Consider the following 65,241-nt stretch of genomic DNA (forward strand, 5'->3'; position numbering starts at 1 on the left):
GCGACCTCCACTCCCACCACCCTCGGAGCAGAAGTGCCCGAAGCCTCGGAGACAGAGGGTTTCCTCCTGACGCTCTGCAGCTGTTGGGGATATGGTTTCTCTGAAGCATTTGTAAGCTGCCAGTATTGTATCAAGCAGAACAGTGTAACCTTGTATTTTAGCTCCAGGGTAAAAATGTTTTTTTAAAAAGTCAAATACAATTCTGGTCCTTACCACAAGTACTTTTCTGTGTTTCATCACTCCCTAAATACTTTCTCCTCAAATTATTTTTCTCTCTCACCAGATTACATTAAGAATTTGTCAGATAATGTGTAGAACTGCATAACAGATGATAATAGAAAGTAGTAATATTATCAAGCTTTTTTATTTTAAAGATCTCTCTCCCATAAAGGGGAAAGAAACACCAAGTGTTTCTTGTATCCAGTTGGTACCTAATGTGTGTTTGGAATTTGGCTTGTGTCTGTATTCAGCAAGCAGATATTTATTAGCAATGATATATACTCAAAAATACTTGCCATTTATGAGTAATAATGCCACTTTTTTTGTGTGTAATTCTTCACTCTTTACAAAATATTTTTATATATATTATCTCATTGTTTACTGCAACCAACGTGGTAGACAGGTATTACCGCCCCGTGTCACACATAGCTGCTGGGTACTGAGCCTGTAACCTCTTCACTCATGGGATCCCCAGTCTAATCCTGTGAAGTAGGTATTACTAGTATTCTTTGTGGGGGTGCCCCAAGGCCAGCCCCCCGGTTGCGTGACCTGCTGGGAGATCTCACAGGACTCAGCACAGGGCTGTACTCGGCACAAAGCAGAATCAGCAAAGGGAAAGGGTGTGTGGGTGGTGCTCAGAGGAGCCACGTGCAGGGCGCCCCAGGGTCCACTCCCTGGAGTCATACAGGACACACCTAACTGTAAGAACAAGCTCACTGGAGACTCAACCCTGGGCTTTTGCTAAGGGCTGGTCCCATGGTACCCCCTGCCTGGCCTGTGTGGAAATTCCCGACTTGTCCAGAAGGAGGGTGGGCTTGGTGTGGTCTGTGCCAGGTGCACAAGCACTGCGGGCACAGAGCCACTTGTAGGAGTTAATGGTGCTGGGAACTCTCCCAGAATCCGAGTTCCCAGATGTCAGTCAAGGGCCAGCCTTGCACACAGGCCCTGGTAGGACACAGCCTTGGGCCTGCTGTGTGAATTCGTCCCCACGCACCTCACTTTACGGAGGTGTGGAAGAGCTAACCTGCCTGAGGTCACGCAGATAGTAGTGCTGGAGCCAGTCTGAGCCCAGGAACCTTTTCTCCAGACCGAGAGTAACCTGCGTGCAGTTACCTGATAGTTTGTGGCCAGGCAGAAGCGAGAGCAGCGTTGTCCATCTGCTTTCAAGGGCCGTGTTCTCCCCGCCTGCCTGTCTGTACAGGAATAGGACAAACTGTTAAAAATCCTAAGCTTGTAGAACCCACGTGGCAGTGTGAGAGCCACTATTCCTGGAGCGCATGTTACTACACCCTGAGCTGTACACGCTTTACACTTGTGCGTTGTTTGAAATCCTTGGAACCCCGTGAGCACGGCAGAGGTGGGCTCAGAGCCGACATGAGCTGCCTGCAACAGACACAGGCCTCCGTGTACAAAAAAAAAAGAGTGGTGCAGGCTCCACACCTGCGTGGGTGCCAGGGCTCTGCTCTTGGCACCCACGCCCTGTAAGTGTACTCAGATGCTCCTCTTCAGTGGCTGCTAGCGTGTCTTTCTGCTCTACCACCATCGCTTTATCTGAGAAAATCTTTTTTTTTTTTTAATTTTTTTGAGAGGGAATCTCTCTCTGTCACCCAGGCGGGTGTGCAGTGGTGTGATCTCGGCTCACTACAGCCTCCGCCTCCTGGATTCAAGCAATTTTCCTGCCTCAGCCTCCTGAGTAGCTGGGATTATGGGCGCACGCCACCACAGCCAGCTAATTTTTGTGTTGTTAGTAGAGATGGGGTTTCACCATATTGGCCAGGCTGGTCTCGAACTCCTGACCTCAGGTGATCCGCCCCCCTCGGCCTCCCGAAGTGCTGGGATTACAGGCATGGGCCACCGCACCCGGCCCCTAAAAAGTCATTTTTTCGGTAAATCTGGACGAAACTCTTCCTCTCGTTGTTTGTACTTCCTGATGCGTCAGACCCTGGCCTAAAGAGTGGTGCAGGCGCCGGGCGCGGTGGCTCAAGCCTGTAATCCCAGCACTTTGGGAGGCCAAGGCGGGCGGATCACGAGGTCAGGAGATCGAGACCATTCTGGCTAACACGGTGAAACCCCATCTCTACTAAAAATGCAAAAAATTAGCCAGGAGAGGTGGCAGGCGCCTGTAGTCCCAGCTACTCGGGAGACTGAGGCAGGAGAATGGCATGAACCTGGGAGGTGGAGCTTGCAGTGAGCTGAGATCCGGCCACAGCACTCCAGCCTGGGCGACAGAGCGAGACTCCGTCTCAGGAAAAAAAAAAAAAAGAGTGGTGACGGCTCCGCACCTGGAGCAGTCTGGTGTGCTGGGTGTCCCGTGGGAACCACTCCATGTTTGTCTTTAAATGAAGAAAATACAGTCAGCTACTTTGTAGGTGAATGATTTTTGAGGCGAATTGTTAATCCTCATCCTGTTCCTAATGTCCAGTGTGCTGTCAGCCTAGCTTCCTTCTATAGCAAGATAGATATGTTCAGAGCCTTCAAACCAGTGTGGACACTGACCCACTGACGCGGTCCTGCAGAGTTAGGAAGACGAGCTTTCTTTTTTTTTTTTGAGACAACCTCGTTCTGTCATCCAGGCTGTAGTGCAGTGGCAAGATCTCGCCTCACTGCAAGCTCCGCCTCCTGGGTTTGAGTGATTCACCTGCCTTAGCCTCCTGAGTAGCTGGGACTACAGGCGCCTGCCACCATGCCTGGCTAATTTTTCTATGTTTAGTAGAGACAGGGTTTCACCATGTTGGCCAGGATGGCCTCAAACTTCTGACCTCAGGTGATCCACCTGCCTCAGCCTCCCAAAGTGCTGGGATTACAGGTGTGAGCCACCACGCCTGGCCGGAAGATGATCTTTCTATAGGGTTGATATTAGTTCCTGTTTGTGTGGCATGGCTGGCTTCCATCAGCAAGTCTGAGTGTTGCTGTGATGTCACCACCTTTTGAAATGGATTGTGTTAGGTTTGGAATAGTTACACGGTGCCGTGCCATTTGGTAACTCCACAGATGTACCGAAAGGTGAGCTCGCGGTGGAACATTCCTGAACCAAAGTGGTTTAAAGTTGCAAAAAAGGATCATTGTGCTGGTTGGTGTGTGTGCTGAGTTTGTAGCGACATCAGAGTAAAGCATTATTTGTCCTGCTGCTTTCTTGGAGGTCACAGTAACTATAAAACCTTGAGCCAGCAAGGCAGAGAGGACCCTTCGGGGTGAGGAGTGGAGCTCTGGGAGATTCTAGGTTTCGGAAGCAGGTCCAGGTTCCTCAGGGAGAGGAGGGCTTGCTGCAGGGCAGAGGAGGGGCGGCGACTGTAATCCTTGTCTGTAGTGAACATTGTATGTGAAGTTGCAGTGACTTAAAAAGGAAGGACTTTTGCAGGGAGGCATTGAGATTGCACTTTCTAATTTTGCTTGCTTCAGACTTTACTTTGGAATAAAGTTAGAAGGCATCACGATTGACCTGGACATTCCAAAAATAAAACTGAAGAGGCAGCACTTCTCTACTAGTCCAGTTAGCTCATTTAGTAGATGCGCTTTTTCCTCCTTTGTTAATAGTCACTGATAAGGATATATAATTCTCATATATATTTCATATGTATGCATATGTGTGTGTATGTGTGAACTGGCAGATGTTGATTTCATAAGGACAAAATTATTCTGCGAACCTTGCACCAATTACGGGGTGTTTCAACGGAACATCTTCACCAAATAACCTGTGTGTTCGTTAAAAGAGAAGTTATGTCTAATTAAAATGTGTAACGAACTATTTCTGTGTTGGATTGTTTAAAAAGTGATTGCTTCACCGGGCACGGTGGCTCGTGCCTGTAATCCCAGCACTTTGGGAGGCCGAGACGGGCAGATCACAAGGTCAGCAGATCGAGACCATCCTGGCTAACACAGTGAAATCCTGTCTCTACTAAAAATACAAAAAAATTTAGCCGGGCATGGTAGTGGGCACCTGTAGTCCCAGCTACTCAGGAGGCTGAGGCAGGAGAATGGCGTGACCCCAGGAGGCGGAGCTTGCAGTGAGCCGAGATCGCGCCACTGCACTCCAGCCTGGGTGATAGAGCGAGACTCCATCTCAAAAAAAAAACAAAACAAAACAAACAAACAAACAAACAAAAAACAGTGATTGCTTCATAGTGTACTAAGATCATCTTTTTAAGGGGAAGGGAGAAAACGGCTTTCTAGTTATTTTCATGTGTTAGGTTCGCTACATCAAAGCAAATCTGAAGACTACACCTGTGACATTGCAGAGACCTGACGGCAGTGTGTGCAGCCATCAGCGGCAGCTGCTTCCTCCTCGAGGTGCCTTGGTTCCAGCACGAGGACAGCCCGTGCGATGCTGGGAGGAGCCAGGGTGTTTGGGGAGGCAGCTGCTCTAGACACTGGCTGGCTGTGATGGGGGCAGCCTGCTGTGTAGACAGCGCTGGGCTTGCTCCATCTGCCTTGACCTGTGTGAGTAACTGCACTGGGTTTTATAGGTTGAGGCTGAAAAGGCTCCTGTCGCTGTATTTCTCTATCAATTTAGGATTCCGGTTGTCAGCAGCAGAGGTGGATTCGCGCCTAGAAAGTTAAAGAGGGATTTAAGGCTGTCTCATGAAACTTCAGGGCAAGAACGGAGAATGCAGGTTAGTTGTCAGAGAAGAACCGAAAGGGCAAATAAGGGTTCTCAGGGGCCTCGGAGTGCTCGCCACTCTGTGTCATGTCTCTGCGTAGCCGCGCCAATCCCCAAACCAGCTTCTCTGGCATGTGGTGGGACATGGTGGTTCCACAGCTCCTGAGCCTGCCCCTGCCTGTCCTGCTCCAGCAGGGGCTGAGTTGGGGAAGCCCTGGGCTCCACCATGCTGCAGTGTTCTAAAGGAGTGGGATGAGCCTGCGGGCTCCACCATGCCATGGTGTTCTAAAGGAGTGGGATGAGCCTGCGGGCTCCACCATGCTGCAGTGTTCTAAAGGAGTGGGATGAGCCTGCGGGCTCCACCATGCCATGGTGTTCTAAAGGAGGGGAACAGTGAAGATCAGGGTTGCCGAGCTTGTTACTTTTGCTAGCTTCATGGGAAATCTTGAAAAGAGAAAACGAAGGGCTTCAGTCAGCCATCAACGGCAGGCGTGTGGTGGAAGCGAAGGGCTTCTGTGGCAGCTTCGCAGGCCTCTCATCTTCTGTGGACCCCCTGACAGGCCGAGGGTCTCGCTGTTGGGTAGCAGGACCAGACGAGCCTGAATGTGGCTCTGCGGCTCACAGCACAAGTGCCCCTTGAGAGCTGCTGCCGCTGCCTGGATGTTTGCTGGGTGAGCTCCAGATTCACGGGAGCCCTTTGTGCCAGCACAGCCACCCCCACCCCATGGGGAAAGCAGATCTCCCTCACCTGGGGATCTGGCAGAGCCCTCAGGCAGTGCCCTGCCTTTCAGGACCTGCCTGGTCCAAGTGGAGGAGTCAAGTCCTGCTCCAGGAGCAGGTGCAGGGCCTGGCCTGGGTGTTGGGAGTGGGGTGAGGAGGATTAACGAAGAAGGTGCCACACTGGGGCACCCAGACGGCTCTGTTTAATGTTCCAGCAGGGACACTGGGACCGAGCCCATCCCTGCTGGGAGAGCTTCTCGAAGCTGGTTGGTGGCTGACAGGCAGGGAGTGGAGTGCTGGGGCCTCCTCTGGAGGTGGGGGTGCTGGGGCCCTGCTCTTGACAGCACCATGCCATAGCTCCAAGGTGGCTGCTCCCCATGGGCCAGGGCTGGTGGTGCCAGAGAACGGGATCTGGGCTGAGGGGCTCTGGGTTGACAGAGGTGGGTGGGTGGGGTGACTGACAGGCATCGAGATGGGGGCGTCAAGCATGGTGCCCCCACCCCCGGGGTTGTGTGGGGCTGACGGATAGTGGGACTCCAGGATGCAGCAGATGACAGCTGATGGAGCCTTGCTCAACTCCGAAGAGGGAGAGCAGGAGAGCGCTGGTGGACGAGAGCAACTCTGACGTTCCAGGGCCCTTGGCCACGTCCACCACACAGAGGCGCCACTGGCCTGTGTATGTCTCCGTGGCCTGCGAGAGGATCATCGTTTCCTGACCTGTGGAACAAAGTCATTAAGCCAGGAAACCCCCTAAAATGGCCCCCACTCCTTGCCAGGATGGTGGACAGGAAGCAGTGTCATGTTCTGAAGGAGCTGCACCAGCCCTCGCTGCTGTGGAAGACCCAAGGGAGGTAGAGACGGTGGCTCCAGATGGCGGCCCCCATTGGGACTCTGCCGACTTCACCCACTGGCCCTGGAAAGCCGGGGAGGGCCTGGGCAAGTGAACCCTGAGGCTCCACCAGGAGCACCCCAGCTACAGCTGCCATGGACATTTGCTGGGTCGGATCAGCACTCTCATCTGCTTAATGGTTTCGCCTGATTCCCACCAGCTTGCCTTGTGTGGGAGGCCATGTTTTCTGCGGTAGAGAGGTGCTCTCCATAAAAACCCAGCAGGTGTGCTCCTGGGCCCAGCTGACGCCGGATGTGTGGTCACGCGACCCAGAACTGGAGTCACAAGATTGGGCAAGGACAAAGACCCAGCGAATGCTGAACGGCCTGCAGGACGCGGCCGATCAGTGCAGTGGAAGCAAGTGCGAGACCTGCACAGGATGGGCGAGGGAGGCGTTGATCCCGCCCGTGCTGCTCCCTAGTCCTGCCGGCCTTATCAGAATGGGCTGTTGGTAGGGAAGCCCCTGGGAGTCTGTGGAGCGGGATATGTTGGGAGCTTGTACCTCAGCACTGCCCACTGACACCAGTGGGTTCCTGTGTGCCCCACCCAATCCCAGGCCTCAGGACACCCAGCACCCTGGGCCCTTCTCCACTGCCACAGGCCTTAAGGTTGGTCACCATGTCACCCAGAGGCTGAGTCTTACAATAAAAATTCAGACATAAAGCAGTGGCAGCCACTCTGTGCTTTACAGTTAGAAGTCATTAAAAATGTTGGCCCAGCACCTTCCCCACCCCTTTCCAAGAGCTGGCTGCAACATCAAGCTCATGTCCCTGGACGAGGCTCCAGTAAGCACTGCCTGCAGTGTGCAGAGGGGACTTAGGTAGTTGCAGAGCAGGCAGAGACAAATGTGGGGAGGTGGAAGTCACCGTATCTGTCCACTCGGCAGGGGACCGTCCATTCCTGAGATGCCCCTGGGAGGCAGGCTCCTGTACGGCACTCGTGCTGGGTGCCCAACTCCTAGGCAAACCCCTACCCTGGGCAGAGAAGGATCTGGACACACCTGGGGCAGAAGCACCAAGGGGATGAGGACAAACCTGGGTGGGGGCGACCTGGGGGCGGCTGGGTTGAAGACACCTGGGGTGGGGTGACACGGGGCCATTGGGGTGGGGACAACACTCCGGGAGGGGTGACATGGGGCAGCGAGGGTGGGGCAGCAGGGGTGGGGACACACTCAGGGAGGGGTGACACCTGACCAGGGGTGACACGCGGCCCCTGGGGTGGGGACACACCTGGGAAGGGGTGACATGGGGCCATTAGGGTGGAAACACATGGGGAGGGAGTGACACCTGAGGAGGGGGTGACACGGGACCCTGGGGTGGGGACACACCCGTGGTGGGCGCTGTCATGGGGTGTGACTTTTGAGTGGAGCCATGGGCACACAGTGACTCAGATCCCTGGTTTTTGGTCTGAGGAGGACGTAACCACACCAAGCACTCACCTGTCTGAACTGCATTGAAATACACATTTTATTTGCATTTAGTTATTCTAGTGCTCAGCCATTTCTTTGCACAGTCATTCTTGGTGGACACCAAGTCCAAATGTGTCTTAGGTGGTTGTCAGCTTCTCCAGGGGCTGGTCAAGTGCTAGGCCTTCAATGAAACACCTAGAATAGCTCCCATCAGTCTGAGCCTGGAGCCCTGTGGGACACAGTGAATGCTGGCGAGAAACAGTGGAGCAGTGGGGCGAAGGCCTCCCCGCAGCGCTGAACGCACTGGTCCAGGCGGCTCTTCAGGGGACGCCTGTGCTCACCCACTCGGATGCCCCTCACGGTTCTGGGGGGCTACACAAAGTGAGAAGAAAAGTCGCTAACAGCAACCATAAGCCCCGCATTCCCTGCAGGCCCACCGCATCCTGTAAGCGGCAGGTGCAGAAAGCAGGATGTGACCAGCAGCAGGTGGGAGCCTCCTGCTGGAGGAAGCAGGGTCCGGTTTGCTGTTCATTTTCACCTCTTTTCTCAGTTGTTTTCACGGGCTGCTTGTTTCGTGCAGTTTGTGTGATGCGTTCTCTTCCCCTCCCCCTCCCTGCGGTGGCGCCCAGTCACATCTGCCCTCTGAGGCTTCATCTTGCGCCCAGTGCCCGGATGCGCTGAGGCCAGGTCGGCCGCTCCTCACACCTCCCGGACTTCTCTGCCCTTTGCCATGTGGCGTCTGCCCCCGCTGACCCTCAGTCACTCTCTCAGTGGCTTCCCCTGCCTCCAGGACCTTGCTTTGCTTCCACTAAAGGGCACCGCATGGCATCTCTCCTGGAAGGCTTCCTCTTCTACAGCGCTTAACAGGCACGCCTACAATTTTCACTAAGAACTGCTTTTGGTGGTGGTGGTGGGGATGAATGCCGGGCCTAAGCCTCGGATCCGGGACCGAAGCCCAGGGAACCTGCAGGCTGAAATGCAAGACCTGTCGCTGGTGCGAGCGGAGGAACTACTCTATTTGTCTGAGTGCTTTGGAGAAGTTTTCTAGAGCGGTTTTGAAAGCTTGCAGCAAGAAAACGCCAAGCTCATTGCTTGTTTCTTGAATGTCTGGGTCGAAACTTCCAAAGAGGGGCGTGGAGACCTGGATGTCCTCTCGGTCTGCCCGCAGCAGCACGGCACGCAGCTCCTCAGCGATCTCGTCGTATTTCTGCTGGTCGAACTTGGACATGGCCAGCTCGTCCTGGGGGTAGGCGGCACCCTCGGGGTAGCAGTCCTTGGGGACCGGAAACTCGATGCAGCGCAGCTCGGGGAGCTCACAGAGCGCAGCGAAGAGGCGCCGGAGGGCGCGGGCCGACAGCGGGTTCCCGAGGAACTTGAGCTGGCGCAGCCGGTGGCAGGGGCTCAGGCCCAGGATCAGCATGCCAACGTGGCTGTCTACGATGCCACACTCCTCCAGTGTCAGGATCCTCAGTGTCCGGGCAGCCTGGCCGAGCAGCCTGAAGAAGGTCGAGGGGAACAGGCTGACCAGGTTGTGTCCACTCAGGTCTAGCACCTCCAGGTGGGCAGCGTGGGCACAGTCTGCCAAGAAGGCCATGTCTGCGTGGTTCAGGGCACAGTTGGCCAGGTCCAGCACTCGCAGCGGGGTCTGCAGGGGGCTGCAGAACACGGGGGAGAGAGCACAGGTGAGAGGAGGGTCCTACGAAGGAGCTGAGGGCTCAGGTGAATGGGAACAACCCGTTTGTCATCACGGGGTCAACACACTGCCACGTCCAGCCACCACCTAATTTCATACCGTCTATGAGCTAGGACTGCTTGTTATGTTTATATAATAGTTTGTGAAACGTGAAAGTTACATGAAATTCAAACTCGGTGTCCACAAATAACATTTTACCGGAGCACAACCACGTGCCTTCACTTAGTGTGGGCCATGACTGCCGGCTACCATGTGGTGACGTCAGCTGTGCCCAGAGGTCTGGCTTTTGTCCTCAGCACCTAAATGGTAAGTTTGTTTTGTCAACAACTGCTTTTGTGTTGTCTGAGAAAAGTGGTGCATGTGGCCATGAGAATGTCCGCTCAGAAAGCAGACAGCGGGGGCGGTGAGGCCACAGAACAGCACCGCTCCACTCCGACAAAGATGAAGCCCACACGGTTTCAGAGCTAGGAAGGGCCATGGAGGCTTCCAGTCCAGCCTCTGACTCACCTGCTAACCCTAAAGACCCCGCACTTGTCCCACATCCCATGTTCTGACTTGGTTGGTAGGGCAGCCCAGCTCCAGCACAGGGGCAGCTGGAGTGAGACATGCTCCGGTCCTGAGCTCTCTAAGGGAGATCTCCAGAGCAGTACTGCATTGGGACATGGCCTCACTGTCCTCGCTGAGCAGGGGGACACAGCTGGGTTCTGCCCCATCCCCACCCTCTCCTTTGGAGACTGCCTCACCCTCCACCCACCTGCACCTGCACCCACCTGAATGTCCTGCACCCTCCCCTCTCAGGCCTGGGACCCACTGCCAGGTGCCCCTGCCCCACCTGAGAAACCACCACCAGGCACGCCCCCTGCCCGAGTTCCCACCACGGGGCACCCCCATCCCTCAGGACCCACCGCAGGTCCCCCCTGTCCCTTGGGACCCACTGTAGGTCTTCCCCATCCCTCAGGACCCACTGCAGGGCCCCTGTCCCTCAGGACCCACTGCAGGGCCCCTGTCCCTCAGGACCCACTGCAGGGCCCCTTGTCCCTCAGGACCCATTGCCAGGCATCCCCACCAGGGTCTACTACCTGGTGCTGCCCCAGGACCCACAGCCAGCCATCCCCCATCCCAGGACTCACCACCAGGTGCCCCCACTTCAGGACCCACCACCAGGCACCTCCACCACCGCCAGCCACTTCCCCCCAAAACCCACTGCCAAGTGCCCCACCAGGACCCACTGCAGGTGCCCCCAGCCCCCAGAACCCACAGCCAGATGCCCCCCAGCACCTGAGGACCCACCGCTAGGTGCTTCCCCAGTACCTACCAGGCGCCCCGTCCCCCTGGATCCACTGCCAGGTCCCACCCCCAGGACCCAAAACTGGGTGCGCCCCAGGCCCACCGCTAGGTTGCCCCACCAGGACCCATCACCCGGTGACCCCCCAATATCCACCGCCAAGTGCCCATCCTTCAGGACCCACCACCAGTCTCCCTCCCAGGACCCACTGCCAGGCACCCCTTTCCCCAGGACCCACCACTGGGCACCCTCCCTCCATGACCCACCACTGGGCACCCTCCCTCCATGACCCACCACCAGACAATCCCCCAGGATCAACTGCTGGGCACTCCCCTTCCATGACCCCCCACCAGGCAACCCCCCAGGACCCACCACTGGGCACTCCCCCTCCAGGACCCACTGCTGGGCACCCCTGTTGGACCCACTGCCAGGCATCCCCCTCACCACTCCCTGAGGCTCTCTTGGCCTGGCCCCTTCCTGGCTGCTGCCCTCTCTGCCCCCTTCAAGCAGAACTGCTGAGAGGATCCTGCATGAGCCTCCTGTCCCACCATGGGGAGGTCCATGCAGCATGGAGCCCAGGCCTCCCTCAAGGGAGACTGGGAGGATCCCGCCTTCGGATGAGATGGCGCCCTTGGCCAACAGCAGCCCTGAGCCGAAGGCACCGACAGGCTCAGATTTCTGAACTGAAATCGTGTTTGCTGTTTGAAGCCCCCAGGTGTTGGGGTGATTTGTTAACAACAATAGACAACTCCCCACACCATGTAGGGACTTCCGTTTTGTCTATTTGGTAATTTGCATATTCTCTTTTTTTAACTGGCATTCTCTCCATATCCCTAAGTCACACATGGCACCCCGGTTCTTTCCTGGTGGCTCTTTCAGTGCCCTTGCCCCTTGGCGGGGCACTGTCCTGTTGCTCTGGCCACACCCGCAGTGAGAGGCTGGGGGCCACGCAGCCTCACGGCCTTGGAGGGGAGTAGTCCCCTGGACTATCTCTGGTTGCCTCTGCAGCCACCAGCCCGCCCTCAGTCCTGTCCCTGAGACTCACCCAAGCAGCGTCGGGATCTTCCCGGTCAGCCTGGAGAAGGCCACGCTGAGCTCGGTGAGCTGCGTCATCTTGCTGAGCTCCCGGGCGATGGAGGCGAGGAGGCGGTCCTCACCGTCGGGAGTGGAGGCGCAGGTGGGGGGTGCATCAAAGGCCTTGGTGGGCAGGGTGAGCGAGGCCAGCCGGGGGAAGCCCACCTGGGCCAGCAGCTGCTGCACGTGGCCCGCATGCAGTCGCACATTGTGCACCACCTCCAGCTTGCGCAGGGCACCCGGGCCAGCCAGACGCAGCACGTGCAGGAGCTGGCTGGGGCTCAGGCTGTCCGCCCGGAACGAGGGGCAGTGCACCCGCAGAGGGGCTGGGCCCGCTGGCCTCAGAGCCTGCACCACCGCCTCGAAGTTGCCCTCAGTGACGAAGAGGTCGGCAAGGACCTCGACCGGGCGCTCGGCGGCGAGGGGCTCTGCCTGCAGCTCACAGCAGGTCCTGGCCAGCAGCCGGGTGCGGCCCCACTTGCCCAGCGCCCTCCCGCACGGGCACCGCTGCACCTGCACGTCTCGGATGCCCGTGAGATCGGCCACCCGCAGCCGCCGGCGGCTCCGGTCCTGCAGCACGTGGTCGGCGAGGCCGCGCACCAGCGCCTCCAGGCAGGCCCGGCAGGCTCGGTCGCGCAGGTCCTGGGGGTGGTCGGCACTGGGACCCAGCAGCGCTCCCAGCCGGAACTCCTCCAGGGGCCAGCGCCCCAGCACAGCACGCGTCACCTCCGCCTGCTCCAGCAGGTAGCTGGCTTTGAACAGGAGTGGGTAGAGGTTGTAGGCCACACTGTCCAGGCTCTGCCGGGCCACCTGGGGGTGGGACACCAGCGCTTCTGCAGAAATGAAGCGGAGTGACCTCATTGTGCCCATGGCCCGAGACAGGACGGTGCTCGCTCCCCACGACTTTTCCCCAAGACGTGTGCCCTTCTCGTCTATCTTTAGCTGCAGCAGCTGTGAGCAGCCTGCCCTGGGGGCCCTGCCACGGGGCCTTGTGATCATCTGACTGCTATTTTGGTCCTGGGACGCCCGAGTCTGCCCTGCCTCGGGGCACCCAACCGTTGGGAGTTGCTTGGCTCAGGCACCCAGCCGACACAGAAGGGCAGCCCGTGCCCATGGCAGGGCTGGGCAGAGAGGCCTGTGCTCCATGCTGCAGAAAGCCAGTCTTGGTAGGTGTTTGCACTGGTGGCTGGTGAGGCCAGTGGGCAGGTCCTGTTTACCATCCAAGCGGGGCTGCTGCCCAGCCCTGGGGCCCCCATAGTCACCGGGGCGGAGAACAGGCCAGGCCTCTGCGCCTCCTCACTCGGTAAGGAGCTCCCTTTCCACAGTGACCTCTGGGGCTGCTCCCACACTTTGCCTCACATCTGGGGTGAGACAAGTGGCCAGGAATGGAGCTGCTGTTTCACCCCTTCCCTGTGCCTTTCATTCTCCCCAAGGAACCGCTGAGGGTGCTTCCCTACTTTCCATGGGAGCGAGTGGCTGGGAGAGGTGGAACCTCCCTGATGGGCTTGGATGAGCCCCCAGCTCTCTCTGAGCTGCAGTGTCCTGTCTGCAACCCTGTGACCTGCGTGGCAGGGAATGCTGCAGGGAATGGGATACACCTGTGAGCGCTGCATGCTGGGGGGCAGTGCCTGATGGTTCACTCCCAGCACTGACTGTGTTGGATGGCTGTTGGGTGCCTGCACTCACCTCTCCCTCTGACACTGCCACGTGGGGCAGGGTCAGCACACATCGCTGCACACATCGCTGCACACATCATTGCTGCACACCTCACTGCACACATCGCTGCACACATCGCTGCAGGGCACCACATGTCCGCGGGCTTTGGAGGGTCACGGCCATGAGAGACAGAGGCTGAGGAAGACTGACAGAAGTGAGTGGAGACAGAGACAAAGGGACAGAAACTGAGAGGGAGAGGGACAGAGAGGGAGATGGAGAGAAAAAGGGAAACAGAGATAGCCTGAGAGACAGAGAGGGAGAGACAAGAGACTAAAAGAGAGAGAGACTGGTAGGCAGAGACAGAGACTGAGAGAGAGAGACAGAAAGGGGGAGACAGAAAGAGACAGAAATGGCAGTGGGAGGGGAAGGCTACTGCTGAGCAAGCCTGGAGGGTGCTGGTCATGGGTGCCCCACCAGCCTCCCTGTCTGACCCTCCCCGGTTTGTTCCCTGAGCCTAAGCAGTGCCTCTCCCTGGGAGGTGACCCATGCGGAAGAGACTGTGCTCGGTGGTGGGGCCCAGGCACTGTCCGGCAGGCGGACGAGTGTGTGAAGAGGTGGGTAGGCCCCAACCCCACCCTTCAGGGGTGGCCACCGTCAGCCGGCCAGTGTGGGCCCCGGGGCTCCCCTCAGGAGGTGTGCAAGAGGTTTCCCCAGACACATGGCCCCTTTCTAAGACAAGATAAGAGAATCTCGGAGGACACAGTAGAAAAACATGTTCCATTGATTTTTCTAATTAAAATTTTTAACAATTCATTATTGATACAAAGTAAACAGTTTACAACAGCAGCAGGTAACACCATTTCCCAGACACCTTTTGGGTTCTGAAAAGTGGTTTCCAGAATCTTCCTTTACCTACTCGGGCTCTGTGTGGCTCAACACCCTGGTGTTGCTGCGGGGCCTCTGGGTCTTGGAGGGCGGAGGCCATGGCTGGGAAGGTTGGCCAAGGTCTGGGGCCCTGCAGCCTCCCTCTCTCTTACTGTTTTCCCTTCTTTTGGAGAGGGGTGGTCCTCTTGGGGTTCCCATTCCAGCAGCACAGGTTGGATCAGTCTCAGGCCCAGCTCTGGCGCCGCCGTCCCAACCTGGGGCCATGGCTCTGGGCTCCTTACAGGAAATGCCACAACTCAGACCTAACTCAAGTGCTGTCCTGCTAACGGGACCTGCTAAAACCGAAATGAACCGAGATTTCAGTTCTGTGCAGAGATGGCCAGACCTGCGTGGGGGACACGCCTGGACCATTGCGCCCACTGGCTTTCACTGGTCTGAAAGGTCATGGTACGCTGTTCCTTTAGGATGCCCTCACCCCGCTTCTGAGACGCTCTGCAGCCAGCCCATGATGGTGGGCACGGAGCAGCGCGGTCTGGTGCTTCCCCCCTGGGCTCACCCCATGACCTTTTGGGAGAGTTCCAGGCTGCAGGAGCATGGGGGTCTACAGCTGGCAGGCAGTGCTGGGTCCCTGCTGGACCAGGGGTAGAGGAACCATCCAGGAGGGAAGCAGAGGCCAGGCCTAGGGGGCAGGGCCCATTACGGGTGACTGCAGGCCCTGGGCAGCAGTGCTGACCATCGGTGTGAACAGCCCCCGCCTGAGAGCTTCATTTCCAGGCCCGTGCACAAGTCTGGCTCTCGAGGACCGGGCTCTCCCTGGAGGACCCACCTCCATCCCAGCTGTCAAAAGAAAAACGGCTGTTACTCACGTCGCACAGGCCTCTCCCCAGGACCCTCTGCCCCTCAAAGCGGTGACAGCACAGACGTGGCCTGGCACCCAGCAAGGCCTCTGACACCTCACCCACGCGGTGGGGCCAGGCAGGAGGAGAGCTTCGCGGCACCTGCCTCCGGTTCCAAAGCTGGGGCGGCTCCTCTGCGAGGCCACCTTGTGGTGCAGGGCGGATCTGCAGCTTGAGGGGAGCTCCAGGTCCCAGCCGGACCGGGCGTGGCCACGGGGGCCGCGCCACCCAGCCGGTGTCAGGCGCCTTCCGTGGGCAACAGAGTTTGGACCCTAAAACGTGCCAGTTCTGTCTGCTGCTCCGATCTGGAACAAGAGCGTCAGTCTCATAGCAGCTACACGTGTGACACAAAAGCTCTCACGTCATTTCACAGGCGGTGTGGAAAACAGCCTCTTTATGTCACAGGCACACAGAACCCACATTCACCCATCGTTTCTGGGACCTATGCCCCAGGTGGTCAGTTCAGGCTCAGCCAAGGTGCCGATCCCCCAGGGATGGTGGGAGCAGCCTGGGCCCTGGCCGTTTTCTTCTCCTGGGTCTCAGGGTGGGTCACCATCTCGCGGCAGGGTCGGTCCTCTGTGAGCCCCGCCAGGACATCGGGCAGGTGTGAAAACTCTGACACAGCAAGCAGTCTGGGAGACATGAGTAACAAAGCCCTCATGTGGGTGACCTTGGGAGAGGGTGTCCCTAGGAGGGAGCCTTGTCTGAACGGGAGGCCAGAGCTTTCTCCTTATGGGGGCTGCTGAAGGCCCAGGGCAGGCACACCAGCGCCGCCAGCCCCAGGACCTCTGGTTGGCAGCAGAATCCATCCTCTGGCAGTGGCCCTGAGGACTCCTGTTTCCTGTGGTCAGAGCACCTGGCAGGGGGCTCCTGAGAGCAGGGCGGGGGCAGGGGGTGCCAGGGATGCCTGGGTGCTGGGGGAGCCGCTCCTGACAGAGGAATGCTCGAGGGAACCCGGGGAGATGAGGTGGCCTCCTGCTGCCCTCTGACCTGCCAGGCGGGCCTCCTGGGAAGACGACCACCCTGGGACCATGGGCCCCCTGCCACCGTGTGACCCTGCCAGCCCTCTGGGTGCACTTGGTTACCGGGGCGCCGGGACTTGAGACCGTTGGGAGCTACAGGCGGGATGGGGAGTAAGGCTACCCAGCAGACGTTTGATGGGGTGGGGCCAGGCAAGCGTCGCTTCAGAAGCATCTGGAACAAGGCGGTGAGCTGCTTAGGCAGCCTGGTGGTGGTGGCAGGCCAGGCGATGTGAGGTCCCCTTGGCTACTTTAGGGTCAGCCAGGAAAGGTCTTTCCTTGTGTAAGGAGCCTTTTGCCTGTTGGGAAAACCAGCCTGAGGCCGGAGGCTTGGGGGGTTTGTTCTGACCACAGGGAAGAAACTGCTGGCTGGAATGGTGTTGGCACGAGGGGTCTGGGGACGTGGACTCTCCAGAGCGTGCCGTGCTCTAAGGCCTGCTCCTCCAGCTTCTCAGGGCTCCCTCAAAACCCAAACCTCCACTGCTGCTGCCGCCCAGGAGGGGCCTGGGTGTCTCCCCAGAACCGGGGATGGACGCAGACCCAGCTGAACCCACAGGCCTCACGACACCTGACAAAAGAGACCTTCTCTGGAAGGTGACAGGGACGCGGTCCTGTCTTATCAGCCTCTCCTGAGTTGCCTCCCTGCTGTCCCCAAGGTGATGACATCTATACCTGCCTGGTTGTGTCTGGGGCAGATGCTGGCGCCCCTTCCTTGCCTCTGAATGTAAAAACACTCTTGCTGGGCACTGGGGAGCCGTGTAGACCCACCCATGAATGGGGCCAATCTGAAGGCTGGCACCCTGGGGCCGTGGGAGGGTCCCGGGGAGGGCTAGACCTCACGGCAGGAGCCCCAGCCTCGCCCCCAGCAGAGTCCCAGGATGGCTCCTCCCAGGACTTGGTTTAGAAACCACCTCGCTGACCACCAGCCCTGAGCACTCAGGATAGTGGGACCCCACGGCCTTCTAGGGGGTTCCCAGTACTGAGGTGGGGGAGGAAATCACACACCTTCCCAGCTCCCAGTGCTGAGGCATGGGCTGGGGAGGGAATCCTCACATCTCCCTGGGGTCCCAGTGCTGAGGCGTGGGCCGGGGTGGGGAGGATCCACACTGTCCCTGGGGGTCCCAGTGCTGAGGCGTGGGTGGGAGCCCTGGAGCTCACCGCCCAGGACTGCTCAGGCAGCTTGGAAGGAGGCAATGGCAGTCGAGGCGAGGGGGCCGCTGTGGGGCTGTGGCCGCAAGCCCCTCCTGGGCAGGGCTGAGGAGGCATCAGGAAGCGACTCTGGGAGAAGCTGGGTCATGCCAGGGCTCCAGGGCTGTCCCTCCATGTGCTCGGCGATGACTCCAGGCTGGTGTCACTGTGGATGGGGACACATTGGGGCTGTCTCCCACGTCCCCTGTGGGGCCCTCAGCTCCCAGCACCCCCAGTGCTGAGCGGAAATGGCCTCATGTGGCGGGGCGAGTGACCTTGAGGGACGCAGTGGCCACCTCTCCTTCTCAGCACCTGCTTCAGCTCATGGGCCCGGAACCCCAGAGAAATGAGAACGTGTGTTCTCCATCTAAATGAAATCTTCGTGTCTGTTGGTGAAGCCCATGAGACCTGATTCAGACAGAAGCATCACGCTGCCTGGAAACAGGTGTTTCCTAACCCTGCCTTCTGGAAATCAGAGCCAAATCCCAGCGTGGACAGAAGGCCAGAGAGAGAGGTGCCCAGGTCCAGCTGGTGTGGACATAACTCGGCGGGCCTCTTCTGGCAGCAGGAAGCCTCCGTTTCACACCGGGGCTGGCTCCAGGATGATTTGGGTGTGCACATGAAACTCAAAAAACAGAAAATGAGGCCAAAGAGCCCTGTGGGTTAAATAAAAAGCAGGAGCAAGATGGCCTCCCAGGGCTGGGCACCTCCTTCCCCACAGCCACCTCAGCCTGCAGGGTGGCCTTTGCATCTGCCCAGACTAAGCTGCAGGCTGTGGGGCCCCAGCCGTGGGGATGCAGCCAACAGCCCGATGGTTCGTGGGGCTCCCGTGGGGCTCCTGTGGGGCTGGTGTGGCTCCATTCCCACATCCAGGCTCCGTGCTGTCAGGAAAGAGAGAGACCCATCTTTTGACTGGAGGTTTGTGCCAGCCCAGATGGGAGGCACCAAGGTCCTGGGAGGCCCAAGGACGTGTTCAGGATGGTGCAGTCACTCCTGCTGGCCCTGCTGGACTGGGCGTATCCCCAGCCTTGCTCCCCAGTGGGTTGGCCACAGGCATAAACCGTGCCCCTGCACCTGGGCCCTGCCCCCTGCACACCGGGGCCCCCAGCAACCTCCTCGTCCACAGCCTCTGACCAGGCATAGACGCCTTCTGATTTGAGGCAACACTCTTGAAGTGGCTTTCACAGGGGCAATGGCATTTGGGTTCCTGAGGGCACTTGTCCCTGGCCGTGCCAGAGTGAGGCTAGAGCCTGGGCAGCCTCTGGGGCTGTGTGATGGTGGCTGTCCATACTCAGGACGCAGAGGTAACCGACTTCTGTGGGCACAGCCCCTGCCTCCGCGGGGAAGTGCTGTGTGCATGATTGTACTTTAAAAAAGTACTGCTTTGTTGGGATTTAAGTGACATACGATCCACTGCACATCTGTAAATCATGCAGTTTGACAACTCTGGACACAGAACAGACCTGTGAAGTTACTCATGCGGTCACCAATCCAGACAGCAGGCCTGTCTGCGACTCACATCCTGTGCCCCCATTTGCTGCGACGGCCGCTGCTGCTTTAGTCTCGCCACTCGTTTTCTGTGTCACCCCCAAGTCCATTCTTCCCTTTCCCTCTTTCTCTACATATTTTTGGACTGGACTTTTAAAAATTCCATTTTATCTCTTCTGTTAGTCTATTAAGCTGTAATTCTTTGTTAGTGGCTGTTTCAAGGGTTTATAAGTACATCTTTAGCTTACCACAATCTACCTTCAAGTGATACCACCTCACTTCACATATCACATCCAACGTCTCCCAGTCTTCAGGCCACTGTGGTCACACAGTTTACCTATACGTATAGTACAAACTGCAGATACGTTAATATTTGTGCTTAAACAGTCAGTTAACTTTATTTATTTTTAATAGAGGTGCAGTCTTGCCATGTTTCCCAGGATGATCCCCAATTCCTGGGCTCAAGTGATCCTCCGGCCTCAGTCTCCCAAAGTGCTGGGATTAGAGACATGAGCCACCGCACCCGGCCAAGCCACTCATCTTTTAAGCCATTTCCCGTTCAGAAAAAAAAAAAAAACAACTGCAGCTCACTGCCAGTGCTCATTTCTTGGTGCAAATGGGAGATGGGTTAAAGGGATTTAAATAACAAGAGGAAAATTTTGAATGGTGCACATGTTCTTCATTTTTCTTTTCCCTGAAGCACATCCTTTAATGTTTCTTGTAGTGCAGGTCTGCTGGTGACAAAATTATGTTAGCTTCTGTGTGTATGAAAATGTCTTTATGTCACCACTGTTTTGGAAAGATTTTGTCAGGTACAGAATGTGAATTTGGCAGTTTTCTCCTTAGTACATTCCACTGTCTCTCACCTGTGCTGCTTCTGAGGAGTCAGCCATGCTCATCCGCTTTGTGCCTCCCAACAGAACATGCCCTTGTCCTCTGACTGCTTTTAGGATTTTCTGTTTGTCACTGGTTTTATGCAATTGGATTATGATGTGCACTCATATCTCTTGTGTTTGGAGTTACTGGGTCTATGGGACTCCAGACGTACACCAGTGGCCCCCGGGTTCTCAGGCCTTTGGCTTCTGACTGAGAATTACACCATTGGCTTCCCTGGCTCTGAGGCTTCAGGACTTGGACTGGGCTACACTAGTAGCTTCCTTGGGTCTCCAGCTTGTGAGTGGCCTAATTTGGGGCTCTTGACCTGCCAAAATTGTGTCAGCCAATGCCCCTAAGGCCCCTCTCATCTGTCAGTCTGTCTATCTATCTATCATCATCATCTATCTCCTACTGGTTCCGTCTTTCTGGAGGCCCGACTAATGCAAATAGCTTCCACTGATGCGTCTTCAAGGTGCCTCATGGTCTCTTCTGTGAAATCCAATCTGTTACCCCATCCAGGGTAGTTTTCACCATCAATATTGTAGTTTCTCATCCCTGTAAGGTTGGTCTGGGTCTTCTTAATCTCTTCCTTGTCATTTCTTAACTTTCTGGACGTCTGGGCTCTAGTTTCAGCCACAGTTTGAGTTCCGTGACTCTAGCACCGATGCCAGCTCCGGGTGGTTGCCTTTGCCGGGCGACTCTCCTTGACGTGTTTGCGCTTGGCTGCTCCTCTGCACGCCTGGCACTCGGAGGTCAGGCACTGAGAGTTTACCTCGCAGGGTGCGGACACTTTGGTAACCTATAGATCGTCTGGAGCTTTGTTCTGGGATGGAGTGAATTACCTGGGAACGGTCTGATCATCTCAGGTCTTGCTTTTATGATTTTGTAGGTGGGTGAGGAGCAGGGCTCAGTCTAAGGCTAATTATCCCCACTCCTGAGGCAAGATTTTCTGAGAACTCCACCTAATGCTCACAGATTGCGAGTTTTCCCAGTCTGGCTGGTGGGAGAGGGTCCTGTCCGCAGCCCACGAGTACCAGAAATGGATCTTTGGTCTTTTCAAAGGTTTCTCCCAGCCTTGGTAGCCTCCCTGTCTGAGTGCGAGAATGGCAGCACCACACTGGGTGCTGGAGGGGCTGATCTGGTGAGTCCTTCCCCATGCAGGCATCCCTCTCTGGCACTCTGACCTGTAAAGTCCTGCTGACTTGGTCTCTTCAACTCATGGAGGCTGCTGGGCTCTTCCTGGGCCCCTCCCTGCACTGAGGCCTGCAAACTCTCAAGGCGGAGGGAGGTCTGAGGCCATCACCAGGCTCACCTCCCGTTTTCCTGTCTCTCAGGGATCATGGTCCTTTGTTGCCAAACGTCTTGTGTCTTGACATCTTTTGTTTCATGTTTAGTCTGTTTTTTGTCTTGTTTCAGGTCTATTTCCTATGATGTTGTCTTGGGTGGAAGTGGAAGGTTTGTTTTTCAAATAAGACAAAATTTTAAATTTGTTTGAAAATGTTAGGGAGTGTATAAAATCCTGGGAAATACCTGGACACCTGCTGTGTTGCTCCCTCTGGATCGTTCCAGCCACACGATGGGCACCGCCTACCCCCACAGTCGTCAGGCCTGGCATGCTGCTCCCTACGTATCATTCTAGCTACGCGATGGGCATCGCCACCCCCACAGTGGTCAGGCCTGGCATGCTGCTCCCTGCGTATCGTTCTAGCTACGTGATGGGCATCGCCACCCCCATGGTCATCAGGCCTGGCATGCTGCTCCCTACGTATCGTTCATGCTCGGCGATGGGCATCGCCACCCCCCATGGATCTCGTCAGGCCTCGGCAAGCTGCATCCCTATGTATCGTTCTGCTACGCGGATGCATTCGCACCCCACAGTGGTCAGCTCTGGCATGCGTGGCTCGACAACCACAGCAGGAGCGCCCTCCGCACTGCAGCCTGCGGTGCCGCGTCTCCGGCTCGTCTTCCTTGATGCAGGCTCTGATGTCAGACGACCAGGGGCTGTGGGCTGGGCTGGAGGACACAAGCAGGCCCAGCGACCCCAGGATGGAGGAGGACCGGCTGCTGGAAGAGGAGGTGCTGCTGTCCGAGATGGTGGAGTGTGGTCGCTTGAAGGGGGTGGCATGGTCAGAGGAGGACACCGCGGTAGGCCCTCTCATTTGTGACTCTGGAAAGGGACAGAAAGCAGGTCTGGCTGGATTCCTCTCCAGAAATGCAGCCCAGGTTCAGAAACGGGATCAGAGCCGTCCGAAAGGCCGACCAGGCTTTGCCCCTGCAGTCATGCCCGTCCACCCCACCGTGTCAGCCACAGGCCCAGTGCGCTCTGCAGGGTGAGTGAGGGTGGGGCTGAGGCCACCGTACCTGTGCCCTTGATGATGTTGTTGCGGGCCTGGTCGCTTATCACTGTACATTTGGGGGCCTGATCGCTGGGCGTGACGTCCATGAATGGCTGGTTGCCTATCCCCATGGATGCCATTTCTTGGATTCTGAGTTCTAAGACAGAAGAAAGTATGACAGTTTCCAAAGCAACTCGGGGGCTAACGCCACCCCAAAGATGCCCAGTATCCCTAATGCCCTCAGCCCAAACCAGGAGGGTGGACAGGGCCTACCCACCCTGCCTCCCAAGAGGCACAGGGGTCCAGGATGCTGAGGCTTCCCGTTCCAGTTTTCGGCATCATAGAAATCTCTCCCAGGGAGCCCAAGGCAGTAACCAAGAATAAGGAAGCCATGAGGACTTGGAAACAACATGTCCAACCTGGGGGTCAGGAAGGGTCCCTGTCTGCTGGTAAGCGGGAGAGGGCCACACAGCAGGTCCCAATTAGAGCAGGGGTCAAAGGCCTGGGAGCTGTGTCCATGGGAAAGACAAAAGTGACAGGTTTCTAGGAGTTTGAATATTGAGAGGAGAGCTAAGCATAAGGTGAGAGTTTGGGAATGAATTTATTCTTGGTCAAATTAAGCAAAGAAAAAAGATGATATTAATTGTAAGTAAATGTATGAGGATAGAAAACATAATTACATTTATGTAGTCCTACTGCATATGCTGAAGAATATTATAGTAAGAATTATTTCCAGAGGTCTTGGGAGAACGGGAAGAAGTGTAGTGTGTGTGTGCTGCAGACACAGAGTTACTGATCACCTTCACCAACAGGTAACGTGCAAAGCTGGTTAATCAAGAGTGAGTGTCCCCTCTTGCAGGGAAGGGGCCGAGTGTGGCTGCCCGGGACGCAGGGCTTGGAGTTGGGCAGTGAACAGGACGTTGCTCTTCCCCGACTCTGAAGCACTGTTTTTAGGGTTAGAGCTGTGAGTGTGGGTGCGGGACAGCTTCCTCCTCTGGCTGCAGTGGGTTTGCCTGTACAGCTTACATCCAAGCCTGCGGCCAACAACAACCAGAAAAGCTGGACACATGTTTTGAAGGTGTTTTGGAGGTGACGAGGCAATCCAGCCTCAAAAGGCTGACATCCCGGGCAGATGTGGAACTCACAGACCACTGGACGCCTGACACCTTTCTAACCCCTCAGGGCATTGCTGGTGGCCAATGAGCTCGGAGCTTGGAGCCTGAGAGCTTCGGACAACGCACAGGGTGGAGAGATAAAACCTGGAATTTGAGGATTGCCAGGGAGGAAGGGCCTGGGAAACTCCCAGACATTCAGTGGGGACCTGGAAAGGGAGCATGGACTTTGCCAGGAGTGGGACAAACAGAAGCTGGATCAGCTGCCCAAAGGTCTGAGGCGGACTTCATGCAGCCCTCCCCTGAGTGTGTCCAGATGACCCACCCCTGCTCTTCCCACAAAAATAAATCCTCCGGAGGTGAAGACACCAGCCTGGGCCTCAGATGACCCTTGCACATTTCCTACATCATATCTACTACTTAATAAAAAATTATCAGGCACACCAGGAGAAAGGGCAAAATGAGGAAAGGGCGAGGAAAACCCCAGATCATTAAACGTCCGGGAGATAAAGGTTCGGACGTCTCAGGCTGCGGAGGTAACCAGGACTAATGTGGCAGGAAGTAGATCACAGGACAGAGAGTCTCAAAAGGAAACTGAAATCCATCAAATAAAAGCAGGGAAGATGCGATCGAAACACAGAAATCATGCGAGAAACATAGCAACATGTAAAAAGGTCATACGTGTAGTCGGAGTTCCAGGTGGAGCACAGAGAGTGGAGCAGGGGAAGTGATCAAATGTTCCAGAACTAACCCCACGCTGGGACACAGGCAAGGACCGCCATCCTTGGCCATCAGAGCACAGCTGGCCTGGGGGCAGCCAGATTGCTCTCATTCATGGTGGTGGCTGCCCAGGTCTCTCTGCCTGGGGGGTGTTCCCCCACTTCCTGTGGACGGGACAGAAGTGGCAGGTGGTTCACACGCCAGGAGGAGCCTCAACGATGAGGGACAGGAGTTGGCAGAGAAACACCCAGGTCCCTCAGCATGTGGGACAGTGCCTGGGTGTGCCTGTCTTCCAGAGGGTGTGTGCAAGGACCTGCCCATCAATCACCCTCCATGGCCTTCCCCTCCTCTCTCACTTCCCTGTTCTCACCAAACAGGTAGAAAACAAAGAGTAAGATACTCTAGATTTATGCCCACATTGCATTACATGTAAACACACTACTCTAATCTAAAGACAAGGACAATCAAACTAGATAAAAGGATAAAAGTGAAATCAAACATGTGCCTTTTACAAGAGATGTATCTCAAATATAAGAACACCGAAAGTTCAAAGTAAGAAGATGGACAAGTATGTGTTGTGTAAACACAACTTTGCAAAAGGAGACTGGAATAGCTACATTAACAGGAAGCACAGTCGGCCTTCTGTATCTGTGGGTTCCATATCCACAGATTCCACCAAGGATCAAAACTGTTTGAACAAAAAGCAATTACAATAAAAGTTAAAAATACAAACAAAAAACCAATATAACAGCTATTTATAAGCATTTTCATTGTACTATGGATTATAAGTAATGTACAGATGATTTGCAGTATATAGGAGCATGTGTGTAGGTTATATGCAACTACTGTGCCATTTTATATCAGGGACTTGAACAACTGCAGATTTGGGTATCCGTGGGGGAGTCCTGGAACCCACCCCCATGGACACAGAGGGATAGCTGTAGATCTAAGGCAAAAGGCATTCCTAAAAATAAAGAGATGCATTTCATTATCATAAAAGAGGCTCTGTTTCTAGGAAGATATAGCAATTCTATATTACCATGCACCTAATAACTTAGCTTCAAAACATAGAAAGCAAAATTGACAGAACAAAAGAAAACTAGACAAATTCAAATCTACATCATCATGGGAGATTTTTAACACACTTTTCCTAGTGATAGGCAGCCAAAAAGCCAATAAGGATATAACAAATCTGAACAACACAATTTTCAAAACGTGATCAGAACTCTGCAATAACGACAAAGCACACTTTCTCTTCACGTGGAAAGTTTACCAAAATGCTGGGACATACAACTTTTCAAATAACCGAAGCTGTTACAGGTGGCTAGACAGGCATGAGCGGGGCAGGAGAGGGCTCCCCACCCATTGGGAATGTCGGGTGGTGGCCTGGCATATACCACACTGCCTCTCTAAAAGGGGTACCTTGGCAGCCAGTGCCAGGGAAAGGGCATTTCCTGATGGTCCACACCTGCTGCACTCAAGTGTTAACTGAAGGCAGGTGCCAGGAGAAGCAACTTTGTGCATTAAGAGACAAAATGGTAGAATGTCACCTTTTGGGGGCACCCCACCAGACAAGGGAAGAAAGCCTCAGACAGGGATGTGTACAACTTCCTAAGCACACGGGGCGTCCTCACGTCCCCCAACAGAAAAGGGAAGAAAGCCTCAGACGGGGATGTGTACAACTTCCTAAGCACACGGGGTATCAGGGTATCCTCACATCCCAAGGGAAAGGCCCACATTGCACACGTAGGCAGCCCAGCCTAAGGGGAGAATCACCGGAAAAGGGCTGGCCCAGGAAGTCCTAGGATAGGATAAACGGGGCCCTCGATCTCAGTGCCCACTTGGGTCTCTTCCAAGTGTGCTTTTCTTCCTTTCCCGCTCTAAAGCCTTTTCAAACGAACTTCCATTCCTGCTCTGAAACTTGCCTCAGTCTCTTTTTCTGCCTTGTCCCTCAGTCAAATTCTTTCTTCCAAGGAGACAAGAATTGAGGTTGCTGCAGACCTGTACAGGTTCACCACCGGTCACTTGGATACCTTCCACAGATAACAAACTCTAGTGTGTATTATTTGACCAAAGTGGTCTTCTACTCAAAACTGGTATCACAAAGTTAACTAGAAAATCTTGGAAATTAGGTAATGCATTTCTAAATAACCCATGATGAGTCCAAGAAGAAATTAAAATGGAAGTTAGAAAATATACTGAACTGACTGTTAATAAACATATGACATATACAAACTTGTGGGATGCAGCTAAAGCTTGGAGGCAAGTCTGTAGTCTTAAATACTGCACAAAAACGAGAACAAAACAAAGGCTAAAATCAATGATCTAAGCATCCACCTCAAGAAATTAGGTAGAAAGGAAAAGCAAATGAAACACTGAAAAAGGTAGACACAAGAAAATAACAAAGAGTAGGAATCAATTAAATAGAAAATAAGTGTGTAGATAATCAATTAAACCAAAATTCTGTTTTCTGGGAAGACTAATTTGGTAAATCCCTGGCAAAACTGGAGAAGAGAGGGCTCAAGTGACCAACGAGGTGATGGGGAGGGGGGAGCCAGGTCCTCGACACACCTGAGAAGCATTAGGTTCCACTTTCCAGGCAACCCAGCTGTACCTGCAGAGCCTGGACAGCTCTGTGGGCCACACCGCACATCCCCAGGCCCAGGCAGAGTCCTGTGTGCATACCTTGTGCTCAGCTGTCCCCCGACCCTGTTTGAGGAGGGCTGTGAAACTAAATAACTTGAACTCAATGCTGTGGGAACTGTAAGATATTCTGAACCCTGAGAGGCGCCCGGCCATGCCCTGAGTCGTGGAGCATCAGGTGTAACTTTTGCTTTTTCCAGTAAATGGTCAGGGATGACCGGCAGGCACCAGAGATAAGAATCTCTCAGAACATGCCTCCTCCTCACAGAATGTTAAGCAATCGCCCTTGGAATGTAGCAACCTGGACTAATGGAGTTGCTGTCAAGTCGGCTGCAGCGGGTTCTGCCTCTGTAAGTGAAGCCTCAGCTTCCCCACTCGGGAGCACAGATCCCACCCCTTTGGAGTCTGCATTCTGGGGTGGCCATTCCCATGCTTTGTGCTTGAATCAACTTAGTTCTATTTTCTGAATCTGATTATTCAAGGCTGGCAGGGCCTATTTCCTGCAGGCTCCAGGTGCTTGGAACACAGGAGGGGTTGAAATGGACAGATCGACCCCAGGGAGGCTTTGTGCACCACAGTCAGGCAGACCCCAAACAGCAAGCAGGACCAGTGGGTTACAAAGGAAGGAAAAAGGCCAGGAAGGCTCTTCAGGATGGTGGCATCTTGGAGATGAGGCCCCTGACCAAGTAGCTGCTGCCCATGGGGTACAGAGTAGCCAGGAGGCTGGGGCCGGACAAGGAGCTGGCAGGGAGGCCATGGGGCCCCCTGTGCCCGACAGAGCTGGCTCCGAAGAGTTTCGGGGGCTGGTGGGGAGGTGGTGGCTGCACTTGGAGGGGGTTAAGGCTCAGGCAGGATGTGGCCGTGCAGGATCCCTGGTTGTGTCTGTAGCTTGGGTGCCTCGGTTTCTTAGGTCTGAGAGGCCAGAGCTGCCAGGTGGGCCTGTAGGGTAGAAGTGGACAGCTGGGTTTACAATGGCTTTGGCTATCTGTGAGGTGCCAGGGCAGGCCCCGGAGTTGGAGCTGAGTGTGGGAGAAGGTCTGGGGTGGGGGGTGGTCACTGTGAAGGTGGTGTTTGCAGCCGCCAGGCTAGAGGAATAAGCACAGAGAGGCACACCCAGTGACAAAGTCGGGGGAGGGGGGAGTAAACGAGGGTGGACATTGAGGGAGGAGGGAGGAAGCCTGGGGGAGGGGTCCCAGGGTGGAGGATGAGTTCTCTGGGGAGGGCCCTCTCATGACCATGAGCTCAGCCTCCCGGGGCCATGGGGGCCAGACCAGCAGGGCAAGGGCAGGAAGTCAACCAGAGGGTTAAATCTGGAGCCAGAGCTGCGGGGGACTCTCTCTGGGGTGGCCGCAGTGTCTTGTTTACGTTTGCTTGTGGACATGAGAGACACGTGTGTGAGTGCCATCAGGTCCGATCCAAGAAGTTTCTCATAAAGTGCTGACCGAGGGCCCCCAGGTGCTCCAGACAGGGTGGGCCTCTTGGGTGCCCACGAGGAGGAAAATGGACGGTCCGGCTACTGGAGGATCCTCAGAGTGATTAGGCCCTTATGGAGGCTGACTTTGGAGATCGAGTCACAGAGCTCAGCCCCTTAATTTCTGATCTTTTGTTAGAGATTTCCTTGCCTCCTTGCCTCCCTGTTCCTGGCTCAGACCAGACAGTCCTGAGACAGAAGACCCTTGACTATTCCATCCCTAATGTGGAATGCAAAATATACCCTCACCCCTACCAAAAAAGAAATGCTGCCTGTAGTCAATCAAATTGCTGTAACTGTGCCCCAGCCCTGTATAGAAAATGATGTGATCCTGTTGCATTTCCCTAGACTGTGGCTATACAAATGGCCCTTAAACCTCCCCAGTTTGGGGCAATGACCCCATCCCTTTGAAGTCTGTGTCCTCCCAGGTGGCCATCCTCAGACTTTGTGCTCAAGTGAACTCAATATTTAATCACACCGCCTGAATCTCAGCATTAAGGTTGATAGCCCAGCTCCCAACCCACGCCTCCACTCCCTCCCCACTCCTAGCCTTGGCCTCCCACCCCTGGACTCAGTCTCCAGCCCCCACCCCAGTCACAGCCCCCAGCCCCTGGACTCAGTCCCCAGCCCCAGCCCCAGTCCCAGCCCTGGCCCCGGACCCGTGGCCCCTGGCCCCTGGACTCAGCCCCCGGCTCTCACCCCAGCCAGCCCTGACCCCTGCCCCTAGCTGTGCCCCTGAGCTGGGCAGGCCCTGTGGCCCCCATCTTCCCACCTCTGCTCTTCAGCGCCTGCCTCCACAGGATCCTCCCTATGACGTCGGTCCACGCACGCTTGACCTCTGCCGAGCTTGCTTGGAGAATGTAGGTGTCCTGAGATTTCCGCCGCCTGCGAAACCAAATCTCAAACCTCGAGCCACTGTCCCCGACGTTCTCTGTCATCCCGATCTCGGCCATCTGCAGTCAGCAAACACCCGTGGCAGCACCATCAGGAACACAGATCTCTGAACGACTGGCTACCCAAATTCCTCAGTGCTGGAGGTCATGTCACCCAGACACCAAATGACAAATGTGTGGGATGGGTCCGGGTGGGCAGAACCTCACTGCTCACTACTGTGAGAGGCTGCCTGTGAGCGTGCAAGGGAGAGTGTGTGTGTGCAGGACAGCTGTCAATGAGTATGCAAGGCTAGCACAAGTGTGGGAGGCTGCTTGTGTGTGAGCCCATGCACCCTCATGGCCTCAGTCAAGAAGGGAGGGACCTGGCTTCCCTCAGCACAGCCGAGTCACAAGTGGGAACCTGCCCACCATTGATGTATCAGCGAAGCCCTCTCTGTGCACCTCTGAGAGCCAGGGGAAGGCCTGTCCCTGTGCTCACCCTCTCTGTGCACCTCTGAGAGCCAGGGGAAGGCCTATCCCGTGTTCACCCTCTCTGTGCACCTCCCAGAGCCAGGGGAAGGCCTGTCCCTGTGCTCACCTCCATACAGAATCCACAATGCAGTTTCTGACTGAGGAGACACTTGTTTCTCAGCCCTTGGACTGGACATGGGACTGGAGAAGACAAACGTCTCCTTGCCGATTTTGGAGGGCTAACGTTTTCAAGAATTTACCCAAGAACCACAGAAATCAAAACATCGCGGTGTGGCTCCTCCCAGCTTCACTCCCTCCCAGTTCCTCTGCTCGCCTCAGGTGAGACAGGCTCCGAGACCCCCTTGGAGGGCCTGGCTCAGCCTGCGCCCGATTGGACCAGGCGGGTGCTACCTTGAAGGACTGCTTGTACAGGTAGACATCGTGGCCGCCCTCCACCTTCTGGGTCTTGCTGAACAGGATGAGGTCTTCAAAGAGGAACACGTGCCTCAGATACTTCTTCCTCCCGCAGCAAACGATAAACTCATCTCGGCATTTCAGCTGCCCCTGTTCCTTCAAATTCACCTGCAGAGGAACAGCCAAGGGGCTGGCCTTGGCTCATTCATACGGGCCCGTGGCAGCTCACGCACACACTGCTGCCTGCGACCGGCCGTGTGGGTCTCACCAGGCCCCTCTGTGGGGGTTGTGCAGCTCAGTGTAGTGAAGGCTGCCCCGGCTGCCCCCCAACCCCAGATGCCCCAAAGGCCATGGGTGAGCTGAGAAATGACTGGTGCGTGGGGGTGCTGGCTCCACTCCGGCAGGCTGTATCCCTGGGCCTGGGATGGGCAACACCCCAGTGGCAGAGCAGGGCCGTGGAGGGTGGGACCTCACGTCAGCTGGAGAAGGCAGGCCCATCTTGGGCCCCAACACCCATGGACTCGGGGCTTGACCCTAGTGCCTTCTCACAGAGGGCTGGGGTGCAGCGCCCACATCCACCTGTTTTAAATGCAGCCCGGGTAAGCAGACTCCCAGTCATTCAGAGCCAGCCTGCTTTGCATGTCCTGTGCAACTGCAGCCAACAGCTGCCAGCCATTGTCAAACCCTGGGGCTCCAGTGGCCTCAAGCCTTGCTGCTCCGTGACATTGCCCAGACAGGTAAGACCCTCCTCCCAGTGGCCTCCACTGCAGCCTTCAGAAGGCTGTGCTTTGAAGGACTTCTCCAGGGCAAACCTGCCAGCACGTCACCAAGAAAATTATGCTGCTGGGCCAAGACTTTCTCACCAACGGCCTCAAATTCCCCCAGCTAGCCTGAGCTGCCAGCGCCTGGGGCACTTACGTCACAGCCGCGGATGGCGTCCATGGCCAGCAGGTCATTGCCGTGGCGCAGCTGGAAGCAGACCACGACCTCGGCGGCTTGGAGCTCGCCCAGCTCCTGCCCCTGGACCGGGCCGCGGCTGGCCTCCTTGAGCAGGTCCTGGAGCAGCAGCGCGTACTTGGCCACACGCTGCACGGGCCGCAGCAGGTAGGAGGCCAGGTCCATCTTGTCACCTAGCTCCCGCTGCTTGTCCTGCAAGGGCCAGGTGAGAGGGTCAGCTCCAGCCTGACTGAGGGCCGGGCAGCTGCGGGGTGGGGGGGCCGAGGGGATGACCTTGAAGAAGGCGTTGCCGTGGCTGCTGAGCAGGGCGTCCGACTGTGGCTTGTTCTTGCTGTAGACCACGTACATCCCAAACTGCTCTTCCTGGAAAAGCAGAGGCGACTGCTTGGCTGTGGGAGTGACAGGCCCGGAGACGGCAGGCTCTTACAGCCCGGGTCCGACTTGGAACTGCTCCCGTCCCAAGACCCTCCAGGTGCAGTTCGTACCATGATCAGGTAAAAGGGAGACTCAGTCCTTCATTACAGACTATCGGGGTATCCCCAGCACGGGGGCTCCAGAGGTGACTAGTTTACCAGCTGCAACCTCAATGCTGAGAATTCTATAATTTGTCTTTAAAACACAGACTCCAGGAGGTTGAGAGGGGAAGAGGATACAGCTGGCAGTGGGCCTGGGAGGGCGTGGGGGGCAGTGGAACGATTTGGTCAATGGCCAAGAGCTAAAGCTGTCAAGACATTTAAAATTGCCACAATTACGGTCAATATGAATCTGTACTTTATGTCTAAAAGCACCTTTTAAGAAAATGCTGAAGCCAGGCGCGGTGGCTCACACCTGTAATCCCAGCACTTTGTGAGGCCGAGGCAGGCAGATCACAAGGTCTGGAGTTCAAGACCAGCCTGGCCAGCACGGTGAAACCCCGTCTCTACTAAAAATACAAAAATTAGCCAGGCCTGGTGGCGTGCACCTGTAGTCCCAGTTACTAAAGAGGCTGAGGCAGGAGAATCACTTGAACGTGGGAGGCAGAGGCTGCCGTGCGCTGATTGTGCCACAGCACTCCAGCCTGGGAGACAGAGCAAGACACCATATCCAAGGGGGAAGGAAAAAGAAAGAACACTGAAAAGATGGAACATGAGCTTCTTTTGTCCACGGCTGTTTTCGTTGTGATAATTTGTGCTCAGTGGTCTGGGACACACGTCCCATCTGCCCACAGCACTCAGCACCTGTTGAAAGCCTGTCAGTTTCTTTCCAGAGTAAATTAAAACTTTTTTTTTTTTTTTTTTTGAGATGGAGTCTCGTTCTGTCGCCCAGGCTGGAGTGCAGTGGCGCGATCCCCACTCACTGCAAGCTCCGCCTCCTGGGTTCACGCCATTCTCCTGCCTCAGCCTCCCATGTAGCTGGGACTACAGGAGCCCGCCACCGCGCCCAGCTAATTTTGTATTTTAGTAGTGACGGGGTTTCACCGTGTTAGCCAGGATGGTCTCGATCTCCCGACCTCATGATCTGCCTGTCTTGGCCTCCCAAAGTGCTGGGATTACAGGCGTGAGCCACCGCGCATGGCCTAAAAACTTTATTAAAGACTCTCATACAGAGATATTCCACGTTCATCATTGAGAAGCAACTGACGAGTAGAGACCACTGAGTCTGCACATTCAACGTGCTTCCAGTTGAAAGCCTCACAGGAAATTCTCAGAACGGGACAGGCTGGTCCCTCTGGCAGGTAACGGGGCACCCAGGGGCAGGGGACCTGCGAAGGGTTGAGGCCTGGCCCCTCCCCAGAAGGTGATTCTGGGAACTGCTTCTGGCGTGTCAGCGGAAGTGGTAAAGGAGCAGGCTGCTGGCGGAACAGGTGTGATGGTGTCCGCGGAGCCCCCGCCTCCAGGGGCAGCAGGGATGCAGTTGGTCACACCACCTGCAAAGCACCGAGCACTGGAGACCCACAGGTTATCTGTGTGGGGCGTCTGTTTGTTGGCTGGTCTAATCATCCTGTCAGGACCAGCTCCCAGACCGGGGCTGAAGCTATTCCAACCACCTGACACATGGGCGCTGCAGGCCCCGCCTCCCTGACACCAGCTTCGCCCACCACGTCACCCGTCGTCCACGCCACGGCCTGCACTCACGTGTCTCAGGAAACTGCGGCCCACGGCCAAGGGGCAGTGCCGACAGCGCTCCAGCTCCCGGAGGAAGTGCTGCTGGTGGAAGTCGTGGAGCTTCTCCAAGTTGCCAAAAATAACGTGGTGCTTCCCTCGAAGGCCCTGGGGCAGGTCCATTCTCTCCATTTCCGGAAAATAGTTATTGATGACGTATCCTAAGCACCGGACGTACTCCCTCTCCGTGGCGATCATCTCGGCCATGATGTGCCTCAGTCGGCTGCTGGAAGACACAGAGATCCCGGGGACACATGGCCCCCCATGGACATGTTATTAAAAGCAATTCATGCCTGAGACAGAAACACATGAAGACCCCGAGGCATGAGCACGGTCACATGTGGACCGGAGGCACATGGGCACATGTGGGATTCACAATAAAGAAACTTCTGGCTGGGCGTGGTGGCTCACGCCTGTAATTCCAGCACTTTGGGAGACTGAGGTGGGTGGATCACGAGGTCAAGAGATAGAGACAGCCTGGCCAACATGGTGAAACCTCGTCTCTACTAAAAATACAAAAATTAGCTGGGGGTGGTGGCACGCACCTGTAGTCCCAGCTACTTGGGAAGCTGAGGCAGGAGAATCACTTGAACCCGGGAGGTGGAGACTGCAGTGAGGCGAGATTGAGCCACTGCACTCCAGCCTGGCAACAGAGCGAGACTCTGTCTCAAAAAAAAACAGAACCTTCCAGTTGACTGCACATCCTCAGCAGGGAGTGACTCACCTGCACCCTGCTCATTCTCTCCCTGTTACCTGGAGCTGCTCCCCTGATACACAGTAACTTGAAAAGATAAGGACTATATTTCAAAAAGAAGCTTGTCACGTGAAACATTTCCATATTATTGATCGTGGCCTTTTCAGAGGAAAGATCCCTTGGAAACCAAGGAAGAGATTCCCAGGGTCCCTAACTGAAACTGAACGTCACCTTCCTCGTTCCAGCTGGTTTGATTCTAGCGGTAAGATGACTCAAACACTTCCAGCAGCAATGCTTCTGCAAGGAAGGCAGTGGTGGAAATTTTGTGAGAAAACAGCTTTCGGATCCACGCCCACTGCTGACCGACCGGGAGATTTTCTTGAGAGTCAGCTTCCGCGGTAGTCACTCCTGACCCAAGGGGCTCAGCACCTTACGCAGCAGCTTCAGGGGGACTCAGGGGCTGCAACGGCCGGAGAGCAAGGCTGGGGGCGCAGGACGGCCCAGAGGTGGACAACAGCAGGCTAGGCCCCAGGGACGGCTGTCCATGGAACCCTCTGCCCCGCCCTCGGCTGGGGTCTCCCTGCCTTCAACGAGGGTCCTGAGGAGGGGCTGCCGAGCAGGCTTTGTAGGGGGACTGTTCCTGTGAGGGGTGAGCCTCCGCTGCACTGCTGGGTCTTGAAGAGCCCTTCCTGACAACACACATCTGCAGGAGATGTGGGCTCCCCCATGGCTGCCCGGAGTCTCACTACCTCTGTATCCCCAGGGCTGGGCAGGACCAGAGGACCCACTCGTGTTGCCCTGAGAGTGTGGAGAGGTGGGCTGGCCGGTGTGGTCAGCTTGGCCGGGTGGTTCCTCACATGCAAAACTGTGGTGCTGGGATCACAGAGGCCCAAACTGGGCTTCCTAAATCAGGTGCTATTCTTTTGTGTACTTTTTTTTTTTTTTTTTTTTTTTTTTTTTTGAGACGGAGTCTCGCTCTGTCGCCCAGGCTGGAGTGCAGTGGCCGGATCTCAGCTCACTGCAAGCTCCGCCTCCCGGGTTTAAGCCATTCTCCTGCCTCAGCCTCCCGAGTAGCTGGGACTACAGGCGCCCGCCACCTCGCCCGGCTAGTTTTTTGTATTTTTTAGTAGAGACGGGGTTTCACCGTGTTAGCCAGGATGGTCTCGATCTCCTGACCTCGTGATCCGCCCGTCTCGGCCTCCCAAAGTGCTGGGATTACAGGCTTGAGCCACCGTGCCCGGCCCAAAACCACTTTTACATTCACCATAAACGAATGCGGGACGCTTAGGCTGGTGGCTCGGTTTCATAGGCTGGTGGCTCGGTTTCATGAGCTGGCTGGAGCGTGGCCACCTGGTCGCTCTCAGCAACTGAGCCTGGAGGGCAGGGCCCACACTCCGGCAGCGTGAATGCCAAAGCCTGGCCTGGGCTGTGGGACTCCCCGGGAGAAGGTTCTCTGGGTTCTGCTGGGGTGGGGTCTGAGCGTGTCCCACAGCTCTGCAGCTCTGACAGCGCCCATCAACTGTACTTTCAAAGGGCCACTGGTGACCCGGGGGCCCTTCCCTAACAGATAGTGAGGTACACTGCTTTTCTCTTCTACTTGATAGCATCTTACCCCCAACCTTCTTAAATAACTCGATCCTAATGATACCAATGGGAGCTGGAAGATTTTTTTTCTACCATTATTTGTATTTATTTGTTTTTTAAGTTGGAAAAACTTAAAAGCAGCTAATGATGGGAAGCACAGCTGTGGGCAGACATGCTGCTGAACACACATTCCATCCACAGCAGAGCTGCAGAACTTGTCCCCTTCACTCCTGCATCACAGATTTGACAGATTCTCACTGTTTCTGAGAACACAGCACCTCCTGGCTGGTCAGGAACTGGCTCTCACAGCACAGGCGGGAAGGCCGAGGCCCGATGTTGTGACCCACACAAAAGCCTCCTCAGTAAATATCCAGAAACAAAATCAGAACAAGGATGGTCTTGATTTGGTCTTGACCAAATGGACAATGTACTCACTAGGCAGCAACAGCTGGAAATCACACAGGGGTGGGTGGGGGTCCCCCCTCCTGTGTTCTGCTGCCTCCCAAACCTGAAACGCGGGCTCAGTGAAGACAGAATCGTCAGTGCAGCCACCTGCTGAGACTCAGGGACAGCGCTCGGCATTCCTCTTACGGATTTGGAAGGGCTAGCCTGTACTCAGGCCCAGCCGGCAGATATCCCTGGATCACTCACACCCATGGTAAAAACCAGAACCTCATGTTCTACCTGGAGTTTTACCCTTAACAAGGTAAAGACTGAGGTTTGGCAACCTAAAGGTGTGTTTCAGAAGAGTGTTCTCTGGCCTTCTCCGTTCAGATTAAACCTGTGATCAGGGCGTGAGGAGGAAACCCCTTCTATGGAGCTTAAGGCAGAGGCCCCCAACCCCCGGGGCCACTGACTGGTGCCCGTCTGTGGCCTATCAGGAACCAGGCCACCCAGCAGGAGGTGAGCGGCAGGCAGGGAGTTACCAGCTGAGCTCCGCCTCCTGTCAGATCAGTGGCGGCATTAGTCTCGGAGGAGCACGGACGCTACTGCGCACGGGAGGGGTCTAGGTTTCGTGCTCCATATGAGAATCTAATGCCTGATGAGCTGAAGTGGAGTAGTTTCATCCCAAAACCATCCCCCCAACCCCTGCGGTCTGTGGAAAAATTGTCTTCCATGAAACCTGTCCCTGGCGCCAAAAAGGTTGGAGATTGTTGGCCCAAGACGCAGAAACCAACCAAATGACAAAGCACCTCATGAAATTCTCCACCTCCAGCCCTCACGGCCAGTACCACATGGGCAGAAGATGGAGGTTCAGACCGCATCCGGCCTAGGCAGGGGCCGAGCGCGCCCACCCTTACCAGTGAGTGGATACATCCTTTGCAGGCTCGACAAGTGAGAAGGGGCCTCTTCAGTGAGGCAATGGACGCACGGGTGCACCTTCTTACCCCTAACACTAGAGACTTTCTAAAACGTATTTTTAAGGTAACTCTTCTTGGTGTCGGGGGTTGATGTGCTGCCTGTAATTTTCTGTAAGTGGGCTGAAAATAACTAGAGTTGGTCACACGGTTACTTAACCATCAGAGTGAGTGTGTGTGTGTTAACACGCCATCCAGGCAGTGTTCAGTGGTCCCTTCTGAACACGGGGGCAGGTAACTCATACCTAGTTTAAAATTGTGTTTCTTCTCGGACCGGGCAGGTGGACCCAGAGGGATGTCTGTGGATTTACTTTCTACTTTGCAGAAGAGAGTTTAATGCTGAAATGGCTTTGGGTTTCTAGATCCCCAAGGGATGCTAGGACCAGAGGAGGGAGACGTCCACCTCACCTGCCCACCTGCCGCTTCCCGTCTTCCTCAGCAGGGTGGAGCCCCGAGGGAGAGGACAGACTCTGGCTCCGAGTGACCGGGGGGCTCCTGGCCTGCGGCTGCAGCAGGAACTTCTTCTCTGTGGCCACAGTGCTGGTTACCTCCAGGCCCTTGCTGAAGACACCGGTATGGCCTGGCTGGCAGGAGTCCCTGGGGCCACTGTCGGGCTGAGGTATCTTGAAACTTTGCATTTTCTTTACCATTTTCTTCTGGGGATGTTTCCTGGGGTGGCTGGCCGGGGTCTGGGTGGGCTCAGAGGAGCAGGCAGAGCTGTCCTGCGGGTGGGCCGTGGTGGCCGCTGCTCCTGAAAGGCCCCTGAGGGGGGACACTGGGTCCCACGGAGCACACAGCCCTGGGCCCAGGGGCTCCCCGTCCTGTCCACACAGAAGCGCTCGTCCAGGGAGGCTGGGTTCCCAGGCACCATCCTCAGTGTCCGTGCTGGGAACTGAGGCTGGCTTACGGGGCCTCCTCATGGCCTCCTGAGCACACTCACGCTTTGGGGGGCTCTGGGCAAGGGGCGGTGAGCTGGGGCCTGGGGCGGCCTCAGAAAGGGCCTCTTCCAGATGGAGCCGGGTCTGAGGGCACTGCAGCCACAGGTCTTGCTGCGATGCCCACGCCTCTGCAGCCACCGAGGTAACCTCCTGGTGACAGCTCCTCAAACACTCAGCCACGGGTGAGGAGGGATAAGCCTCCGGGTCCAGGGGCCCCAGCCAGCTGCTCGCCTGTGGGACAAGGAGGGCTCTGCTCAGTGCAGTGGAGGAGGGGCCGCCCCAGAGCCAGCTCAGGCACTGCTGTTCCCAGGTCAGCCTAGTCAGGGACCAGGGGACCAGACAGCAGAGGGAGAGGCAGCCCCATCACCCAGTGGGGGCTGTGGCCGGGTTCAACCGAAGGGCAGGTGGGCTGTGTCTGACCCCACGGGGTCTGTTCTCCATGCCAGAGGGCACCATGGGGGATGTCCTAGGACCACTGAAGACACCGTGTAGACCAGTTATGCCACATCCTGTGAACTGAGAGAGGCATGACAGGGCAGACGGCTCTACCCTGCTCTGGCCACCCCATGACCCCTTCAAATGCTGTCTTGACAGGTGAGCTCCTAATGGCGTGCAGTCCCGGGCACGGGGGAGTTCGCCGGCGTGCAGTCCCGGGCGCGGGGGAGCTTGCAGGCGTGCAATCTGCTGCAGCACTTGTTTGGGGTTTTGGGCAGTCAGTGGAATTTTGTAACTGAGCCACTAAACACACAGAGAAATGTGTGTGTGAGTTTGGCTGGTCTGTTTGGTACAATATCGAATGCTTCACAGGTCAACTCAGAGCCTTCTCCAGAGAGCTGTGCGTGCAGTGGCCAGGGGCTCCATCGCAGGTGCCGGGCCTCTGTCCTAGAGCCTGGCCCACTCTCTCCAACTTGTGTGGGGAGGCGTAAATGCCCACAGCCTAAGGAGCCAGGATCCCTGGGACGCACACCCACTGGGTCTCTTACCGTCTCGCACAACTCGGATGGGCGGGTCCACCTGGCCGGCTCTCCCTTCCTGTACTCAGCCTGGCTGACCACAGCACTCAGGCCCCTTCTGAAATCCTGGACCATTTCCTCTGTATGATGCGGGTTCTCCTTCACCAGCTGCAGTCCTTTCTGGCAGGATTGCTGCACCCAAGGAACACATTATCAGTATAAGCCTGGCGCTTCCACGTTCGTGTCTCCAGGTGGGGGCTCGGTCTGCATGTAGCCACCAACACCAAGGCTGGGACGGCCCACAGTGCTGCCTGCCGCTGCCTCCCGTTCTCAGGAGCAGGCACCAAAGGACCGAGGAATTTCTCTAGTTCTTTTCCAAACCATGATTTGATCTACACAGGGGAAGAACATTTATACTTAAACACATGAAGGAGTCACACTCTAGGATTTAGCAGGACCCAGGGAGGGATGCGTCTTGGTCCTGTCCTGAGTACACGCTGCACAGGGCTGACGGCCTGGCTGCGTAACCCCCGTGAATGGACACGACTGATGAGAGGTGGTCACAGGCCTCTGAGGCTCAAGCTCCAAGCTCTTTTCATTGTTTGGAAATGGACATTAAAATCACTGAACAATAGACCCCGGAATTTTTCACTTTGAAACTGGTTAATATGGTAAACACATTCCAGAAATATGCTTCAGGCACGTGGCTGCTTGGCCCCTTGAGGCTGCCTGGGAAAGACGGGGGAGCCCTTGGCTGAGCCCTGCTGGGCAGAGCACCTGTGGCTACGCACCCTGGTGACAAGACCAAGGTTCTTATTTTGGAGGCGTTTACCTCTGGACTCAGTGGAAATGTCAGAGGTAAGCCCTTCATGTTGTCATTAAACAGCAACACCAGGGGCGACTGGGGGTCAGATGCCCAGAGATGAGAGGCCTGTTGTGGAGAAGAGAACAGCTGGCTGGATCCATAACCATCAGAAAGGTACCCAATGACCCCAGACATGCAGCAGAGAAGAGACAGACCAGTGCATACGCTGTCTTTAAACAGAGCCAGAGTCAAGAAGAAAATCACAGCACCTTGATTCTTAGGAGCATGGGCGGAGCCTTGGAGCTGCCAGGTGAGGGGCAGGTGCGGCATCGGCAGAGCCGAGTGGGGGTGGCGCAGAGCCAGAGCCCAGCCTCCAACCTTGCAGAAAAATCAGCTGTCATTGGTTTCAAGATTTAAATACAAAAATTCAAGTCGTAAAGGTTCTATGATGAAATATACTAATAATTCTATAACCTTAGAGTAGAAAGGGTTGTTTAAAAGGTAAGCAAAGCTAGAGGACAAATGAAAAACTGGGAAAACAAGTGGAACATGAAGGATCCATATAACACAGAGAGAAGTGATGATCAACCCTAGAAAAACTGTCTAAAGCATGAACAAGTAATTCACTACAGAAATAAAAATAATAAATGTGTGAAGAGAATGTCCAGCTGGAGCACAGAAAATCTGAGGGCACACTGTTGAGGGGCTCCATTTCCCCGCGGGGTGGCCGGCAGGAGGCAGGTGCAGCTGGAGTGCCATGGCCCATGCATGGAAACCTCCACAGACCAATGGCCTGACCCCAGCCATCCGAGCCTAGCAATATATCCAGAGTCAACACCCATGGGCTGTGAAGGAAGCAGAGACACAGAGATGTTCAACATGGGGACACTTCTAACAGCAGAGAGGGAGGAGCCCAGGACCATCAGTGTGAACACGGCTCGGGGACCCAGCTTGCAGCGCACACCCACACACAGGGTGCCGAGGCCGCCACATGCATCATCCCGTATGTGCAAATCTATGTTTCTAATTTTCCCACAGTGTGCACACACTTCTTAGGTTAAAAATATAGACAGACGTGCACCTATATATAGCTTGACCACCTATCCGGTCACGTGTAGAGTTTCCATGTGAAGACTGCAGAGCGAGATATGTGTCCTCCTGAGACACCACTAAAGCCCTGCCAGCATCTTCCAAGGTGTGTAACCCTCAGCACAGTGGGCAGAGAGCAGCCAGGGCACAAACCTGGAGGCCAGGAAGGAGGCGGGAGTGGCAGGGCCTGAGGAGAGCAGAGGCGAAGTCCCAAGACTCCACGGGATGGCGTGAGGGAGTGTGGGAGGGAAGGAGCTGGGGCGCCCTGCTCCACAGGGCCTGGGGTCTGTTCCCTGGTTGGGGGGATCCAGGCAGTGCAGCAGGCGAACACTGAGCTGTGGCCAGGCACCCCCTTCAGGCAGGATTAGAGGAAAAGAATCAGATCACCAGGGAGAAAATGCTACAGATGCGTGGGCCACAGGCTTCCTAACCAGGGAGGCCAGGAAAGCCTCTGGTGCCAGAACACACCCGCAGAAGCCACAGGCCGTGCACTCATCATGATTAGTACAGAGAGGGGATCATTCAGAAAACAAACAAGCCCATGGAGTTAAAAAGCAAGAGCAGAAACAAAAACTCAATAATAGAGGATAAAGCCGAGAAAGTCTACCTTACAAGGACAGCACACAGCTAGCGGTGGGGAACACTGAGGCAACAGGACAGAAAACTCCAGGACCAGATTGAAGTGTGGAGCTGTGGGAAACACAAGCACCACGAAGGACGAAGGACATGTTACAGGATTCCCAGAAGAGAGAGGCGTGGTGCAGACGCAGAGAGCACACCTGCCCTCCGCGCACCTGGGCGACCCTCAGGCATGGAATTCCCAGAACAGAGGGGTGCGGTGCAGAGGCAAAGGGTACACCTGCCCTGAGCGCACCTGGGCGACCCTCAGATTCCAGAGCCCCGAGGACGACAGGAAAGTCTGCAGCTTCCAGCGAGAAGCAGGGCGCAGGCGGAAGGCTGGGAGTGGGATGGAGGCTAAGCTCAGGGGCAGGGCCTGTCAGCTGGCGAAGGGAAACTGAAGTGACTGCTGGCCGTGAAGGTGGAGTAGAGACACTTTTAGGTACCAGGGCCTCAAAAATGCTCATCCCAAGATCCCGTTCTCTGGGAAGTCCTGGAAGTTATTCTGCATAAAACACCAAAGTAAATGAAAAAAGAGGAAGACGTGGGTACAGGAAATAGGAGACCCCACAGGATGGGGAAGAGTGGGGAGGGAGATGGGGGAGACCCCCCAGGAAGGAGTAGGACGAGGAGGGGAAGATGGGGGAGAACCCCCAGTATGGGCAGAGGGAGGAGGGGAGATGGAGGAGACCCCCAGGACAGAGGGCACAGAGACAGCCCGGACTGGCTGGTGGCTGCAGCTCTGCCTGACTCCACTTGCCTGGTGTGGGGTTCCTGCTCCCACCCCAGGGCTTGGACCAGCTGGGCCCCTGGCCAATGCCTGGGAGCTGGGGTCAGTAGTGGGGAGGCTGGGAGCGAGCACACCACCTCACGTCCCTGCCACACATCCTTGTCTGGAGGCTCCCGTGAGGGTGAGCGCATGGACCTGAAGGCCGGGGGAGCTTTGTCAGCAGACAGGAGGGCTGGGGATGCCTCCAGCCCCGCTGCACGCCTCTCCATGCTGCCGGCTTTCACCCGCACATTCATTGCAGTAACAGTTGTTGATAAAATAATAAGGATTGATATAAAAATGTGCAAGTTTTGAAGATTTTATATGCAACAAAACAGAAACGTTTCGTCTGAGTGTGTGCCCCTTAAACTGTCAGGCCCAGAGGAGAACCAGAGTGAGGCAGCAGCACTGTCCGTGCCCCCGAGCTAAGCAGTCATTTTGCTGGCACCCCCCGAGCTAAGCAATCATTTCAGAGCCGCTGCTATATGGACCCCAGATTCCGCAGTGTGTCCACCAAGGGTCATCAGTAACCCCAGCCACACTGCACACTGGACACCACAACTCACACCCTGTCGTCCAGCAGCGCGTGGCCAACCCACCAATGCCATTTCTGTGACCCAGAGAATCATGAAAAGCCACTTCTGTCGTCACCCCTCCCGATTCGTCCTCTTCTCTTTAAAACCTGGAGCCTCTCCCTGGCCTCCAGAGCCACTTCCCGAGGTCACCTGGAGGTTGTTTCCAGGCTGCCGTCCTCAGCCTTGGCCCAGACCCTCTCTACCTGTGCCGGTTTCACCTCGGCTTCTCGGCCACCGTGTGCACACGCACATGGAGAAAGCATCTGGAGGATGATACACCCAGCGATTCACGCTGGTCGCATCAGAAGACACAGTGTGAAATGATTTTTCTCCTTGGCCTCCTCTGGATTAAACAAATATTTTTCTCCACTGATCCAGTGTCTCTCATGTAAAAAATAAAATTTATTTCTTTTTACACAAGCAGCAAGGCATGCCCTATCCTGACATAATTTCATTCCAAATGGAAATCAGGTCAAGGCCCTAAAGACACAGTGTGAAGGTGAGAGGGTCGCCTTGGCCAGCCTGGCCTGGAGGGGATGCTGACCAGGCCGCCTTCTTCCTGCAGCTCTGACCTGGTCATTCCTGTCCTGGAGTGATGCCAGCTCCCGGAGGCGCTCCAGCTGCTGGAGACGATTGTTCGAGGCAAGGACTAGCCTGTGCACCTCCTCATCCACTCGGTCGTACAGGCTGGTGGCAGCCTCCAGGGTGTCCCTGCGGAAAAGAAGGCAGTCCTCAGGCTCCCAGGCGGCCCCTGGAGGAATCTGCTCTTGGTGACAACCCCATGTAAAAACCCTGCTCCTTCCATTCCCTCATGCCAGAAGGCAACGGGAGCCCCAGGAGGAGGCCCACAGCCCAGGCGGGACACAGACGTGCTGCACGCATTCTGCCAACATCCTGGCCAGCCTGGGATGCAGGCGCCTGGAGGGGACCCATGCTGGGCAGCCTAGGCTGGACTGGCTGTGTGCAGCTGAGATACACAGGGACTGCTGGGGGTGGGCACAGCTCCCCAGGCAGCACGGGTCAAGAATGAGCTCATTCTGGCGCACTCTGGCCACCTCCCACCGAGCGTCCCCAGAAGCTGGCTCCTTGGTCTTTGGAGCCTGTAAATGTGGAAAAGCTCAGACCTAGGCAAAGCGTGGCTGTCAGAACGGAGGTCTGGACCCAGCACAGAGAGGGCTCTCCTGGGAGCAGAGCGCCACGCCTCCTGGCTGCAAACTCCCCTGAGCAGCCCCCTTGATGGGCCAGGGCCCAGCGTGGCCCCTGTGAGTGCTCACCGGCCATCTTCTGTGCTGAGTTCTTCTCTCCTCAGCCGTGCCAGGACGGTGCCCCCCTCCAGCCTGAGGGACACGAGCAGTGGGTTTTCCAGGACAAGCTTCATCATCGTCTCATGCTGGTCAATTAACTCGGCAACTTCCTGCATGGGGTGGGGAGGAATACGCCTTTAACCCCCTCCTCCAAGGGGCAGGTCCTCCCAAGTGTAACAGTGGCAGGAATGTGGAGTGTGACCCACGTTCCTGTTTCCGTAAATCAAGCTGCAGGCCTGGTGGCATGACCGTGCCCACTCCTGAAGCTGATGGTCCAGACTGTCCCAGGGAGGGTGGGCCCCAGGGTAAGACCCCTGGGAGGGAGAAGAAGGGGGCTCAAAGCTCAACTGTAGGAGGTGAACCTGCCATTTAGACCAGGGACAGACAGGCAGGCCTCACCCACAGACCCTGGGCCCCTCGGCCTGGCAGCTGGGCTGTCAAGAGCCCTGTGGTCAGCCCGCCTCTGTCTTGTTGGAGTGACTCATTCCTGGCAGCCGCTGCCGCTCACGCCGCTGCACATCGTCAAGTGCAGTGACACGGTTTTCCTTCTGGGTACGGTGGAACATTTTTGGTGACAAAGGGGAGGAAATGGCCTTTTGTGAATTGAGAGGGAATTTAAGAGTTCAAGCCTAAACAGGATATTGAAAAAGGATTTGAAAATCTCTGCTACATATGACGGTGAACCAAATATTTATTTTCATGTTTGGCTAAACCTTTATGCCCCCACCTACCTGTCACATGAAGTGAACTTACCTGCCAGTGTGAGGACTTACCTGGGCTGTACCTGGGGTTCTGTGGATGTTCAGGGAGCAGAATGAATTCTGTAGGAAAATGATGGCTTCTTCGCAGTTTCCAGCGAAGTGTTCCAGCCTCTGTTGTGAGTTCAGAGGGAGGAGATTGTAAGGACATGGTCTGTTAGATGCTAAAGTAAGCAACTGTGAGTTCCAGTTCCTGCATTTAAACCGATCTCGGGTTGGGAAGCTTCCATGGGTGAAGGTCCCTGAGATCTACAGACACTTCCGGGGCAGCAGTGCCCTTCCCACCCAGGCTTGGCATCTCAGATGCACCACGGCATGCTTGTGGAGACACCAAGACCTGAATGGTGACTGTAATAAGCATGAGATCAGGGATGGTGATGTCTTTTCAAACTTGAGTAAAAACATCCACATGAGACAAAGTCCCCAGACACTGTGGCATGTGCAGCAGCTGGGGCTGAACCCACCTGACGGAAGCAGATCCAGTCACCATGGCTGTAGGGAAAGGAGCCATCGAGGTCTGTGGTCAGCTGGCAGCTGTCGACAAATTTGTGCAGGGCCTTCAGGGAGCTCACGACCTCACACTGCCAAGAAGAGGCACTCGTTGGTCATGGCTCCAGATGCATCTCTTGGGGGAAAACCCTGTAAATGGCTCATTCCTGGGTTTGGAGGACGGAGAGGCTGGCTCAGGGAGCATCGCCCCTGCTTTGCTGGAGGCACTGATAACAGCACCTGTCTGGGTGCAGTAATGAAAGTGAGAAGACGGGAAAGCAGGAAGCAAAGAGAAATGAAGGAAAGGCCCTGGTGAAGAAAAATCAAAAAAAAAAAAAAAAAAAAAAAAAAAAAAAAAAAAAGGGGGAGAAAGAAGAGGAAGGAAAAGGGAAAGAATGAGTCAAGGCCATTCTCCTGGTGTGGCAGAGGTGGCCCTTCTCAGATAAAACCCACAAACTCTGGACAAAATATAAGGAGAGTTTCCTGAAAGCCCCAGCAGCTGAGACAAGTCAGGCTTATTGTGGGGGCACCTAACGCTTGCATGCGGGGCCAGCAGGGGCGAGTTCCCGCTGTGCTCCATCCTCAGGGCCGCTGCCAGCAGGGAGTGGCTGAGCTCCAACAGAAAACAGGCATCCTTTTGACAGCAGGTGGCTTTGTAAAACAAAAAAAAAAAAAAAGAAAAGAAAAGAAAGGAAAGGAAAGGGGCTGGGCACGGTGGCTTACGCCTGTAATCCCAGCACTTTGGGGGGCTGAAGTGGGTGGATAACAAGGTCAGGAGATTGAGAATATCCTGGCCAACTTGGTGAAACCCCATCTCTACTAAAAATGCAAAAATTAGCTGGGCATGGTGGCGTGCACCTGTGGTCCCAGCTACTCGGGAGGCTGAGGCAGGAGAATCACTTGAATCCAGGAGGTGGAGGTTGTGGTGAGCCAAGATCATGCCACTGCACTCCAGCCTGGCAACACAGAACAAGACTTCGTCGCAAAAAAAAAAAAAAAGGAAAATAGAGGGGCATCTGACCAGTGTGGAGGCTCACACCTGTGATCCCAGCACTTTGGGAGGCTAAGACAGGCGGATCACTTGAGCCCAAGAGTTCAAGACCGGCCTGTGCAATAGGACAAAACTCCCATCTCTACGAAACAAACTACAAAAATTAGCAGAGCGTGCTAGTGCACACCTGTAGACCCAGCTACTCAGGAGGCTGAGGTGAAAGGATCACCTGAGCCTGGGGAGGTCAAGGCTGCAAGCAGCCGTAATCACACCACTGCAATTCAGTCTCAGCAATGGAGCTCGATTTTATTTAAAAACATAAATAAAATATAAAAACAATAAGCAAATGGGCATCTTTCTGGCCTGAAGAAAGAAGAAACAGAGGATGGGGTGGCCACACCACTGGAGAGTGAAAGTAGATTCCCAGAAGGGAGCAGCTGTGGAAGACGCCCCGTGGTGTGTGTGTAAACTCTCCCCCAGTCTCTGGCCGACCCTGAACTGTGCATGCATGGGGAGGACTCAGAGAATTAAACTGAACCCACTGTGGGAGACACAGAGCTTCTGGTTTGAGTCTAAGCACTCTACGTGCACGCCGGAATAACACTGTGAATCTATTACAGAACCCAGTCTCCCCAACAGAATATTTACAATGTCCGGAATTATGTGACACATCAAGAATCAGAAACATAGGATCTATTCTCCAGGGAAAGACAATCAGCAGAGGCCAACCCAGAGATGACCCAGAGGCTGGAATTATTAGACAAGGATTTCAAAGCAGCCATTAAAACTGTGCTCAATGAGGTAAAGGAAAAATGCCTGCAATTTATGAAAGAAGAGGACAACTCAGGAAAGATGTAGAAAATATATTTTAAAATCCACTGGAAATCTTACAGCTGAAAAATACAATATTTGAACTAAAACATTCACTGGGTGAATATATTAGTCTGTTTTCACACTGCTATAAAGATACTACCTGAGACTGGGTAATTTATAAAGGAAAGAGGTTTAATTGACTCACAATTCTGCGTGGCTGGGGAGGCCTTAGGAAACTTACAATCATGGCAGAAGGCAAAGGAGAAGCAAGACACGTCTTCCATGGCACAGGTGACACAGACAGAGTAAGGAAGGGCCACACTTTAAAACCATCAGCTCTCATGAGAAATCCCTCACTATCAGAACAGCATCTGCCTCCATGATCCAGTCACCTCGCAGCAAGTCCTCCCTCCACACGTGGGTATTAAAATTTGACAGGAGGTTTGGGTGAGGACACAGAGCCAAGCCACATTAGTGAGTTTAACAGCTGAAGAGATGACAGAGTAAGGAACCAGTGACCCTAAGGACAGGATCGATAGAACAACCTTATCTGAAGACTAGAGAGGAAAAAAGTTAAAAAAGACAGATTCTTAGAGATCTGTGGGACAATATTAGTATATGCAATTGAAGTACTGGAAAGAGAGAAGAGAGAGAATAAAGCAGGAAAAAATTTTTTAAGAACTAGGCCAGGTACTGTGGCTCATGCCTACAATCCCAGAGCTTTGGGAGGCCAAGGTGGGAGGACTGCTTAAGGCCAGGACTTAGAGATCAGCCTGGGGAACATAGCAAGACCCTGTCTCTTAAAAAAAAAGTAGCTTGATGTGAGGGTGCACACCTTCAGTCCCAGTTACTCAGGAGGCTGAGGTGGGAGAATCACTTGAGCCCAGGAGTTGGAGATTACAGTAAGCTCTGATTGCACAACCACACTCCAGCCTGGGTGACAGAGCTAGATGCTGTCTCAGGAAGGGAAGAAAAAAAGAAAAAGAAAGAAAGAATGGCTAAAAAGGTCCTAAATGTGGTGATAGACATGAATTCACAAATTTAAGAGTTCAAGCCAAAACAGGATAATGAAGAAAGCCAAGCCCACTCGCATCGCAGTCAATTTGCTGAAAAGAAAGGAGGTACCTTGGAAATAGCCGAAGGAAAATTAACACACTTCATAGAGATGAACAGTGATCTGAGTTATGACGAACTTTTCTTCTAAAATTATGGAGGCCAGAAGGCAACAGAGCAGGATCTTTAAAGTGCTGAGGGGAAAAGCAAAACTCCTCTCAAACCAGAATTCCAGATGTAACAAAAATATCCTTTCAGAATGAGGCCAAATGAAGATGTTTTCAGATAAAAGAGAATGATACAAAGAAAGAGGAGGAAAGAAAACATATGAGGTGGAAAAGAAGGGTCACACTTTTAAGTTTTTTGTGGCATACTCTGCAGGGCTCCTGCGAGAACTTACGGGGTAGGAAGTAGGTTTCCAGGCTCCCACATGGATGCAATTAGAACTTATCTAAATTCTTTCATGTGTTTAATCTCATCTAGGTGCCTTAATGCTTAATTTTGTCTATCACTCCGGATCCCACAGTCTAAACCATTACCTGAATTATTGCATCCTTGTCAGGCCTAAATGCAGATTCTTTATCTATCAACAGCAAGATACTATGAATTATAGGAGATGTGTTGTTCTGAAATAAATAAGAAATAAATATTACTGATTAGCTTTCTAATTTTTAACTTCATTAATAGAATTGCCCAATTTTGATTGGTACTACTTCTGTCATAGTTTCCCAGAGTACCTACAGTGCATAAAACATAGTGGACTTTGCCCTGAATTGTAAATTATTTGCCCTTATGAATTTTAATGTAATCAGGTTTATTGAGGTATAATTTACATACAATAAAATTCACCCTTTTCAGTGAATAGTTCTGTAAGTTTTGACGAAAGCATAGTCGTGTAATCATCACCACCATCAAGACAAAGAGCTGTTAAGCAACCCCAAAATTCTCTTGTGCCTCTTTGTAGTCAAGCCCTCCCCTATGCCCAGCCCCTGGCAGCCACTGATCTGCTTTCGACTCCACCAACTTGCCTTTTCTAGACATAAACAGACTAAGGCAGGAGTGGCCTCTCTCACTTAGCGCTGTGCATTAGGAACTCGTCCCTGTGTGGAGACTAAGGGTTTGTTCCTCTGTTTTGCCAAGCAGTATTCCACGGTATGCCTCACCACAATTTGTTCATCCATTCACCAGGTGAAGGATAACTGGGTTGTTTCCAGTTTTTGGCAATCATGGGTAAAGTCACTATAAATATTGTGTGAACACAAGTTTTCATTTATCTTCGATAAATATCTAGGAGTGGGATTTCTGGCTCATGTGATAAGTACGTGTTTTCCAGAGTGGCTGTACCATTTTGCATTTCCATCAGCAGTACCAAGCATTTGTTATTGTCAAGCTTTGTTGCTGTTTTTGTGTGTATCACTTTGGTTTTCAGTTGCATTTCCCCAGTGATTAATGATGTTGGGCAAATTTTCATGTGCTTATTTGCCATCTGTGTATCATCTTCAGTGAAGAGTACTCAAATCCTTTCCCATATTTTATTGGATTTTTTTCTTATTACTGAGTTTTGAGACTGTATATATTCTATATACAAATCCTTTATCAGATGTGTGTATATTTTCAATTGTTTCATTGTGGTGAAACATTATTATCATCATTTTTCAGTGTACAGTTCAGTAGTCTTAGATACATTCATAATGTCGTGCAACCACCACCTCCATTTGTCTCCATAACTCTTTTCATCTTGTAAAACCAAAACCCTGCACCCGTTAAAGAAAAACTGTTCATTATCCCCTGCCCCTGGCACCAGGCAACCACCATTTTACTTTCTGTCTCTGGGATCTGGGCTACTCTGAGTACTCTTAGAAGTGGAATGTTTGTCTTTTTGTGATTGGCTTATTTCACTCAACATGTCCTCAAGATTCATACATGCTGTGGCATATGTCAGAATTTCCTTCCTTTTTAAGGCTGGATAATATTCCGTTGTAAGGATAGGCCACATTTTGCTTATATATTCATCCGTTTATGGGTACTAAGGTTGCTTCTGTGTTTTAGCTGTTATGAATAATGCTGCTATGAACATAGCTGTATAAATATCTCTTTGAAACTCTGCTTTCAATTTCTTGGGTATATACCCAGACACAGTATTGCTGGATCATATGTAATCCTATGTTTACCTTTTTGAGGAATTGCCAAATTGTTTTCCACAATGAGTCACTATTTACTGTTCCCACCAACAGTGCGCAAGCGTTCCAATTTCTCCGTATCTTTGCCAACACTTGTTGTTTTTTTACAATAGCCACCCTAACGCATGGGGAAGTGGTATTTAATTGAGGTTTTGATTTGAATTTCTCTAATCTTTAATGACATTGAGCATCTTTTAATGTGCTCATTAGCCATGTATATATCTTCTTTGGAGAAATGTCTATCCAAGTCTTTTGTTCATTTTTGAATTGGGCAATTTGGTTTTTGTTGTTGTTGAATTTTAGGAGTTCTCTCTCTCTCTCTCTCTATATATTTTTTGAGACGGAGTCTTGCTCTGTCACCCAGGCTGGAGCGCAGTGGCCGGATCTCAGCTCACTGCAAGCTCTGCCTCCCGGGTTCATGCCATTCTCCTGCCTCAGCCTCCCGAGTAGCTGGGACTACAGGTGCCCGCCACCTTGCCCGGCTAGTTTTTTTTTTTTGTATTTTTTAGTAGAGACAGGGTTTCACTGTGTTAGCCAGGGTGGTCTCGATCTCTTGACCTCATGATCCGCCCATCTCGGCCTCCCAAAGTGCTCGGATTACAGGCTTGAGCCACCGCACCCGGCCAATTCTCTTGCATGTGGATATCTAGTTTTTAAGCACCATTTGTTAAAAAAGATGGTCTTTTCTCAATTGAATGGTCTTGGTACCCTTTTGAAAAATCATTTATGTATATGACTGTTAGTTTCATGGCTTTCTATTCTATTTGATTGTTCTATATGTCTGTTTTTATGCCAGTGCCATATTTTTTTGATTACTGTTGCTTTTTAGTAAGTTTTGAAATCAGGAACTGTGAGTCCTCCAGCTTTGTTTTTATTTTTTATAATTGTTTTGGCTAGTTGGAGTCTTTTGAGATTCCCTATGAATTTCAGGATAGGGTTTCCTATTTTGGCAAAAAATGTCAGTGGAATTTTGATAGGGATTGCACTGTATCTATACATCACTTTGTGTAGTATTGATATTTCAATACAATATTGTCTTCCAATCTTTGAACGTGAGATATCTTTCTATTTACATCTTTTTTAATTTCTTTCAGCTGTCTTATAGTTTTCAGTGAAAAAGTCTTTCACTTCTTTGGTTAATTCTTTTTGATTACTTTATTCTTATTGATGCTATTGTAAATGAACTGTTTTCTTAATTTCCTTTTCAGATTGCTCACTGTTAAGTGTATAGAAGTGTGACTGATTTTTGTGTGTTGACCTTGTATCCTGTTACTTTGCTGAATTAACTTATTTGTGTGTGTGTGTGTGTGTGTGTGTGTGTGTGTAACTGTTAGGATTTTCTGCATACAAGATCACATCATCTGGGAATAGATATAATTTTACTTCTTCCTTTCCAGTTTGAATGCCTCTTCCCCCCCACCCCTTTTTCTTGTCCAATTGCACTAGCTAGAACTTCCAGCAACATGTTGAAAAGAAGTGGGCATTATTGCCTTGTTCCTGATTTTAGATGAGAAGATTTCAGTTTTTTGCCATTGAGTATATTTCCTGTAGATTTTTCATATGACCTTTATTATGCTGAGGTAATTTCCTTCTATTTCTAGTTTATTGAGTGCTTTCATCATGAAAGATGTTGAATGTCAAATACTTTTTTCTGGCATCAATTGAGATGATCATGTGTTTTTCCCCCTTCATTCTGTTTGTGTGGTATATTACACTGATCAGTTTTCATGTGTTGAACCATCCTTGCATTCCAGGAACAAATTGTACTTGGTCAGGGTGTATAATCCTTTCAACCATCTACTGAATTTGATTTGCTATCATTTTGTTGATGATTTTTGCATCAACCTTCATAAGGGATATTGCTCTGCAGTTTTCTTTACTTTTAGTGTCTTTGGTTGGCTTTAGTATCAGGGTTATGCTGGCATCATAGAATTAGGACGTATTTCCTATGTGAATTTCTTTTGAAAAAGTCAATAAGGAACTTACGTGCTTGTAAAATATTTTATGGAAACTGAGTTTTGGCACTTCACACTGTGTCTACCTTGTGTTAGAGAAGCTAACTGAGCTTTAGAGCAATGCACTGTGAACCTTTTTTGGTGAACGCTAATAATAAGCATATATATTCTTTTTTCCACCCTGATGTCACTACCTTAGGTTTGCTCAGCAGGTATGGGTTCTTCCAGATTCCTCTCGTGCCCAGGTAACCTCTGGGTCAGCTTTGTTTCCTCCCCTAGAATCTGTTCCTTGACTGCCATTTCTTTGTCTAGGTGAAGCAAAGACCACTGCCCAGGTGCCCAACCAGAGACAGCTCATGCTCATGCTGTGGTGCAGGAGGGCCTCATGTTCCTTTCTTGGAGGCCTCGAGAATTCTCAGAACCTCTCTGATCAATGCCTCCCCTGGCCCTGGGCGTCCCTGAGGCTTTCCTGACAGTATTTGTGCACTGGGGACTCCTGTCTAGCCTAGCTGGTGCAACCCAACTTGTGGCACTTCCTGTCTGGACCTCGGCCTGTGCTCTCTCCTCCCAGTGACCCCTTCCTGACCTCGGGGAGTCACCTCAGCCCCTTGCCCAGCCCAAGGTCCCTGTCACTTGCTCCCAGGCCAGCCAATTTCTGCTGGCCCAGCCACACTGCCAGGCAGTTCTGGAGGATGCCACTGCAGGGCCCAACCTGAGTGGATCCCACTCTGTAAAGAGGGTCATGACTGAGGCTGTCTCCTCCAAGTCTCACGTAGGACACTGAGATTTTCTAACAAGAGCCACGTACTGTGAAAGTAAGAAGAAACCACAGGCAGGACTGACAGTAAAGAGGGAGACAAGAGGCAGGTTCACTCTAAGGTGAGGGGAGGCAGGCTCCATGCAAGAGGGGAAGTGTAGGGGAGAGAAGTGGTGGCAGCAGGGTGGAGAGAGAAGAGGGAAGACTGTGGCGGGGGGGTAGGAAGGAGGACTGCAGGGTTAGAGAAGAGGAGGAAGGACCACAGGGTGGGGGGAGGGGATGGGGGGCCACAGGGTCAGGGGAGAGAAGGGAGGACTCTGGGGGAGGAGAGGAGGGGGAGATGAGGGAGGACTCAAGAGTTAGGGAAGAGGAAGGAGGACCGTAGGGTGGGGGAAGAGGAGGGAGGACTATGGGGGAGGACAGGAGGGAGGACTGCAGGGGAAAGAGGAGGGAGGACTTTAGGTTAGGGAAGAGGAGGGAGGTCTACAGTGGAGACAGGAGGGAGGACTGTGTGGGGGGGAGGAGAGAGGATCACAGGGGTGAATAGAAGGGAGGGCTGTAGGGTTAGGAAAGAGGAGGGAGGACCATGGTGGGGAGAGGAGGGAGGGCTACAGTGTGTGAGAGAGGAGGAACCACCATGGGGGTAGAGAGGAGGGAGGACCATGGAGGGGGAGAGGATGGAGGACCACGGGGGGAGGATGGAGGGTCACAGGGTGTGGGAGAGGAAGGTGGGCTGCAGGGTGGGAGAAGAGGAGGAACGACTGTGGGGGTGGAGAGGAGGGAGGACTGTGGAGGGGGGAAGAAAGGAGTACCATGGGAAGGAAGATGAGGGAGGGCTGCAGAATGGGTGAGAGGAGGGAGGACCACAGGTTGGGAGAGAGGAGGGAGGAGTGCCAGTGGAGAGAAGAGGGAGGCCCATGGAAGGGGAGAGGAAGGAGGACTCCTCAGTGGGGTGAGTTCTGGCAGCACTGTCTCTGACTGATGTCTTTCCTGGCACAACCTGCCACCTGGTGTCCCTAAACTTGAGTTTCCTCAGTGAATACAGGAGCCACTGCCTCCATCTTCAGCAGGGACAGCAAGGGCGTAATGGGTTTAGCTTCGTGGAGTGCAGGTGGGGCATGGGAGAGGGCACCCTGGGTTCTGTCCCCATCCCCTCCCTGTCCCTGTCCCTGGACCCCCCATCCCTGGTCTCTCCCCGTCTCTGGGCTCCCATCTGCCCCTGCTCAGGCAGTGGCATCTTCCCATCCGCAGTGCTTCCCATCTCCTCTGGATGTTGCTTATGGTTCAATGCAGGGCCCCTAGGCCATGCACAGTGGCTCATGCCTGCGATCCCAGCACTCTGGGAGGCTGAGGTGGGTGGATCACTTGAGTCCAGGAATTCAAGACCAGCCTGGGCAACGTGGCAAAACCCATCTCTAGTAAACATATAAAAAATTAGCTGGGCATGGTGGCACACGCCTGTGGTCCTAGCTACTCTGGAGGCTGAGGCAGGAGCATGGCTTGAGCCTGGGACTTTGAGGCTATAGGGTCCTGTAGCAATGGCACTGACCCTGTCTGGGGCTGCCAGGTTCGTCCCCACCCTGGTTCGTCCATGCAGTGAGCCATGGCTGCCCCTGCCTCCTCTGTCCTTTGTCTGAAGGGCAATGCTGTGCCCTGCATCCTGACGGAGGGGCATAGCAGGGGCAGCTGTACTGGGCAGGGATGAGGCTGTGCTGTCCTCCTGGGACAGGAGCCCACCACCTGGGCCTGGCTGGCTTTGCTTTTTAGGTTTGCAGTTGCCCCCAGCATGGAGCTTCCCCAAGTCCCCAGTGGATGGGCCAAGCCCACCTTCCCCAGTGTTGTCTGTGTCTGGCCCCGGAGAGCAAGAGCTGGACTCATCGGGAAGACCCCAAGAAGGAGGGGGCTCTGCACAGGGGCCCCCATCTCGAATCTTCACACTAAGCCTGTGGACTGGCTACTCCAGAACCACGATGTGGGCGGCCCCAGCGGCACACGACCCTGAGATGCTCTGCACACTCAAGGGACGCGACAACCCTGCCGTACCTGCAATCCCGCGAGGGCCTGGGAGACAGCAGGGGCGGCTGGACTCCTGCGTGCGTCCACCAGGACGACCAGCCCCAGGTCCCGGACCTCCTTCCTGGGGAGAGAAAGACAGCTGCTCTTAACCACCGAAGGTGAAATCTCTTACAAAAATGAGTTTCTCCACCTCTGAGACTAGTTGTTACTGGTTTCCTTTCAGCTCTAGAAGTTAGGGGTTCTCTATACACATCAGCCTTCCACTTCCTGAAGGTGCAGGCCCATTGGCTGGAGGCACCACCGTTGTTCCTCTTGCTAACCCGCTAGTGACGTCAGATAGTGTCTCGGCACGTGGGGCTGGGGCTACTTTCCCCTAAACACCCACCCATGCTCCTGGATGGACGAAATGGGCCCTGCTCCATCAAGGGGGCAAGGACTTCAGGGCCTTCTTGCCCTCGTGTATTTGTATGGGCTTTAACGTAAGCACAGAAGGTGGTTCTGATGATTCTGATGGGACGTGGATGGCCTGTTTCCAAGACGGAAGCTTGAGATCAGTCATGAGGGTCTTTACAATCCAGAGCCAAGCTAAGACTGTTAGAACATCTTTTAAACTAAAAATACCATCACGTGGTTTTGAAAACTCCAACTTAAAAGATTTGTCTCCGTGATTGTGATTGGAAACTTCGGTTCAAAATTTAATAGGAGAAAATAGTAGGTTGGGTGAGTTGATATATTCATTTTACAAAATTTCAGGGTTCAGCTGAAGGTAGTGAGTTATCTCATTTGATTGCTCATGCACAGTTACAGATCAAACACCTTGTTCTACTCTTCCCGCCTTCTCACTACCACACTTGACTAGTCTTAAAAAATACATAGCCTGGGCCGGGCACAGTGACTCATGCCTGTAATCCCAACACTTTGGGAGGCCGAGGCGAGTGGATTACCAGGTCAGGAGATCGAGACCATCCTGGCTAACACGGTGAAACCCCGTATCTACTAAAAATACAAAAAATTGCTGGGCGTGGTGGCTCAAGCCTGTAATCCCAGCACTTTGGGAGGCCGAGATGGGCGGATCACAAGGTCAGGAGATCGAGACCATCCTGGCTAACCCGGTGAAACCCCGTCTCTACTAAAAAAATATATAAAAAACTAGCCGGGCGAGGTGGCGGGCGCTTGTAGTCCCAGCTACTCGGGAGGCTGAGGCAGGAGAATGGCATAAACCTGGGAGGCGGAGCTTGCAGTGAGCTGAGATCCGGCCACTGCACTCCAGCCTGGGTGACAGAGCGAGACTCCGTCTCAAAAAAAAACAAAACAAAACAAAAAAAAAAACAAAAAATTAGCTGGACGTGGTGATGGGCGCCTGTAGTCCCAGCTACTCGGGAGGGTGAGGCAGAAGAATGGCGTGAACCCGGGAGGTGGAGCTTGCGGTGAGCCGAGATTGCACCACTGCACTCCAGCCTGGGCAACAGAGCAAGACTCCGTCTCAAAAAAAAAAAAAAAACTATATATATAGCCTGGCGCTGTGGCTACCTGGGAGGCTGAGGCGGGAGGAGGATCGCTTTAGCCCAGGAGGTTGAGGCTACAGTGAGCTGTGATTGCACCACTGTGCTCTAGCCTGGGCGACAGCAAGACCCTGTCTCAAAAAAAAAAAAAAAAATTGTGTGTGTGTGTGTTCTCTGAGAAACTTCTCCAGCTCTGATTCCAGGATTAACTCCCATTCTAATTAAGCTGTGTGTCTGGACACTGATCTTACAGCACTCATGTAGCCAAGGACACAAGAGAACCCTGACTCAAAGCCGGCAGAAGCTGCACATCACACGGATGGCTGAGTCCTGGTCAAGAGTGAGTGTGCCCCGCCCACCCCGTAGCCAGGTGTGTTTAATTTTGGGTGTCACTGGGAAGGATGTGTACAGAAGACAAGAAGTGGTGTGTAGAAATCAAGGCTGGAAGCACGTGGGTGCTGTTTTGAAAGATGAGGTTAGGAGAGGCAGAGTCTGGTCGTGGAAGCTGGCATCTCCCCGTGCCCCCCACTTTGCCACACACATGCAGCTGGGGTCCCATGGATCTGCAGGGTGGGGCCTGGCCCCCCGTCCCACCTGGGGATGCTATGGAAGTACAGCAGCAGTCGGGTCAGCTTGGAGCAGGACGAGTGTTCCCTGGTCCAGAGTGGGCTCCTGGTGCGGACCTGCACCACCGCTCTGCCCTGACGGTCTCGGGTCCCTGTGGAGACAGAGACAGGGCAGCTGCCAAGGGTTTCACTCCTATGAAGTGGTGAGCTGGGTCTGTGCTGTTGGCTTAGATATGAGATCTGCCCTGACAGAAGAGCCTGCTGTGTGCTCACCTGGGCAAGCGGCAGCCCATGCTCACCTGGGAGGGTGATGACCCCGGACTGCAGCAGCTCCTGGTTGACATCCAGCACCCGCTTGGGCACCTGGCTGGGGAAGTCCCCTGTGCCTGGCGGCCACCCTTCTCGCTCAGGGCGTGGCTGCTGAGCAGGCGCATCGGAAAGCCCGCTGGGGTTGTGGCAATGGAGGCTGCCGCCGTCTGTGCTGACACAGGCTGAGGACACAAGAACGTCTGGACAAAGGAAAGAGACCATGTCAAAGATGAAGGTTTTCCTGCCTGTTGAAAGCAGCTGCTCTGCTCAGCTTGCTATGCACCACGGGACAGAAACATGCATGAAAATAGGCGGTTCCATGAGAACTTGTCCCAGTTCACGTGGGAAGTGAAAGCATGTTCCACTGCACAGGGCACGCGGCATCATCACAGACGCGCGGCGTCATCACGGAGACAGATTCTCCAGCTCACAGACATGCTCCCTACCTGCAGACCCCCCATGAAGAACGGGTCATCTCATCCCTACTCATCTGCTCAAGTGCAAGTGCGCGTCAGTGGTGTGGACTGCACTGCGGGTGGGATGTGTGGTGCGTGCATGAGGATGTGTAAACTCTGCACGTATGATTCGTGAAGGCATGGACTGGCGGTGTTACTGTGTGTGGTGTGTGGAACTCTGTTCGGAGGTGCTGTCAATCTGGATAGAGTGTGATCATGACGGAGGGCATGTGACCCGGGTGTGCGCATGTATCGGAGGGCACGTGGACCACGATGAGGGGGTGAATTGCGTGTGTGTGCGACGAATGTATGGTAACTCTGGCACGTGTTGATTGGTTGAGGCATGGACGTGAGGTGTGTTACTGTTTGTGGGTGGTATGTGGAACTCCGTGTGTGGACGCTGGTCAATCTGGAGTGATGTGATCATGCGAGGCAGTGGACTGTGGTGTGACTGTGTGTGCATGTATTGTGTGAGGCATGTGACTGTGTGTGGTGTGTATGATTGTGTGCATGTATCATGAGGCATGTGACTGTGGTGTGACCGTGTGTGCGTGTATCATGTGAGGCATGTGACCATGTGTGGTGTGTGATTCCATGTGCATGTGGAACTTGAGCGTGTGATCGTGTGAGGCACGTGACTGTGTGTGGTTGTTATGGTGTGTGTGTGACTGCGAGGGGTGCTGCACGATTGTGTGTCTTCTCTGCCCAGTACAAATGGAAGAAAATCAATACAAAGGAAAGGTGAGGGGCTGGAAACCATGGGGAGGGGCTAGGACTTTTCACTTTAGCTGAACTGCAGTGAGGTGACAGAACACTTTCAGGAAGCGTTACCCCAAGTGAGTACTTCTGTTACAAAGCTCTTTCTGCAGTAGGTCCTGTGTGTGCGGCACTCTGGGAACCGTCAGAAGTTCCAGGCACAGCAGCCTAACTTCAAAGGCGAAAGGCCCTCGTGAGGTGGCTGGAACGGGCTGGGCCACATTTCTGTCTCCAAGGGCCGTGGTGCCTCCGAACCCCTGGTTAGGCCAGGTGGGTAGGAGGGTGGGCGGCCAGGCGGCTGTCTCCAGGCACCGCAGCAGGCGGCCCATGGAGAGGAGGGCTCAGCCGGTTCATTTTCGGAGGTTGGGTAGCCCTGCTCGCTGGAGCCCACATCAGTATGTTCACATGTTTTCCTTCTTTCCAACATCACTGGTTGTGTTACTCACAGGCTATTTCTTTACTCAAAAAACAAACAAACAAACAGATAATATTTGAAATATTTGATTTAAGAAATATGTTGTCATTCTTTTCTTACTTTATGCCCTGCAAAGTCTTTAAATCATCCCATTTTCTCTCCTAACCCTTGGAAACTGAATGTGGCCTCCAGTTGGAAACTGAGTCTGAGGATCTAGATGTAAGGTCGTCCTGGGTTTACAGGGGCCCCGAATCCAGCGATGGATGCCCGAGAGCAAGGAGAGGGAGATTCGAGTCAGAGGCAAAGGGGGGGACAGTCAGAGTGCTGCAGCAACAGCCCAGGACACCTGGAGTCCCAGAAGCTGGAAGAGGCAGGATGGGTGCCCCTGGACCTCGGGCACTCTGCCCACAGCTTGATGTTGGACTTTTGGTCTCCAGAACGTGAGCGCCAACATGAATATGGAGACTGGCTTCTTGTGGATCAAGTGACCAAACAAAACTGTGACAGGAGGGGGACAGTGCAGGGGGAGGCTGTGTGGGTGTGCAAGGGGGAAGAGGTGGGGTGCTGTCTAACCAAGAAGGAGGGGGTGGAGGAGTGTTCTTAGGGGAGGATTGTTGGGGTTCTTGGGAGGTGGCCGAGGGAAGCTGGCAGGGACCGAGGGGGTGGGATGGTGCGGGGGGAGTTGTGGGAACGTGGTGGGGGAAGGTGAGGGGGGTGTGCAGGGAGATGGTGGGGGTGCGACACAGGGGTGGGGGTGGGGGTGTGCAGGGGTTGGGTGTGCAGGGAGGGGTTGGGGGGTGTGCAGGGAGGTGTGGGATGGCCAGGGGAGGGGACTGGGGTGTGCAAGGGGGAGGTAGTGGGGTGGTGCGGAGGGAGGTTGGGGTGTGTGGGGAGGGGTAGGAAGAGTAGGGAGGGTGGGGTGTGGTGGCGAGAGGATTGTAAGGCGCGTCCGAGGCAGCGGTTGAGGGACGGGCTGTGCCAGAGGGGGGGTGTTGCGGGAGGTTGGAGGGGGCAGGGAAGGGGTGGGGGTGGCGGGGAGGTGGTGTCAGGAAGGGGTGGGGGTGTGCGGGGAGGGTTGTGGTGCGGGGGATGGGTTGGTGGGGAGGGTGTGGGGTGTGAGGGAGGGGTTGGGTGTGTGGAGGGGTGGGGGTGTGCGGGAGAGTTGGGTGTGGGGGGAGGGGTGGGGTGTGCGGGGAGGGTTGTGGGTGGTGCGGGGAGGTGGGGGTGTGCATGGGAGGGGGGTGCGGGGGAGGTTGGTGGGCCTGTGGCAGGGAGGTGGGGTGCCGGGGGAGGGGTGAGGTGGTGTGGGGGGAGGTTGTGGGTTGTGGGGGAGGGGGGTTGCAGGGAAGGTTGGGTGTGCGGGGAAGGGGTGAGGTCGTGGCGGGGGGAGGTTGTGGGGGTGTGTGGGGAGGGGTAGGGGTGTGCACGGGAGATGTGAGGTGTGCAGGGGAGGTTGTGGGGTGTGCAGGGGAGGGGGTGCGGAGCATTTACCTTCCTCTTTGATGCAGCCGGGACCCTCTACTGGGACACAGTTTGGGGTCCCCACAGCTTGTCCTCCTAGGTGGCCCCCAGGCCTGGCGCCAGCTGAGTGGTGGGAGGTGTGGCAGGCTGCAACCTGGGCCCCTCCGGAGCTTCTGGGCGCCCTTTCCCGGGACCGAGACCTCCTGGGAAGGGTCCGCCCCGTGGCTCCTGGACCTGCCCGGCTGGGCGTGTGCCTCTTCTTCTCTAGACTTGGGGTCTGTTGGGGGTCTCCCCAGGGGCCGGAGATTTCCTCCTGAGTCCCACTGGCTGCTGCCCCAGTCCCCAGGTCTCTGCTGGCTCCAGCCAGGGAGCTGCAGGCCAGGTCCCCGAGGGCCTCCTCAGAGCTGCCCAGGGGCATGGGGTTCCGCAGGGCCTCCATGTACGACTCCCTGAACCAGCGTCTAGGCTGCACACAACTGGGGTCCCCTGGCGGCCGCCTCCTGCTGCTCGGGATGTCCAGGTCTGTGTGGAAGGTGAGGGTCTTGGGGCCGTCCTCCTGGTTCAGGGGGTCTGGCCTCTGCTCCGACCCCCCGCAGTTCTCAGGGGGCATCCGTGGGCCCTGCTCTGAGGGGCTGACCTTTTCGAAGTCCCTGTCTGAGCTTCCAGACAGGGTCCGGGGGCTTCCCAGCTTGGCTCTTTCTGGGTAAGGAAGGTGCCTGAGCTGGTCGCTGCCCACATGCCCCTGGCAGCAGGGTGGGGTCAGGGTGTCGGGGGAAGGGGTGCTTCCCTGGAAATGGGGGCCTGCCATGGCTTGGGTGGGGGCTGGGGCCTCTGAGGGGCTGCTGGGCAGTTGCTCAGGACCTGTGCAGCTAGAGCAGCTCTGCAGGATGGCTCCAGGGCTGGGGACAAAGACAGGGTTAGTGATGTTGCTCCACGGGGCTCGGTGGACAGCCAAGCCTGAGGTCAGCAAGCAGGTGTGCAGGGGAATGTGGCTCCGTTCCTGGTTCACCCACTCCAGGAACGCCCCCGTGAAGACACAGCCATACATGGCCTCAGGGATGGCGACTTCCTCTGTGCCCCTTCCCAGCCGGGACAGGCATTTCAAGACCAGTCTAGCTGACTGCTTCCCCGCCGATGTGACCTGCAGGTAGAAGTCCCCAGGCTGGAGCCTGACTCCATGCAGGGACGCCAGTTGTACCACCACCTTCTCATGGGAACACAGCGGCCAACCTGGGTGCAGGAAGACCAGACCCCTGTACCTGGCCTGAGAAAAGAGAGAAAGGAGGTTAGTGGTGGGCACGGCCATAGCCTGGGCTCCTCCATGCCCTGGGTCTCCACCCCTCAGGGGAAGGTCAGTGACTGAGCTCCCACAGGGAAGGGGTCTCACGGGGACTGGGATGCACTGTCCCTTGGAACATAAAACAGGTCATTAGGACTAGAAAACCCATGGGCTTCTCTTTGGTTCAGGGGTCAGTTAAAAAAGCAATTGTATAGTTCTACCTGGGGGCTGGGGGTAGGTGGGCAGGACAGAGGATAGGAGGCCGCTCGAGGGTCACAGCCAGAGCCCACCAGGCACTCCGAAGGGTGAGTTGTCCCTCAGAGTGGTCCCAGCCTGGGCAAGGGGCCGGGCGTCCACACTTGCCCCTGCCAGTCCTGGTCAGGACCACCCTAAGGGGGGCTCCCTCCTCTGCACTTCCGGTGTTCCCTGCGGCTCCCGGCTGCTGCGGGTGCTACCTCGGCCTCCTCAGCGAGGAGTGCGGGTGCCAGGATGCTGGTGAATTTCACTTCAGTATTTTCTCCGTTCCCTTTAAATAGCTGAGATCCCACTCCATTTACAACTGTGTACTTTAACTATTTTCACCCAGCGTGATTTCATGAGCATTTCCTGTGCTGTTAGAAACTGCAGACAGATAGCGTAATTGTTGGGTATTTATTTTCCCCAAATTTTGCTCTGACAAACTAAAATACAGTAAACATCTTGGGGCCTAGAGCCCCGCCTGGGTCTCAGTTGCTTCTGCAGTGATTCTCAGTTGCTTCTGCAGTTGATTCTGCAGATTCTGCAGAATCTTATACCAAGTTCATGTTGAACCTACCCACCAATCATGTTTTGCCCTGGTAGCAAACAGGCTTGAAATGTTAGTGTCTTTCCTCATTCACAGCTCAGCTTCACTATGCTGGCCTCAGGGACTCCATGGAAGTCACAATCCCAGTTTTCCAGAATGGCAATAAAAATGCACTAAACACTTGAAAGTGCATTTGCCACTGAAAGGGACACATATTCAGATGATGAAAGGTTATTCTCAAAAGCCTTTTTCTAATCATTTTCATCTTACTGGGCTTGAATTCTTGGAATGTAAAATCGAGTATGAGCATCCTAGGTGGCTGAGGGAAGTGAAAATAAGTTCCTCAATTTTTATCAGAATTTAAGCTCAAACTTCACTCAAGGGGAGGGTATACTGAACAGGGGCATAAAACGGAACCATCATTGGTATGGCAAATCTGACTTAAAGAATGTAAAGTTACACCTCATTTCAGAAAATAACCTGAATAGATGAAAGTAATGTAATGCAGAAAACGAGAAAATATTCATCTACTTCAGAGGGAAGAAATTAGCTGGGGGGGATGGGGGGGGGCGCGTCCCAGGGTCTTCCGTGGGCCAGTGGCAAATCCAAGTGGTCATTTAATCGTCTGATGTCAGGGCGGGCCCTGGAGCTACTTCACTCCAGACAGTCCACGCAGACATCGGCCCACCCAGTTTTCAGAAACGTCTGTGCGTGTTCCTCACCTTGGTAAGCAAGCCATTCAAGCAGCCTTGACACCCTCCCCAGATGCTGTGAGGCAGCCTGTCTGAGGAGCTGTGTCCTGGGCTAGACACCTGGTGGGGCCACCTCCGGCCCCTCCACAGGTTTCACCCCAGAAGAGACAGGTACCTGCCGGTCCCTAAGGGCCTCCCCGAGTCTGGCCCCCAGAGCCCGTCCCCCATCCTATTGCCCGGCACAGCTGTGCTGGTGCCCAGGGCATGTTCCCGTGAAGAGGTGATTTGATGTAAAATGCACAAGTGACTATTGAAAAAATCGTTGTGACTTGTCCTTGTAATTGCACTACCAGATTTTTTTCAGTGTTAGAAAACAGAAGTGGGAGGGTGTTGGAGCCTTGCATGTCTTTTGCCCTCCCATAGGGGTCTACAAGTCTCTACATATCAAATATTTGATGAGACAAACCCTATTTCCAAACCCTATTTCCAACATGCATAGGGTTTCTTCACTGTGGAAGGGAACTGGTCCGGGTTAAGGCAGTGGCACAGCCCAGAGCAGGAGGGAAGTCAGAGACTGTGGGGAGAAGGGGGTGTGTGTGTGCACGTGTGAGTGTTAAAACCGATATAATGTGAAGCTCACCAGCATAACCATGTTTACGGGGTACAGTTCAGTGGCATTAAGTACATTCACATGGTGATGTAACCATCACCACCATCCATCTCCAGAACTTTCCATCTCCCCAAACTGAAACAGTGAACCCATCAAACACCAGCTCGCCATTCCCCTGCCCCTGAGCCCCTGGTACCCAACATTCCACTTCCTGTCTCGATGAATTTGACTAACTACTTCACACAAGTGGAATCATCCATTTGTCCTTCCAGTACTGGCTCCTATCCGTTGGCACAGTATCCTCAAGGTCTATCCATGCCGCAGGTGGCACGTATTGGAACTGCACTCCTGAGGGTTGCACAATATTCCACTGTGTATACATACTGCATTTTGTTATCCATTTATCCATCCACAGCGTTGTGTAATATTCCATTATATTCCATTACTACATTTTGTTCATCCATCCACGAACACAGGGGTTGTTCCCACCTTTTGTCTATTGTGAATAATGCTGCTATCAGCACAGGTGGACAAATACCTGTTTAAATCCCTGATGTCAGTTCTTTTGGGTAGGTGCCCCGAAGTGGAACTGCTGGATCACGGTGATTCTGTGTTCACTCTTTTGAAGAACTGTTTCCACAGCAGCTGCACCATTTTACGTCAGCACCAACCATGCACAAGGACCCCAATTTCTCCACACTGTTGCAAGCACTTGTTTCCCAGTGGTGTTTTTCCTTTAACAGTAGCTCTCACAATGGATGGGAAGTGGTATCTAACTGAGGCTTTGATTTGTGTTTCCCTCCTGATTAATGATGTTGAGCATCTCTTCGTGGGCTTATTGGCCACTTGTATATTTGTTTTGGAGAAATACCTGTTCAGTCCTCTACCTGTTTTTGATTTGCATTACTTTTGTTGTTGAGCTTTGGGAGTTCTTCATTCATTCTGGATATTAATCCCTTATCAGATACACAATGTGCAAATATTTCCCCTATTCTGAGGGCTGCTTTGATACTGTGTCAGTAAGGCCCTTTTTATGCAATGGTACCCTTTTTAAAAATTCAGTGAAGCCTAATTTATTTTTCACTTTTGATGGTTGTGCTTTTGATGTCATATCTAAAACATCTTTGCCAAATCAGATGTCATGAAGCTTTTCCTTTATGTTTTACTCTAAGGGTTTTATGATTTTAGTTCTGACATTTAGGTCTTTGATCCATTCTGAGTGAGTTTTTGTAAACAGGGTTTAGGTAAGGGCCCTACTTCATTCTTCTGCATGTGGATATCCAGTTTTCCAAGCACCACTGATTGAAAAGACTGTCTTCCCCAGTGAATAGTCTTGGCACCCCTGTAGAACATCACTTAGCCATATACGTGAGGGTTTATTATTACTGGGCTCTCTATTCCATTCACTGGTCTATGTGTCTGTTTTTATACCAGTGTCACACTGCTTTGATTACTGTAGTTTTGTACTAAGTTTTAAAATCAGGAAGCATGAGTCCTCCAACTTTTTAGCTCCTGTTCAAGATTGTTCTGGCTATCTGGGTGGGGGTCTCCTGAGATTCCATGGTTTTAAGATGGGCTTTTCTATTTCTGCAAAAAACACCATTGGGACTTCAATAGGATTGCACTGAATCTGTAGATCACTTTGGATAGTACTGACATTTTACTATATATATATATATATAT

General features: G+C 54.0%; 3 protein-coding genes across 4 annotated transcripts in view; 1 reads left to right on the forward strand and 2 right to left on the reverse strand.

Annotated features, from left to right (window-relative positions):
- CCDC127 (coiled-coil domain containing 127) overlaps positions 1–410 on the forward strand; it is a 4,346-nt gene extending 3,936 nt beyond the window's left edge. For both annotated transcript variants that reach the window (XM_017872718.1, XM_017872719.1), the window contains one exon: positions 1–410. This exon is cut by the window's left edge and continues 783 nt beyond it. The gene's annotated coding sequence lies outside the window, so the exon portion shown is untranslated.
- A 7,463-nt stretch (positions 411–7,873) lies between these two features.
- Positions 7,874–12,827, reverse strand: LRRC14B (leucine rich repeat containing 14B). The gene is made up of 2 exons (XM_017872717.1): positions 11,857–12,827; positions 7,874–9,488 (listed from the first exon to the last, which is right to left on the reverse strand). Exons 1-2 carry the CDS (start codon positions 12,753–12,755, stop codon positions 8,843–8,845), a joined length of 1,545 nt encoding a protein of 514 aa, XP_017728206.1. The 5' UTR covers positions 12,756–12,827; the 3' UTR covers positions 7,874–8,842.
- Positions 12,828–16,009: 3,182 nt separating this feature from the next.
- On the reverse strand, positions 16,010–60,632 carry PLEKHG4B (pleckstrin homology and RhoGEF domain containing G4B). The gene is made up of 19 exons (XM_017872716.1): positions 60,224–60,632; positions 57,097–57,306; positions 56,826–56,949; positions 54,757–54,850; positions 48,361–48,447; positions 44,940–45,056; positions 44,491–44,589; positions 43,688–43,827; positions 42,986–43,124; positions 38,588–38,749; positions 37,075–37,835; positions 33,004–33,256; positions 31,163–31,252; positions 30,851–31,081; positions 29,930–30,100; positions 28,948–29,128; positions 22,255–22,386; positions 21,765–22,060; positions 16,010–16,192 (listed from the first exon to the last, which is right to left on the reverse strand). The coding sequence occupies exons 1-19, from the start codon at positions 60,630–60,632 to the stop codon at positions 16,010–16,012; spliced, it is 3,879 nt and encodes a 1,292-aa protein (XP_017728205.1).
- Positions 60,633–65,241: the final 4,609 nt, after the last annotated feature.

This window comes from Rhinopithecus bieti, unplaced genomic scaffold (assembly GCF_001698545.2).
Source record: "Rhinopithecus bieti isolate Rb0 unplaced genomic scaffold, ASM169854v2 scaffold_7897, whole genome shotgun sequence".
NCBI classification, from domain to species: Eukaryota; Metazoa; Chordata; class Mammalia; order Primates; family Cercopithecidae; genus Rhinopithecus; species Rhinopithecus bieti.

Excerpts from the sequence above, each read along its gene's own strand:
- LRRC14B (XM_017872717.1), bottom strand. The coding sequence starts at position 12,755 with ATGGGCACAATGAGGTCACTCCGCTTCATTTCTGCAGAAGCGCTGGTG. Across the intron at positions 9,489-11,856 it reads AAGATCCCGACGCTGCTTGG|CCCCCTGCAGACCCCGCTGC; the intron begins GTGAGTCTCAGG and ends CGTGTTCTGCAG.
- PLEKHG4B (XM_017872716.1), bottom strand. The coding sequence starts at position 60,632 with ATGGAGGCCCTGCGGAACCCCATGCCCCTGGGCAGCTCTGAGGAGGCC. Across the intron at positions 48,448-54,756 it reads AGGCCCTCGCGGGATTGCAG|AACAACACATCTCCTATAAT; the intron begins GTACGGCAGGGT and ends TATTTATTTCAG. Across the intron at positions 43,125-43,687 it reads CTCAGCACAGAAGATGGCCG|GGACACCCTGGAGGCTGCCA; the intron begins GTGAGCACTCAC and ends TCTTTTCCGCAG.